The 60,948-nt window shown below is 37.4% G+C and overlaps 5 protein-coding genes, 1 non-coding gene and 2 pseudogenes across 15 annotated transcripts; 3 read left to right on the plus strand and 5 right to left on the minus strand.

Annotated features, from left to right (window-relative positions):
- The first annotated feature begins 3,803 nt into the window (after window positions 1-3,803).
- Window positions 3,804-3,875, plus strand: TRNAP-UGG. Its single transcript has one exon. It is a non-coding gene; the product is annotated as a tRNA-Pro (tRNA).
- Window positions 3,876-9,056: 5,181 nt separating this feature from the next.
- Window positions 9,057-10,871, minus strand: LOC121781291 (gibberellin receptor GID1B-like). Its single transcript, XM_042179034.1, has 2 exons — window positions 10,541-10,871; window positions 9,057-10,311 (listed from the first exon to the last, which is right to left on the minus strand). The coding sequence occupies exons 1-2, from the start codon at window positions 10,577-10,579 to the stop codon at window positions 9,316-9,318; spliced, it is 1,035 nt and encodes a 344-aa protein (XP_042034968.1). The 5' UTR covers window positions 10,580-10,871; the 3' UTR covers window positions 9,057-9,315.
- A 3,645-nt stretch (window positions 10,872-14,516) lies between these two features.
- On the plus strand, window positions 14,517-15,886 carry LOC121793088 (annotated as a pseudogene).
- An 8,269-nt stretch (window positions 15,887-24,155) lies between these two features.
- LOC121781301 (nodulin homeobox-like) lies at window positions 24,156-34,311 on the minus strand. Of its 6 annotated transcripts, none has more exons than XM_042179054.1 (18): window positions 34,117-34,311; window positions 33,756-33,837; window positions 33,146-33,271; window positions 32,900-33,058; window positions 32,029-32,091; window positions 31,816-31,947; window positions 31,432-31,650; window positions 30,683-30,811; window positions 30,428-30,523; window positions 29,796-29,957; window positions 29,032-29,132; window positions 28,797-28,888; window positions 28,592-28,714; window positions 28,450-28,519; window positions 28,173-28,236; window positions 25,678-26,199; window positions 25,499-25,533; window positions 24,156-25,293 (listed from the first exon to the last, which is right to left on the minus strand). In XM_042179054.1, the coding sequence occupies exons 2-18, from the start codon at window positions 33,825-33,827 to the stop codon at window positions 24,423-24,425; spliced, it is 3,036 nt and encodes a 1,011-aa protein (XP_042034988.1). In that variant the 5' UTR covers window positions 33,828-33,837; window positions 34,117-34,311; the 3' UTR covers window positions 24,156-24,422. The 6 variants fall into 6 exon arrangements, with proteins under 6 accessions (XP_042034988.1, XP_042034991.1, XP_042034979.1 ...); XM_042179057.1 differs by having other exon boundaries at window positions 31,873-31,947; window positions 32,029-32,112; XM_042179045.1 differs by having other exon boundaries at window positions 32,029-32,112; window positions 34,117-34,310.
- Window positions 34,312-40,830: 6,519 nt separating this feature from the next.
- Window positions 40,831-43,737, plus strand: LOC121781330 (rho GTPase-activating protein 2-like). Its single transcript, XM_042179080.1, has 4 exons — window positions 40,831-41,284; window positions 42,166-42,286; window positions 42,382-42,732; window positions 42,821-43,737. Exons 1-4 carry the CDS (start codon window positions 40,965-40,967, stop codon window positions 43,427-43,429), a joined length of 1,401 nt encoding a protein of 466 aa, XP_042035014.1. The 5' UTR covers window positions 40,831-40,964; the 3' UTR covers window positions 43,430-43,737.
- A 779-nt stretch (window positions 43,738-44,516) lies between these two features.
- LOC121793089 lies at window positions 44,517-44,882 on the minus strand. Its single transcript, XM_042191288.1, has one exon. It carries the CDS (start codon window positions 44,880-44,882, stop codon window positions 44,517-44,519), a length of 366 nt encoding a protein of 121 aa, XP_042047222.1.
- A 6,931-nt stretch (window positions 44,883-51,813) lies between these two features.
- On the minus strand, window positions 51,814-56,509 carry LOC121781340 (annotated as a pseudogene).
- Window positions 56,510-56,898: 389 nt separating this feature from the next.
- LOC121762624 (mitochondrial substrate carrier family protein ucpB-like) lies at window positions 56,899-59,517 on the minus strand. 5 transcript variants are annotated; one of them, XM_042158590.1, is made up of 7 exons: window positions 59,301-59,517; window positions 58,337-58,398; window positions 58,006-58,242; window positions 57,765-57,932; window positions 57,642-57,691; window positions 57,328-57,512; window positions 56,899-57,250 (listed from the first exon to the last, which is right to left on the minus strand). In XM_042158590.1, the coding sequence occupies exons 2-6, from the start codon at window positions 58,373-58,375 to the stop codon at window positions 57,470-57,472; spliced, it is 537 nt and encodes a 178-aa protein (XP_042014524.1). In that variant the 5' UTR covers window positions 58,376-58,398; window positions 59,301-59,517; the 3' UTR covers window positions 56,899-57,250; window positions 57,328-57,469. The 5 variants fall into 5 exon arrangements, with proteins under 5 accessions (XP_042014524.1, XP_042014532.1, XP_042014516.1 ...); XM_042158598.1 differs by having other exon boundaries at window positions 59,378-59,483; XM_042158582.1 differs by having other exon boundaries at window positions 58,337-59,517.
- Window positions 59,518-60,948: the final 1,431 nt, after the last annotated feature.

Raw genomic sequence — 60,948 nt, forward strand, 5'->3', positions numbered from 1 at the left:
AGCCCGTTCTCGTCTTGACGTTTCCGGCTGTTCCGGAGTTCGTTGTTGACTGGAAGTAGGATTTTGAACAAGGGAACCAGAGGCTTGATCTGGAGTGCGAGCATCTGTTGGCACGACATGCCGAAGGAATCTTTCTATGGAGGGGCGCCGAGAAAGAACAATGTCGTACCGAGAAGCCCAGCGCCGTAATGATTTCATAACTTGTTGGCAAGCCGAGCTCTCCAGCGCATTGTTCCTCCGGAGTACATGATATTCCTCCCACAGTTCGTCAACTCGACTCTGAACATCTGATATGGTCAATCCCCCGCGCACACGGATGTAATCCTCGTACGCAGTCCTCTCAGCAACGGTCGTATTCAGCTCGGCCTCCAGATCCTTCTTATCGGACTCTAAGTCCTTATTATCGGCCTCCAGCTTCACTAAACGAGCCAGAAGCTCGTCATTCTTCGTCTGATCGGCTATAGCTCTTTGCTCAGCTTCGTCTAAAGCCGAAGAGTACAGCCGTTTCCAGTGAAGTATCTCCATCTCCTTGAGTACAAAGCAGCTATATTAGTTCGGCAGCTGTACCGAGCAGATAGTAAAATACAACAGGAGTAAAGGCGAGTACGAAAAGCTATACGAAGACAAGTGTAGAGAATTTTTCATTCACAAGGAAAATTTTTTACACTAGGAGGGCTTCAAGGCCATTTTACAAAGAAGAAACTGGACTAAGAGAAGGGAGACGAAATCATACTCCGCCAGCTTCGTCTCCGGCTCCTTGGTCTGGTTCAGCTTCTTTCTCCTGAACCACCTCAGCCTCCGCCTCGCCTCCCGCCGGCCTCGCCTCCGCCTCCTGATCGGCCTCCTTCTCCGGATGCCCGGCCCGCTCGACTTCGGCCTCCAGCTCCAGCGGTTCGGCCTCACCCTCTCCGTTGTAAGTCGAAGCGGGTGAAACGGGTCCCACGGAGGCAAAGATAGCCTCCAGGTTCTCGTCCCGATCAGCTCGACAACCCCGGACTCGGTCTGCAGAAAGCAGGACCGAGGATGAAGCGAGCTCCTCAAGGAGCGGCAGATTCTGAAGCCGAGCTGCTATCTCTCGGCTGTACAGAGGCAGCACGACGTCGGCCCCCTGCTCGCCCTTATCGGCAATTAGCCTTACCAGGCTACCGACAAAGGCCGAGAACTGGCTGCTCAAAAAGAGTTTCTCCGTGTAAACACGGAGAGCCTCCCCTTGGGCAACCACGGCAGCAGCATCGCTCCGCTTCGTCTGCTCTCGCTGGATGACGAGCTGGTTTTTGGCAAACTGAGCTTCATCCTGGGCCGAAATCCTAGCAGCTCTGGCCTTCTCAAAGTTAGCCTCAGCCTGTTCGGCCCGATGACAAGCAGCCGCCAACTTCCTCTGCATCTCGGCATAGTCATTGGACGCTTTGGAGAGTTCGACGGCGACGAGCTTGGAGAGCATATCGTTCCTCTGAAAATGAATAAAGAAAAAAGTCAACAAAGGGGCCACAAAAAATACAGGAAAAAAGCAAGGCCAGAAAATCAAGAAGAGAATTCACCTCGGCGAAGTCCGTGGGCCATAAAAACGGCTCACAGATATGTTCCGAAGGAGGCGCCAAGACCACGTCTTTCTCTGGCGCTCTCGGGGGCTTCTGGGCCTTCCCCCTCCCCTTTGCCGAAGTCGACTCCGGCTTCTTCGGATCCGAAGAGGTTTTTTGCCTTTTCGGAGTCCTCTCGGCATCAGACGCCGAGCTGGTGGTTTTCGGCCTCTCCGGCTCCTTGGACTCCGAAGATTTTCGGGTAGCCTTACTCAGCATGTACACTGCCAAAAAGCAAGAAAGCAAAGTCAGGTTTTCTTCGTTAAAGCAGTAGAGCATAAAGATAAAGAGAAATCCTCACCCTCGGCCTCTTCGTCCGAAGACGAGATGTCGAACACGACGTCGCCCTTGACGAGCTCAGACTCCGGGTATTGTTTCCTAACTATGGGAATCTTGTTGAGCTCGCCATCGAGCTCGTCCAACGGTTCAGGCCGAGGGTGACGGATAACGGACTCCGGCCCTCTCCAGGGAAAACTAGGAGCCGCGGTCCTATCATAGTAGAAGAAGCGATTTTGCCACTTAAACCATTTCGTTTTACAAAAGGCTCTAAAGGGCTGTAAAGGGATCAAGTAAAACCAAGACCCCTTCCTCTTAAATTGAAAGAATTTAAGGATCGCCTTCAAAGACAAATCCCTTCCTAACCTACGGAGTTCGGCAGCGAAGGCCGACAAGTGCCTCCAAGAGTTCGGAGTCACTTGGCCTAAAGGAAGCTGAAAAAAATCTAGTAAATCTATAAAGGCAGAAGGGAGGGGGAAACGAAGCCCGCATTCTAAGCAGGCCTCGTACACGGTGGCGTACCCCTCCGGCGGGGAGTCAGCCCTATGATCACCGTCAGGTACCACCGCCTTCCCCCCAGGAAAAAAGTATTTTTCGGGTAGGGATATCACAGTATCCTTACTCAAAATACTATGGAAATACTCTACGGTCTTCTCCCCGGACTCTTTCCGGCCAGAAGACCCCTTATCCCCTTTCCTACCGCTACCCGACTCCGAAGAAGAAGAAGACATTTTTCTTACTTTTTGAAGATGAAGAAAGTCTGAAGAAGCTCTTGAAAGCGGAAGAAAATTTCTCGAAAAAGAGAGAGTATAGAAGACGCAACAGCAAAAGTGTTCAAATGAGGAAAAAGGAGCATACTTATCAGATTCGGGAAAGATTTCGAGATCGTTGCGCCGTTTCGAATCCCACCTTTTCAGGATTCAACGGCCGGATTTTACTGTCGCATTTAATGCAGGCACGCGCAAGGCACGTCCCCTGACGTCAGCCTCCCCCTTACCATTATCCAGAATGCCGAAGTGACTCACCTCGCCGAAGTGATTCACTTCGCTTTTCGGGGGGGGTAGTGATGGGGTACGAACTAAACCCTAATGGCAAGCCCAATAACAGTGACGGCCCATCAGCCCAGAGCCCAAGAAAGAGTATCTGTTCGGCACCAAAGAGTTCGGCACGACCAAAGAGTTCGGACTCAGGCACCAAAGAGTTCGGCACGACCAAAGAGTTCGGACTCAGCCTACAGCTCGGTAAAAGCCGACCAGTCAAGCTCTCCTCTCAGATCGGCAAGAGCTGATCGGTAAAGTCCAGCAGTTCGGTCTCAGCATTCGACCGAACTAGGAGTTAGTGGACTCATGAAAGGCCTCCACGACCTCCGCTATACCCACGATCTATTTAGTGGTACGAAGCAGTTATTGAGCAGTTATTGCTCACCCACGATCTTGTTAGTGGGGCTGCAAACCACGACCTTAGTTCAATGTATAAATAGAACTTAGATCAGATAGAAAAGGGTTAAGCTCTCTAGAGATAAAATAGCATATAGCAAGTCTGTGTTGTAAGCTGTAATCCCAGATCAAGCAATACAATCTTGCCCTCCCTTCTTCCCGTGGACGTAGATTTACTTCAGTAAATCGAACCACGTAAATTCTTTGTGTCGTAATTTATTTTTACGAGCATTTATCATCATCAGAAATTCGCGGAATCATCAACATCAATATTAGTTGAAGCTAACCATCATATTATTAAATTCCCACAATAGTGTTCTCGATTCTTTCAAACAGTCATCAATGAGAAAAAGTGGAACCAATATGGTTCATGTGGGTCGTTCAGCATATAGGCTGCAAATTGTCCCTTAAGCGTGCGGGAAACCTTGATGAATGAACAAAAAAAAGGAGCAAAAGCGGGTTAACAATCTCAATTATAAAAAACAAAACAAAAATAGAATCCAAAGTCGTCAGAGGGCATTTGGTCTAGTGGTATGATTCTCGCTTTGGGTGCGAGAGGTCCCGAGTTCGATTCTCGGAATGCCCCATTTTTTCATATTCATTTTTCATTCCGTATTTCAATACAGTAAAAAAAAAAGAATATTGTTATACCTACTGATATAAATCTCGAATTATCCAAAGCCGCTCTTTACGTTAGTTAGCAAAAGTATTAGTGTACATTTTTAAGTTTATGCATAAAACGGAAATTAACTTATTTAAGTAGTTAAAATTTAATTTGTAAAGTTGGAGTAAACATCGAAATTCAAGCAAACAAGCTATTTTAAAATACATATTTAGCATTAGTATTTTTTTTCCATGCGTGTAAATATACAAAATTATAGAAATGATTGATATTTTTAACTGTAAAATTAATGTTTCCACGACGAGGTTTTGGACGGCGAATAATTTATTTTTCTGGATTATATAGGCAATTTTGAAGGAGTATTAAAATACTAGAATAATAAACATTATATCAATATTAACTAAGTTTAAGACCCTAAAACACTTGAGTCTTTACTTGTACCTTAAGATAAATGTGAAAGGTTTATTCGACCATTTTCCCAAAAAGTAATGAATTTATCATTCGTGATGACAAAAATAAAATACACGGTCCACATGAACGCACACGAAATGAAAATAATAAATGTCCTAAAACAGACGAAAAATGATCCAAGAAAAATACTTTACCAACTTAACATATAGAATTATGAAAATTCATATAGAAATGGAGTAACATCTTTCAAATCGAGTTATTCAAAACTGTTCAATAAATAGAAAAAATGGGCAAGTAAAACCAAATTCGAAAATTGAGGATACAAGTATACAACAACCATTTCTGATGGTCACGATAACCAACGAGCTACTAAAAGTCAAAATAAAATACTACTACCAGTTTACTACCTTTACCGAACGAGTGATGCTAAATGGCCATAATGTGGCCGGCCATAAAGAGTTAATTTAGTCCATTTGCATGTATAAAAAATTAGAATTACCGATATAAACTTATATGTGTGTGAATAGACTTGTAAGTTGATACCTATATTTGAATTTCATTACGTAAAACACATTAATATCACGAATTACTGTATACGTTGAGCAACAATCAAAAAATGACAGTAGTAATAAGTTGAGCAAAAACTACGAAAGAGCAACACTAACATGTTAAGCAATATATAATGAATATGATATAAAAGTAAAATCAAGTAGTATTAAATCAAAAATTTGAAAAAAAATCATTTTTTTTTGTTATTTAATTAATTTATGGCTGTCAATAATGTGGCCGCATAGCATTATTCTTACCGAAATTAGGTTGAGTTATAATCCGTTATATACATAAAAAATACTCCATTATTACTACTATGTGATTTGAATATGGACATATAATTGACACTAAAAAAGAAGGCACCAATCGATGGGCATGGCCTGCAGACAAAGTATTTCCAAGTCAATAAACGACAAAAAACAAAGGACAATAATTGATATGACGTTAAATTAAATTTTAGTGTAAATTCAAATGCTAGTAGTATTATTCATATTTAGGAATGTCTTGTACGTTTGTCTTTGTTTGGACCATTTTTATTTTCAGTATTATCATAATGTGGACCACTTTACTTCTGGAGTCTAGCACCTAGTGCGATCCAGGATTAATTAAAAATAACTTTTCCCTTTTTAAGATTATCTAATTAAATTGTGTAATAATACTACTAATATTCAATATACACATAACTTGTGTGTAGGACTTACATATTGTTGTCTAGCTAGATATATATATATACAAGACGAGGCTAAAATGTAAACGAATTCTATTAAATAGTAAAAAGTTCAGAATTACACACAAAGGCGAAAGTTAACATGAAAAAACATACACTATACTGTGGGATGAGAATATATATAATGTTGGTTGTAATAAAAAAAATTCTACTAACATAATTTCTCCCAATCAACAAAAATGCAATTGTATTGACTCTTGAGTCGATTCAGATGGAAAAGTTATTCCGCAATCAAGACTCTCCTAATCGAGAGGTACTATTTCTTTCAATCTTGCATGCGTACCCATTTCTATAGGTGGAATAATATGCTTTAATAGGGTAATATCTATATATAGTGGCGGTGGCGACGGAAGCATGATTTTAATATTGGAGGTCCAAAAAACTAAGTGTTACATATTTTTTTGTATCAACTACAACGAGAACAACCATGACTTGAACATTATATAGCTAACTAGTTAAGATAGACATGGATAATGAGAGATAAATAATTTGAAAATGACCAATATAAATTAAATATATATATAGTAACTATCTCGATGGAATAATTGAAATATATATATATATATATATATATATATATTTAAATTAAAATATAACTTTAAAGTTAAATTTAGTGTAATATATGAACATAATTATAGGATTAAGAATTATATTCTTATTCATATATTATATAGAACGTTACTTTGTGATCTCATAGTATTAATATTTACACAAATAGTAAATAAATAAAATTACATATAATTATTATGTGAAAAAATATAAATAATTAAATTACTAATTAATGAATTAACTATGAGAATTATATAAAGATTTACTTACTAGACGAATAAATTAATTTAGCTTTGAGAATCTATTAGATACAAAAATAAATATAAATAAATTAATAGCTAATGAATTAAGAATCAAATTAAGTGTAAAAAAATCCAAAGAAAATACAAATTAGGCGTGAGAAAAAACAGATAATCATCAAAGAGAGTGAAAAATTAAACAAAACGCCTAATGTAGGGATTGCACTCGGATCTCATGAATGAGTAGTTGCATCGGCTACCATCTGCGCTGCGTATCTATTTGTAAATTGTTATATCAATATATAATAGTACTCCCTCCGTTTTTTTAAAATAGGGAAGTTTGAAACGCCACGAGTTTTAATGCACAATCTGGTAAAATAATAATAGAATTAATGTTAGTGGATCATGGGGTCCACTTTAAGGTGTTAGTTGTAGTAGTATAAGTGGAAAATAAATTGATGTATAGGGGTGTAAAGATTTCCTAAAATAGAAAGTTTAAAAGTTGCTATCTTTAAATAACGGACTAAAATAGAAAGAGATGTTATTTTAAAAAACGGAGGGAGTATATCATAACTCAAATGGCTGGGGGCCCCATGGAACCTCCATGCCCCAAGGTGGGTCCGCCTCTATCTATAAATATATACCGGCTTAGTACAAAAAAAATCGTCAAATATATTTTTTAATACAATTAAGAACGTTAATTTGTGCTTTTAAAAAAATCAATAACACTTCAAAAAGCATCCTAAAAATCAAAAGATTAAGTAAATTTGTTCTTAATTTAAGCTTTGTTTTGTGTCCTAAATTGTTGTTATTTAAAAAAAAAACCAACGCAGATGATTGCGTTAAAATTTTATCTCCCTAAAAGATAAATTTTTTTGTAGTGTCCGCATATGGTCAGCCCTTATTTTGGCTACTCGGGTTTATAGGTGAATTAATTTGGTCAAGTTCGTAAAAAAAAGTAGAAGGTCAAACTTTGGTACTGAGCAAATCAAATTTTGTATCTCAAGAATTTTGACCTATGGGCTATGATTTTATTAAAATGACATATGTTAAATTGGAAGAGAAATACATGTACATAATATCCTTAAAATTTTAAATTTAAGTGAACTTAATTAAAACTAGTTTTGTTATTTATTGTATTATATGTAGCAATAAAAAGAAGTGATATAGAAATTTTATGTCGAATCGTAACATGATTTCGAGTTTGATTCGAATTAATTATATAATTTTTTATAAGAAAATATTTTTTTTGCTTTAATATATAAATATTAAGTTAAAATTTTATTTTTTTTTAAGTGTTGCAAAATGATTAGTATGAAATTTAATTTAAATTAATTAATATTTATAAAATAATTTTCAATGTAAAATGTTAAAAAAAGTTGATTATGTACGTAAAATTATGTACATTTATCAGTACCATGGATGGAATTCAAATAGTGTAGTCACTACATCCAAAAATAACTCTAAAAAACATATAAATATCAATGGTGTATGAACAAGCAGGGCCGCCGCGAATTTTCCATGGAAAATAGTGATAATATTCGAATGCCGACAAACAGATAATTAAACAATTAATTAATATGTGTCTTAAACAGAAAAACCTCCATATTAATGACAGTGACTTCACCTTGTTTAGCAAAACACCAAAAATTTCAATAAAAAGTTAAAACAAACCAGCTAATCACGTGAAGAAGACAAATCATAATAGGACAAAAGAAATAAAATTAATAATTTCGAACCAACCCACGCTGAAATAATCAAATAAATCAACAGGCAAACCAAAAGCAATTAGGAGTATAATCTATAGTATTAATAATTACTACTACGACAAATAAATTCCAGAAAAAGTCAAATGTGAAACAGGAGTGTATTATAATTTGTTGTCATTGTCTAAGTAGAGCTGATTTCTTTTACCACCATTTAGTGGCCATAGTTACACTCACCGAAAAAGCTATCCCAACAACAACTGTAACTTTTAAAGGTTTTTTTTAATGGGGATTTCAGAGTGGCCCTAATTATGTGATGAAATTAAAGAAATAATTTATGATCCAGTGATATCTCAGTGATAAAACCATCAAGGGGGTGCCAAGATTAATCAAATCAAGGTCTGATGATTGTGAGATTCAATTATTTGAAGTAATGGCCAATCATACTTTTTGTTTATCATTTTTGTTTTTGGCATGAATCAAGATTGTGATGTACAGTATGTTCTATTCCTTTGGTGGACGGGGTTCTTTGCTTTAGCAGTGGGGGCTCCACGTCCTTATAACGCCGTTGTGAATTTCTCAGTTACACACCCAATACAAACAATATATATTTTTGTTTTAATCAAACAAACCAAAACTAAAAGAAATACGGAGTATATACATACTTGTTCATTTGCAGGTATTAATCCATCACGGAATACACAAATAAGACATGGTTGAATTCACACTACCTTTGCAGTTATGGAAGTAGGGAGATTTTGTAAGAAACAGACACAGTGACACAACACACGAAATAAACATAAGATACTCTACTTTTATGGCAACCTTGGTCCCATCCCTCATTTTCCTATTTCAGGAAATTTGGTTGAAGTGGTGAATATAATCCTACTACAATTTAGAACTTGGATTTTAAAAAAATTCATACCATAAGTCCCTCTAACCTCTAGTCAGAACTCAGTTGTAGTAGATCAGAATAAAACATGCCCTTCTTAATTACTACTAGTGGAGTATTTACTAACATACAAAGTGGAAACAGCCGTAGCTATAAAAAAAAAACTAGTACTAGTACACAAAATCATAGCACCATGGATTTCCCTAATCCATGTTGCCGAATTAGCTTTTCCCCACCTATAGACTGCCGTAGCTCGCTCCACCGGCAACCAAGAGGGGGGGGGGGGGGGGGGGGGGATGGTGAGTTGATATGATAAAACTATTAACAATAATTAGGAGTGAAGAAAGGCGTTAATCTCCTCCATCAAAGAATGGAAATGATTATTGTTTGGCAAGAAGTAGAATCCAATGGTGGCCTTTTCAAGATAGAGCAATTTCACCTCATGCCCTGATCCCTCCAATCCATGGACGTACCCTAATTGCCAATCTTGGAGGAGATCGAGCCCGGCCACCACCACCAGACTCTTCGGGAAGAAGCGTAGCCCCTCGATGCTCCGGCTGCGCTTCCCGAACACGTTGCACGCCGGGTGATCCCGATCCTCGCCCTCGGGCAAATACGCCCGCCAATACCAATCCCGATCCTGAATCCGAACAAAGTACTTCCCGTCCAGCCGCATCTCCGACTCTGTCCGCTCTTGCCCTCCGAAGAGCGGGTGGAGGAGGATGTTCCCGAGCACCTCCACGCCCTCCTCGGCCGCGCGGACAGCCACGTGGTGGGCGATGTTCCCGCCCGAGCTGTCGCCGGCTAGGTACACGTGGGCCCTGGCACCGTTGGCCCCGCTCCGGAGCCACGGCCGCGAGTGGGCCCACTTGAGGGCCGCCCAGCCATCGTTGTAGGCGCACGGGTAGCGGTGCTCGGGCGACCGGCGGTAGTCCACGGACACGACGGCGGCGCCGCACGTCCGCACTATGCGGCGGCAGAGCGTGTCGTAGATGGTGCTGTTGGCGGAGGAGTGGACGAAGCTGCCGCCGTGGAAGAAGACGATAACCGGGACGATGGCGGTGGCGCTGAGAGGCTTCTCGAGGTCGGTGATCCGCCAGGGGGCGTCTCCGTTGGCGGCGGCGAGGTAGACGCGGTTGAGGAGGCTGGTGGCGCGATCGAGGACGTCGAAGGAATAGACGCCGTCGACGGGGACGGCGTTCGCCGGAACCTTGCGGTCGAGGAATTCGTTTAGTTCGCGGTTGAACGTGCCGTCCGATCGCCGGAGCAAGTTGTAAGCGAGCTTGAAATTCGATATCAAGATCCATGTATTCAGGGGAACCACTCTCTGCACCCGAAAGAAAATCACTAATTTATACAGAGCTTAACTAATCACAGTAGAGAAACCAACCAAAATAACCCAACATGCGAGGCTAAATCGGTAACAATGAGAGAGCCGCCAAAACCCTCATAATCAAAGGTAAAAATCGAGTCCTTACGTTTCGACACAAAACAGAGCTCCTTTCCCCTAAAAAAAAACAATTCGAGAAGCCCCAAAGAAAGAGAAGTAAAATTACCTGTGATTCATTAGTATTTACTTCATTACTGCCCGCCATTAGAGGTTGAGGAGGATGAATTACACTCCTCAAATCGATGATGATGATGATGATCTCCTCCTATGTTTATTTTTTTCAATATAGACAGACGAGACAGCCACTGCTATTTGTCCGATATAGGAAGAAGACAGGTCTGAAGAAATGCAGAGAGACAGAGAAAGGGATTGAGATGAGCAGCTCTCCCACCCAACCACAACTAGAAAAGTTCCAAAACAGAAAACAGAAAACAGAAACAGAACAACAAAGAGAGAGAGACGAGCGTTTAAATGAACACTCAAGGTAGCGTGTGAAATCAAAGAGAGAGTCTCAAAAGGCAAAACGACGACGAAGCGAGTGGATTAGACGACAGAAACGACAAACTGGGACGGCCAAAATAGGCGGGACCCTCTTTTTTAAATACTACTCCTATATTCCCAGTACTAATTAATCGCTTCATTTCATAAAGCTAATGGAGTTCGAGCTGAATTATAGTAGTACTAAATCATAATCACAAAAATTACAAAACTAAACATACGTGGAATATAAGGATTAAGGACGAACAAGAACCAATTCATAATTTTCGACTTACAAATAATTATTGCCTAATTTTTAGGTTTATGTTGAGTTCAGTTTTATTGACTTCTTATTAGTAGATAACCAGAATATCTTTTTCCATAAATAATTAACGTGAGTAGGAAATTAAATAATTGAATAACTGAAATTACTTGGAAATACAGAAAGTTAAACTGTGTTTTGGCCAATAATAATAAGAATAGTACTACATCTGACCTCACTTTACGTTAAATAACACAAGCAAATTAGAATACTAGTTATGTAAAATACTTCATATGAAGTGAACTATAAAAATGTTCATTGATTATAGGGTTATCTCGTCATAGTCACTGGTTTTTAACAATTTGATCTTTTTCACATTTTTAACTTTTTAACTTTTTCAATATGATATTATTTCAATAATATACTAAATCTGATATTATTTCAAAATTTATTTCTTCTTCCTTTTTTCATCCTTCACTTTGTTTCTTTATTTCAATATTAGATTTAATTTTATAAAATTAAATTTAAAATTTAGTTTTTTAAATACTAATAAATTATTTTTAATTAAAAATTACTGTTAATTTATATATTTTATTATAAAAGAGTTTTATGTGAGATAACTGCATAGTTTTATATATATATATATATATATATATATATATATATATAACCGTGAGTTGAGAAAGAATACATAAATTAATAATTTTAATTAATAGTAATTTATTGATATTTAAAAATATAATATTTAAATTTAATTTTAAAATTTAAATATAATATTTAAATAAAGAAATGAAGTGAATGATGACAAATGAAGAAGAAAATAAATTTTGAAATAATATCAGATTTAGTACATCATTGAAATAATATCAAATTGAAAAAGTTAAAAATGTGAAAATATCAACTCCAACCCCTAAAAAAGGCATTTTCGACAGAAAATGGTGTAAAATGACCAATTTAAGAATAAATTCTTAGTTTATGGACTACTGAAGATATTTTTAAAGTCCAAAGACAATGAACGAGATAAATCCATAGTCCAAGGACCATTTTTGTAGTTCACTCTATATTTAAAGCTATCTTTGCGACAATCAAAATAATTAAATAGATCAGCCATTTGGCCTTTTTGGGCATCTGGAGATATACTCTCATTTTCAATCATTTTTTACACTCATCTCCTTTTTCACCAACTCAATTATCTCTCACTTTATTAAAATGGAGACGATGACCTCACCGCCACCGAAGACATAAACTGGATCTCGATTTTATGTATATTTCGCTATTTTATTATATTTGAAAAAAAATTACTACAAAATAGTAGTTGCTAAGAAATAGGGCGGGTTATAATCTGCATCATTACAAATAAATTGGTCAGATTATAGAATAATGATGTTAAGAAATAGGGCTGAGTTATAATCCGCATCGTTACATATAAATAGGTAAGATTATAGAATAATGATGTGAAGGACTACAAATTGTTATGAGCCGGATTATAGTATGCCCCATTGTGGATGCTCAAATTAATATCAATGAAGAGAACAAGACAAATAGTTTTCCACCATGTAAATTACTAAGATTAGGCAGCATAGTTTTGTTAGATAGCAAAAATCAGGCTAAGGTTTATATTTGGTTTATCTTATAGTAAACTTTAAAATTGATTGTCACTTGGAATAGCCTTTTTTCCCCCCATAAATTTAACCGATGTGACACTTGGCTTATTTACATGACATGTCGAACATTAACTAATTTTTAAAAATGAAATGCACAGTGAATCAAAACGATGGTTTCCCAAATAATCTCGATTCTTAAACATTAAAGTTTCGATCGTTGTCGCCCACAACTCCCAGTCCAACTAGCCTTTTATTTTTCTCTATTATCATATAATTCCAAAGCTCACTGGCTTGAGTAGAATATAACTGAGAGATAGAATTGTGGGTTAGAGCGGTTTCCTGAGCATAAACCATCGCTGGTATCTCGTCTTTTGGAATGCGTGGTGGTGTCAATTATAGCGTCCTTGATCAAGTAGTGGCGGCGTCGATTGGTGGTCATATCTATTGATGCTCATAAGGGCACGTGGATGAAGATCTACTCCAATCCAATAAGGAAGTTATAAACTTATTGTTGGGATTTGCAACAGAAGATTTAGCAAATAATTCTGCAAATGAATATTAATTCCTTTAGTGGTGGTTTAGTACTTCATTTAGAGCAGCGTTAACGGGGGAGGCCGGGCCGCAAAACGCGAGTCCCGGCCCGTCCCACGCGTTGGATGGAGGAGAATCACGGCCCAGGCAGGTCCCGGGGCCGCATTTGCGGCTCGGTGACGGCCCCGCGGCCCGGCCTTGCCGGTGTTAATCCGGCACAGGCCGCATCCCGCGAGTCCTGGCCCAGCGTTACATGCTCTTCGGGTAGGGCCGCAAGTCCCCAAAAATTAATTTTTTTTTCGATTTTGTGTCTATAAATACGAGACTATTGTGCATCATTCTTACGTGCATTATCTATTTCAATCCTCTATTATACTATTTGTTTCAGCGTCAATGGATTGGTTCAACAGCGACGAACCAGATGGACGAGTTCGTCAACTCGAACAATTGGTACATACCGGCATCGCCACCATCGCAGTCGACGCCTAGTCCGGGAGTCAGTAGCAACGTCGACGTAACATCGCCGGTCAACACCGAAGAGTTCGAGATCAGTGAGATGGAGCCCGCTCAAGGGCGGGGCAAGGGCAAGGTCGGCGAGGAGGATGGGCCGAAGAAGTACAGTCCGCAAGAGACAATGTGGCTTGCGAGGAACTACGTCGACGTCGTCGAGGATCCTATCATCTGCAACCAGTAGTCCGGCAAGGTTTTCTAGGAGCGGATTGCTGAGAAGTACAACGCTGGGCGTCCTAAAGGGTCGATCGAGCGTAGCTACGTGAAGCTACGCAACAGCGCAAGCATTGAGGTCGGGTCCAGGCGGATATGGGCAAGTGGAATGGAAAGTGGGCCAATGTAGTCCGGATGTGGCCGATCGGGCACAGCGAGGCGGACCTCGTCGAGAAGGCGAATGAGGCGTTCTTCGTTGACGGGAAGAAGGCCTTCACGTACTTCGATGTTTGGAAGCTCGTCGAGAAGGGTCCGAAGTACACCAGCGGTGCCGAGCCGACGACAACTGGGGCGGCGAAGAGAACCAAAGTTTCCGCCTCCGGAAACTACTCTTCGAGCGAAGGAGGTCCGGCGATCGACCTCAACGTGACGGACGACGACGTCTTCGGATCCTCTCCTAGCATTCAGAGCCGTCCGATGGGAACAAAGGCAGCAAAGAGGAAAGCAAAGGGGAAGGCAACTGCGAGCAACTCCGCTATGGTGCCACCGCCGATCAATCCGTCTCTGGATAAGATGTCCGACTCTTTGTCGAAGATGAGTATTACATGGCGGATGAGCCAGCTGACGGAGTTGACATAAAGGGATACCTCGACGATGTCGGAGTTCGATCTTGGGTTGCACCGTGAGATGATCGCCTACCTTCGCGCCCAAATGAAGAAATAGTAGTTGTGGCCCGGGTTTCTATGACTTGTATTTTTAATTTGCTTTCTCTAGGATTTGTAATGTTAATTTCTACTGAACAATGCAATTTCTCGATTTTTATTGTTCAACGTATTGCATTTACGAGTCAAATATGTTGAAGCTGTGAATAGTGTCAATTATTAGTTGCGGCTCGGGTTGTGGCCTGCAGGGTTAGAGCAGTTGAGGCATGGGCCGCAACTGTAGAGGAATGATGACGTGGAGGGGACTTGGGGCCTGAAACCGGGCCGGGGTTAATGATGCCCTTATGACAGCAAATAATTCATGAATATAATTAAATCCTAATCATGGTTTCAAATTTTCTACAATTACACAACTTACGGTTTTAATTTTCCAAAAAATTGACAATGACCTACACTTCCTTGTGTGTTGATTATTGGTACTCAACCCACAAATCTTATGACTCAAAATACGAATTTTTTCGTGAAAATTTAAAAATTTTCAAGTGCTTGTGATATGATTTTCTTCCCAAATAAACTGATGCCAATTTCCTCAGACACAAAGGATTTCCGCTGGCAATCCGCGGGAAGAAGCAAGCAGCCAATCATAAGCAAGACGCGCATCTTTATAAATACTCCATCACAACCGAATTGCATTCACCAGATTCAAATTTGAAAAATCCCTCTAAAAATTAAAATAGCAGAAATTATGGGCGGAAAGACGGCGACGGCAGATCTTCGAAAGCCGGTCTCCAGTTCCCCGTAGGTCGGATGGCTCGTTTCCTGAAGAAAGGTCGTTATGCTGAGCGCGTCGGATCTGGCTCCGGCGTCCTTGAATACCTCGCTGCGGAGGTACTAGTCATTTCATTGATTTGGGGAATTGTCGATATACGTTGCTAATTTTGTTTTGTTTTGTTTTGATCGTAATTAGGTTTTGGAGCTTGCTGGAAATGCGGCAAGGGACAACAAGAAGACTAGGATCGTTCCAAGGCATATTCAGTTGGCTGTACGGAACGATGAGGAGCTGGGGAAGCTTCTACGATCTGTGACCATTGCCCAACATTCACCGAACTTTGCTGCCGAACAAGGCTGGTCAAGCCAAAGGAAACGGGGAAATTGGCTCCGCGTCTCACCAATTCTAGAATAAACCCTACTTGTATTTTCAATTTGTTGAAAAAATGCCATTAGTTTTATCTTACCCTTATGTATTCCGATATGAAAATATAGTAACTCTTTTGAATCATTTTGATTATATGAAAATATACTTCCTTTCTCCACAAAAAATTAGTCTCGCCTCATATTTAAATGATAAATTGGCGAAGCAAGAGATAAAAAGAAAAAGTAGTTGAAATAAAACATACATAGAGAAAAAGTAAGTAAATTATAAGAAATAAATATTCCATTTTAGAAACATTGTGAACATTTTAAAATGACAAAAGGAAATTATTTTTTGTGGACGAATGGAGTATTAGTTTTGTTAGAGTATATGATTGTTTTGAGGTTTGTATGGGCTGCAATGCTCTTTTAGTAAGGGTAATGAATGTGAGATTCCTTTGAATAATTTCTCTTTAATGATATGGATTATTAACTCAGGTAATTCATTTTTATTGTACTAGACCTAGGCTAGTTGTAGTATTTATGTTCTGAGAGTACAACACGAATGGGGATGTAGCTTATTATACATACGGAGTAGTATTTACTTGTAGCTAGAGTCAGAATTACCTACACGAACTATACATAAAATTTTAATTTTTAACCCTATTGAAGTCGAAAGGGGATGTAACTGCAATAAGGATACTATCATTCAACTATTAGCAAGAAAAAATTACTCGTACCATAACTCTTGCAGTATACGATGGGTAACTTAATTTCCATTTAGAATATAAATACTCCATCTATCTCATGCTACTTGCACTATATATATTCCTTTTTGGGCGTTTGCACCATTTCCATTTTGAGTAAAGATTAGAATTATTTAAGTTTCCCTTATTACATTAAATAAACGTTAATTTAATGACATTGATTAATTATCCACCTACTTCACCGACCCTCAATTCATTTGCAAAAATTACTTTTCTCTCTCAATGCGCCTCCAACTGTTTCTCTCTCTACAAACACTAAGAATACGCCTCCAACTAATTCTCTCTCTAGAAACCCTAGATCGACTACGCCTCCGTTCTTCTCCAACCACGATCTGCCCTTGCGGATCTGCCATGCCCAACTCAGAAAATGTAGATGGTAGGTGGATTAATCCATGGCGCTCTCGAATCCCGACCTCTTTCCCCGTCGACGACGTCTCACTCACCACGAAGACCTCTGCTTCTGGTGGGTTTGCAGGTGGTAGGGATAAACGTCGATATGACGAATTGGGGTGAAAGTAGGGCCGCTGATGACGAAGAGAAATGTTGGTCTCAAGGCTCTACGGCCTCTACTTCCGACGGCGCTGTTGTCGACTGGGGAGAGGGACGCAGTGGCGGATCCAGGATTTTCAATCTGGGGGTGCAAAAGCAAAAAATAATTCCATTCAGATTTAAAATTTCAAAACATGACTGATTTTTGTTTCTCTTTATTTTGTTTTATCAATTGTTCTATTATTTAAAATATAGTTTTTTATATATTTTTATTATAAAAGTTATTAAAAAATAAATAAATTATTTTATAGTGTCACTTAGACGATGAATTATGCATTTGAAATACAAATATTAATGTTTTGTTACTTAGGATTATAGTATTATATAGATATGAATATTATGAGATGAGTTTTATAATTACTAATTTATGATACTTTCATGTTAGTAATTAAACTTGAATTTATTGTAAACAATTATTAAAGTTTGCTTTATATTAGTCATATATGTATTTACTAAAAATAAACTATTTAACGGATTGGTAACAAAATTAAATTGAAAAAGAGGTGGTATGTATTTAAACAAAGTTAATCGGAAGAAAAAAAGTAAGTTAAGTGAAATAGAAAAGTAGGAAAAAAGAGCTTGAGAAGGCTCGAACTCAAGCCAATGCCTTCAAGACGAGCGTTCTTACCACTGGGTCATCGATAGCTTTTGTTTATGTAAGACTACATATAGTAATAAACACCACAGTTTTGGGGGTACAGTTGTACCCCCTTGTTACCATGTGTATACGCCAGTGGAGGGACGGTGTCTTAATGATGAATCCGCGAATTTTTGATGTTTGTGAATGCAGGAAAATGCAGATCACGACACAGAGATTTACGTGGTTCGATTTACTGAGGTAAATCTACGTCCACGGGAAGAAAAGAGGGCAGAGTTGTATTGCTTGATCTGTTTTCTACAGCTTACAATACAGACTTGCTATTTTATCTTTTATCTCTAGAGAGCTTTTAGAACTTAACCCTATCTATCTGATCTAAGTTCTATTTATACATTGAACCAAGATCGTGGCATGCAGCACCATTTACTAGGCAGTGGATGTCGTGGAGATCGTGGCGATCTTGCATGGGTCCACTATCCTGCATGAGTTGATGACTGCTTGACACCACTAAATAGATCGTGGGTGTAGTGGAGGTGGAAATCCTGCATGAGTCCACTATCTCCTAGTTCGGTCGAATACTGAGACCGAACTGCTGAATTATTGCCGAGCAGCTTTTGCCGATCTGAGAGTAGAGCTTGATGCCGACCTGAGAGCAGAGTTTGATTGGTTGGCTTTTACCGAGCTGTAGGCTGGGGCCAAACTCTTTGGTTGTGCCGAACTGAACTCTTTAGTCATGCCGGACTGATACTCTTTAGTCATGCCGAACTGATACTCTTTCTTGGGCTTTAGGCTGATGGGCTTTACTGCTGTTGGGCTTGTTTAGTACGTACTCCATCACTACCCCCCCCCGAAAAGCGAAGTGAATCACTTCGGCATTCTGGATAAAGGTACGGGGTAAGTTGATGTTTGTCCTCGGTCTGATGAAGTGAACTCTTCTTTGACCGGACTTGGTTTGTGTCCTAATTTGGCGAGTTTTATCGCTCGGATCGGACTTTCCGTTGTCCTAATTTGGGGATCGGACTTTCCCTTGTCCTAATTCGGCGAGTTTTATCGCGTGGATCGGACTTTCCCTTGTCCTAATTCAGGCAAGTTTTATCGCGTGAATCGGACTTTTGTTGCAGTTCGTTTCAGACAAAGTGCTTGATTTTTAAGCCGAATTGTGGTCTTGTATCCTCTTTAGAAGCTTGGACTTCACAATCGTTGGCTTATTGCAGTTCGTTTCAGACGAAGTGCTTGTTTCTTAAGCGGAATTGTGGTCTTGTATCCTCTTTAGAAGCTTTGACTCACAATCGTTGGCTTATTGCAGCTCGTTTTAGACGAACTGCTTGTTTAAGCTGAATTGTGGTCTTGTATCCTCTTTAGAAGCTTTGACTCACAATCGTTGGCTTGTATATGTTCTAAGAAGGGGATCAGTCTTCGAAGAACAAGATACCTCAGTAACATTTGTAAGAGACGACACGCACATAGACAGACAAAACACACCTAGACAAATAAAAAGCACTTAGAGACAAAAACGCACAGAGACAAACAAAGACCAAGCAAACCAAAGAAAGCACATTGACCGAACAGGACTCAAGACTGACTGACCGGACTGTCTCTTACAAATGGAACTTCTTGAGGTTGGAAATGTGCCATGTTCGGGGTACCTGTTCTCCTGACATGTGAGCCAATTTGTAAGACCCTTTGCCGAGGACTTCTGACACCCGATACGGACCTTCCCATGTGGGTTCGAGCTTGCCCAGCTTTTCTGCTCGGCTTACTTCGTTGTTTCTCAAGACGAGATCTCCCACTTGAAATTGCAGCTTCTTCACCCTTTGGTTGTAATACCGGGCTACTTGCTCCTTGTACTTGGTTGCTTTTATGCATGCCAATTCTCTTCTTTCTTCGGCAAGATCTAGCTCGGCTCTCAGTCCGTCGTCATTCATTTCTGCTGAGAAGTTTAGAGTTCGGGGACTGGGTATGCCGATCTCCACCGGAATCACGGCTTCAGTGCCGTACACAAGACTGTACGGAGTTTCACCGCTGGAGGTTGTGGGTGTAGTTCGGTAGGACCATAGGACTTGAGGGAGATTTTCTACCCATTGTCCTTTGGCTTGTTCTAACTGAGCTTTTAACCCTTTCACCAGGATACGATTTGTTACTTCCGTTTGTCCGTTTGCTTGTGGATGAGAGACCGAAGTGAACCGCTGTTGAATATTCAGCTCTTGGCACCAATTCTTGAACGTCTTGTCGGTGAACTGAGTCCCGTTATCCGAGATGAGGATGTGGGGTATGCCAAATCGGCACACTATGTTCTTCCAGACGAAATCCAATGCCTTCGAGCTCGTTATCGTAGCTAATGGTTCAGCTTCCACCCACTTCGTAAAGTAGTCCACGGCAACGATTAGGAATTTCATTTGCCGAGGAGCTTGAGGAAGTGGTCCCACTATGTCTATGCCCCATTGCATGAAAGGCCAAGGGCTTTGCATAGTGTATAGATCGGTCTGCGGCATCCTTGGGACATTTGCATGAATTTGGCACTTCGGGCATGTCTTGACGAGCTGCACTGCTTCTTGTACCAAGGTTGGCCAATAATATCCCCATCTCAGAACTTTTTTAGCTAAAGCTCTGGCTCCGATGTGGCTACCGCACGATCCTTCATGAACTTCTCTGAGGATGTAGTCCGTCTCTTCTGGTCCTACGCACCGCAATAACGGCTGGAGGTAAGACTTTCTAAAGAGGACTCCTTCATGAAGTTCGTACCGAAGTGCTCGGCACGTGATCTTCCGAGCTTCTCTCTTATCCTCGGGCAATTGTCCTTGATCCAGATACTGCAAGATCGGCGTCATCCAGTTCGGCGAGCTGGATACTGAATGTACCTCGGCTTCATCAATGCTTCGATGCATTAATTCTTCCGCCTTTGAGCTCGGATCTGAGGCCAACTTACTTAAGGTATCTGCTCGGCTATTTTCCGCTCTGGGAATGCGGATTATCCGAAAATAGGAGAAACTTCGGCTGATGCTTTGCGCTTTGTCCAAATACTTCTTCATTCTCTCGTCACGAGCTTCACTTGTACCCAACATGTGATTTACTATGACTTGTGAATCACAATGGACTTTGAGAGATTTGACGAGCAGACTTTGCGCTAACTGGAGTCCGGCCAGGAGGGCTTCGTACTCGGCTTCATTATTAGTAGTGGGGAATAGGAACCGAAGTGAGTAGGTTACCTCGTGTCCGTCGGGAGCGACAAGTAAAATACCAGCTCCACTTCCCATCTTGTTTGAAGCTCCATCTACGAATCCGCTCCAGCAGTCCGGCGGCTCTACTTCGGATTCCAAGAGCTGTGCTAGTTCGGCATTGGCAGAATTCTTCTGTTCGGCAATAACAGGAATTGCTTGATCGAACTTGGCCTCTGCAAGAAAATCTGCCAAGGCTTGTCCCTTGATGGCTTTTCGAGGTAGGTACTCGATTGAGTGTTCTCCCAGCTCTATGGCCCATTTGGCGATTCTGCCTGATGCTTCTGGCTTGGTCAAAACTTGCCGAAGAGGCAGATCGGTTAAGACGCATACCTTGTGAGCATAGAAGTATGGCCGCAGTCTCCTTGCTGCATTTACTAACGCCAGAGCAATTTTTTCCAGAGGTTGATACCTTGTTTCTGGACCTCTTAATGCTCGGCTTGTAAAGTAGATGGGAAACTGCTTTAGGCCTTCTTCTCGTACAAGCACCGCGCTAATGGTTTGATCGGATGCCGCTAAGTATAAGAAAATCACTTCGGCATCTGTTGGAGCAGAGAGAATTGGAAGCTCGGCTAAATAACTTTTGAGCTCGTCAAAAGCCTTTTTCTGCTCTATGACTTCAGAGACGATTTAGTCTTCCCGGCAGGGAGAGCGTCAATAGTTAGGATTACTCCATCATATTGCGGCTCGTTATCGTCTTCGGGATCCTGTTGCCTTTTCGGATCCTGAGGAGCGCAGTTCGCACCTCCCTGCTTTTTGTTCCTTTTCGGCTGCTTGCTTTGGTATTTTTTTAACGTTCCTGCTTTCACAAGGGCATCAATACCTGCAGCCAAATGTCGGCACTCCTCGGTATCGTGACCGTAGTCTTGATGGAAGGAGCAATATTGATCCTGAGGTCGGCGCGCGGCCGATTTCGTCATCCGCCTTGGCTTTTCGAACATATCGGAATGCAGTTCGAAAATTTCCGCTCTTGACTTGTTCAATGGTACGAACTGAGCGGGCGGCTTCTCAGGATTGAGACGTGGTCCCAATCTGCCTTGTACCGGTGCCCTTTGAATTCTTTCAAAAGGAGTTCGGCGAGGAAGCACCTGGCCGCTTTGATCGGGCTTCTTTTTCTCTTCTCGGGATGAGCTGTCTAAAGACCGTTTTCGACGGTCTGCCTCATCCGCACGGGAAAACTGGTCCGCAATGTCCCACATTTCTTGAGCTGTTTGCGGACCGCACTCCACGAGCTTTCTGTAGAGAGCTCCGGGCAGGATTCCATTTTGGAATGCCGAAATGACAAGTAGATCGTTGAGATCATCTACTTGTAGGCATTCCTTGTGGAATCTCGTCATGAAGTCGCTGATCTTTTCGTCGCGACCTTGACGTATAGAAAGCAGCTGAGCCGAAGTGATCCGGGCTTCCGCTTTTTGAAAGAACCTCCTGTGGAAAGCATCCATTAGATCTCGGTAGGATCTAATGCTGCCTTGAGGAAGGCTGTCGAACCACCTTCTGGCGTTCCCGATGAGCAGCTCGGGGAACAGCTTGCACATATGGACCTCATTGAGACCCTGGTTCGCCATATTATACTGATAGCGTCCCAAGAAGTCATGAGGATCCACTAGCCCGTCATAAGTCATTGACGGTGTCCGGTAGTTCCGCGGCAAAGGAGTTCGGGTGATATCGTCCGAGAACGGAGTCTTTAATGCTCCGTACATGGCGAACCCGATATTTCTTCGGTACGGAGGAGATGGAGTTCTCCTGTGGTTCCGGTACCGAGGAGGAACAGGAACATGTCGGGGTTGAGGATTCTTTCTCCTGGAAGACACGTCACTACTGCGGTAGTGACTTTCATGTCTGGATGAGGAGGGAGAATCCGCCGTTGTCTTCTCCGGCTGTTGGCTCTTCTGCAGGAAGGTTAAGAACTCCTCCTGCTTCTCGGCCAAGAAAAGCTTGACAGCTTCATTTAAATCGGGCTGCTGGGAAGACTCGGTGCGATCTCTCCTGGAGTGGCTTGTTCCTTCTTCGTGAGAACCGGAGGTAGATGTCTCCCGAGGCCGTTTTTCAGACCTGCGAGCTGGACTAGCTTCCTCACGGTTATCACGAACGGTATTACGGGTAGTATGTGATCTGGTATGCATTTTTTTGGGGTGGAAAAAGGGTCAAAAATTCGCTTTATCACAAATTTGGTTCTCTGTTTCCCACAGACGGCGCCAGTGATGAATCCGCGAATTTTTGATGTTTGTGAATGCAGGAAAATGCAGATCACGACACAGAGATTTACGTGGTTCGATTTACTGAGGTAAATCTACGTCCACGGGAAGAAAAGAGGGCAGAGTTGTATTGCTTGATCTGTTTTCTACAGCTTACAATACAGACTTGCTATTTTATCTTTTATCTCTAGAGAGCTTTTAGAACTTAACCCTATCTATCTGATCTAAGTTCTATTTATACATTGAACCAAGATCGTGGCATGCAGCACCATTTACTAGGCAGTGGATGTCGTGGAGATCGTGGCGATCTTGCATGGGTCCACTATCCTGCATGAGTTGATGACTGCTTGACACCACTAAATAGATCGTGGGTGTAGTGGAGGTGGAAATCCTGCATGAGTCCACTATCTCCTAGTTCGGTCGAATACTGAGACCGAACTGCTGAATTATTGCCGAGCAGCTTTTGCCGATCTGAGAGTAGAGCTTGATGCCGACCTGAGAGCAGAGTTTGATTGGTTGGCTTTTACCGAGCTGTAGGCTGGGGCCGAACTCTTTGGTTGTGCCGAACTGAACTCTTTAGTCATGCCGGACTGATACTCTTTAGTCATGCCGAACTGATACTCTTTCTTGGGCTTTAGGCTGATGGGCTTTACTGCTGTTGGGCTTGTTTAGTACGTACTCCATCACTTAACTTTTTAATTCTGCCGCTAAGAATTGTTGACTCAGTTTTGAAATTTTTTGAATATACCGCTTAATTGAAGCAATTTTTTTCAATTGTGTTAGTTCACGTTTTGTTATTTCCAGATTTACCATTCAAATTGTTTAATTGAAGTATTCTTAATATTAATAGTTTAAATAATTTTGAATACCGTTACTGATAAAAAAAATTGGATAAAAATTGAAATTAAAACTCATTCCTAAAATATTTAATCACTTTACCTATCTTATTATCCATTCTACTTAAAACACTAATTACTCATTTCTTAATTTCCGTGTCCAAAATGAAATATCCATGAAAAATAAAAATTGTGCAACTAACGCGCAGGACGGAGGGAGTATATGTTAGACTTTTTAAAATTATTTATAAATAAATATCCATGAAAAATAAAAATTGAATTATAGTATTGTAAGCATGATTCGAAACCCATATTGATTTTTAATAAGAGTAAGTCAGCAGAAGTTGGACAAAAATCATAGTAGTAGAATTTAGTTGAGAATTAGAATACACTGAAGCGGTCATCTCTAACAACAACAAAATATTCCCCATGTTATACTACTAGCAGCAGCAGCAGCACAATAGTTACAGTTACTACATTTGCTTGCCTTCAAATTTCGAACTTGATGAACAAAATGAACTCCAACAGATGCTAACAAGCTCGAGCCCATTTGAATCACTAAGGTTGCAACCGGGAGAGTTTGTTTGAATCCCACAGAACTCTCATCACACCATTCCTTTTCTGAGACTGATAGAACGAGTTGCCCGTTGCTTCCACTGGATGCGGAAGGTCAGCAAATCTATCGATTGATAATTTCTTGATGTCAACTACGCACACCCCAGATTGCTCCAAATCCACCCCATTCCAATATCCACGTACTTGAAAAACCATGCCTTTCCCAATCTCCTGTTGTTTATCGCCTCGAAGCATCACGTATTCCCCGGGCTGAAAGTAGAGAAAGAGTTTGTTTATATCCCACAAGACTCGTATCAAACCAAATCTTTTTTCAGTCTGATAAAATGAGTCGCATGTGCCCTCCACAGGGTGTAGAACATTGGAACTTTTGTCGACTGAGAGCTCCTTGATGTCCACAACGCACATGCCGGATTTATACAAGCTATTCCCACACCATTGTCCACTAATTTGAAACACTGCACCTTTCCCAACCTCCCCCCGTCTCTCGTCAACAAGCATTACATATTGCCCCAGTCCAAAGGGCAAGCTTGGTGTTGCAATATCCCTAGGTGCAGCACGTGAAGTCCCCAAACCTTCGTCCGCTTTAGCTACCACTTCAATGTCTGTAACCTCAATATCCATAGGTGCAGCACATGAAGTCCCCAAGTTTTCGTCATCATTAGCTACCACTGCAATGTTGGTAACCTCATCAGCAATGTTCCCTCTTGCAGAAAATGAGATATGGGTATCATCCATAGAGCTACGGGGTGAGTCAAGATGCCCAGAGATTCCTAGTCTGTCTGCACTGTCTCCATCATATGACACACGAACATCTTTAGCTGCACGTGCCAGCCTAGCTTTCCGATTATTCAGCCTGGAGATTTAACACAATAAATAATTATCATTGTAATGTAAAGAACCCAATAATTAAACAAAAATCAACTTATGCACAGAATTTACATCTACATATGCAAATCCAATTTATGGCAAGTAAGAATGTCAAACATTTGGAAAACACTAAACCAAAATCATATGATGAAAAAATGAAGAACTCGCGGAAAAGAATATGAGCCCCCTACCAATTTTTTAGCCTTGAAGTTGTAACCTCGGCACCCTGAGAAAAAATAAAATAAAAAACTGAACTTTATAGAGAATAAAACCAATATATAAGTAGGCATTACAAATCAAATTTTTTATATAAATGATAGTATTAAGTATTATGAGAGTATCACAATATAAAATATATTTATTCACTCACATGAATACTCAATTTATCAGCCCACAACCGTAGTACAGGTGCATTGCGGTGCATATCAGGTTCATCTATAAGTGCAGATTCAATAAGAGCTATCTGTTTATCATTCATTACAGTTCTCTTGCGTTTCCTTTGCTGCTTCTCTTCAGAATGTATAGGATCGATCTTTTCCTCTTCAGCAGTTTCGTCAAAGCTATGTTGCTTGATACGATCAACACCCATTTGATCAAAGTGGGTCTTTCCTCGAGTGGGGCTGGAATCTGACCCACTAGTATCAAAAGCTCGAGCATCTTTCTCATTATCTCGCGAATTTACAGAGGGCCCATTGGATTTGTCCTGCTCCATCATCCCAGAGTTCTTCCTATCAAAAAATTGCTCATCCCCATTCCTGGTCGCATCAAATTGATCCACTTCTCGGAAACCAAGGTCCAGTGTGCCCTGTCCCATGTTGACAACATTATTTTCATGACCTGGGCTTATTTCTTTGTGTAAGGGTAAAGAATACACCATTGCATTTTTCTCATCCTAAACCAAAAACTAAAAAAATTCAGAAAGAAGTTACAATAGTTGAAAGAGAACTAGAAAAATCTTGATCTAGCAGGACCATGTCTTAGTCACATACGGAAATCTGTGTAATCATGGATCAAGCACATCGCCAAATAAAAACGTTGATAATTCAAAGTTGCGCTGGAGCTTGAATATACTGTTGAACATATAAGAAGTTTACAATTATGAACTTGTAGAGGTCCCAAGGTGATCATCAGTTAAATCACATTACTTTTAATGGATAACTAAATCTGAAATATGGACAATTTACAACAATACACGTCCAAATTTATAGATTGCAAACACCTCTTGGATGTTTGTTTTCAATGGCAAACTGCAACGACTATTTAGTTATCTACAAATTTACAACAATACACGTCCAAACATATTTTCACATATAATCTTTGCATACATGACATTGCAAGTGTAGTTACGTGAAGCCAAAAGATGGAAAGTTCAGTTAGTGAAATACTCCTTCCGTTCCACAGTAGTAGAGCCGTTTTATTTTCTGCACTCGTTTTGGAAAAATGATACTCCCTCCGTCCCTTGGTAGAAGCGTTTCTTTTCGGCATGAGATTTAAAAAAAATTGTTTTAAGTGAGTTAAATAAAAGAAGAATAAAGTAGAAAGGAAAAAGGTAGAGAGATGAAGAGAGAATAAAATAAGAGAGTAAAGTAGGAGAGGATTTTTTTTTGCCGAAACAGGAAATGACTCGGCTACAGTTGGACAAGCCAAAAAGGAATACGACTAAGCTACATTGTGATAAAGGGAGTAATAAATAGTTAAAGTGGAGAAAGAGTAAAGTAAAAAAATAATGTAGATAAGAGTCTTCTCTGCATTATTCTCTAACTTACTTTACTCTTTATTCACTTTAACTATTTATTATCATTTTTTCAAAACGAGTGCAGAAACTGTGGAACGGAGAGAGTAGGAATAAAGGATGTCAATGTAAATTTGATACCACAAGAGAGCAGTTGCCTTTTATAAACCATTGTTTCTGTAAATTGGACTTACCAGTCAGATTATTTTTAATTAGCATTATGTTATTGAACTTCATAATCTGTTTAAAAAAATAATTTAGGCTAGACAATGCTCATGGACAAAAGAATTATAGAAACCAGTCATCCCAAGACAATTTATTTTTCCAAGTTCTTTCAGAAGTGAAATTGTGATCTAGTTGAATCAAAGACTACATCACAAGTACTGTAAAAGGGTAACAAGGATACCTCACAAAAAAGAGGGATATGATGTAAATATTTGTATCTTTTGCACTATGTTCAATGATCCCCCCCCCCCCGAATTTCGGCTGTTACCTTTACTTGAGCTCATAATAAGTACTCCCTCCGTCCCACGTTACTTGAGGCGTTTCTTTTCGGCACGAGATTAAGGAAGTTGTGTTTAGTGAGTTAAATAAAGTAGAGGAGGGAATAAAGTAAGAGAAAGAAGAGAGAAAATAAAAGAAAGAATAAAGTAGGTGTGATTAGATGTTTTGTTTTTAGCCAAAAAGAGAAATGACTCAAGTAACTTGGGACAATCCAAAAAAGAATACGGCTCAAGTAACTTGGGACAGAGGAAGTAGTAATCTATAGCAATGATTTCAGTTGTTGTTTTCTGACTGCTGATACGTCATGTTCCTCCAATAAGTCTTTGACATGTTCTATACTATCTACCCTAGTCAGCAATTTTGTTAATGCCCGAAAAAGAAAAGAAATCCCCAAAGGTGTGTGACATTTTCCCAACATCCATTGGTTTTAGCTATTGCAGGGATGACGGTCTAAAAGCTAAATTAAACACTAAATGACTGAAATGATATTATGGTGCAAAAATGTGATAAAAAAAATATAAATGCCCTAATGTAAATATCATTTCAATTAAGATCTCAAAAACAAATGCACTTGATGCTTTCTGAAAAAAAATGACTACTATCCGTAGTTTAAGCCAGAGAGGTTTTACATGGACCAGATGATCTTCAGATGCAGCACGAACAATCCGTGACTCAAACTGACTTATAAATAACCTACAAAGAATATTTCCACTCTTAGATAGCCTAACAAAATAATAATCAAAGAATACATGAATGCACAAGATGAATAAATGTGGTGAGTGAAGCAAGCGTATTACAGAACAAAAGGTGACTATAAGAATCAGATAGTGACCATGTGTTAGAATGTTTTATTATCTATATTGCAAACTAAGAGTCATTGGAAGAGGACAATTATATTAATAGTACCTCAGCAGTTGTACATCATCTTCGTTCAAAAATTCTGGAACTAAAGATTCTGCATGACTTAACAGTGAACCTACATGCAAAAGACTAATTAGAATATAGAATTTACTCAATTAACCAATGCAAAAGTTAGAAGCAGTCATACATAAGTTCTTGCTAACAGTGGAAACTTTGTCAGCTTCGGAAGTAGAGAGGGATCCATCTGACATTTTCTGATAGTCCTTCTGTATGAACTGAATGAACTTGTTGAGAAACAGATCTTTCTCGTCTGGGATTGAAACAAATCTTATTAGTTAAATAATAGCAAACAGCATACCCTAATTGGAACCGGAAATTACTAAATCATTTACCCTGGCATACATCAGGATTAAAGCAATGAAGGTTTGCAATCACTTTAATCAACAAAGACGTTCTCTGATGGGCATAAGACGACCGAGGAACACTGCAAGGCCAAATGGTCAATTTTAATTTAAGCATCTGTATACTTACATGGTTTAGGCCTTAGGGTATTTCAAACCATGTAATAGTTGTAACTGACTAATTTGGTGAGATAAAAATTATCAAGGTGTGGTAAATAATACATACTCTAATGGTGCATCCTCTTCAGAAACTAGAAGATCAGATGAGCACCAGCCAGATACAAACTCTCCATGAGGGAGTAGAAAAATTGCCGCTAAAGCTTCCCTCTAAAGGAACACATTGGAAGGGTCAGAAAAAGCACGATTTCCTTGAGAAATAATTATAAAAATGCATGATATCTAGTTACTCTTGAGAGAGAATATAATGATGAGACTCTCCTCTACATTATTCTCTCCCTTACTTTACTTTCTCTCCACTTTAACTATTTATTATGATTTTCCCAAAACACGTGCGAAAAAGATGTGTCACATGAAATGGGACGGAGGGAGTAACTGTCAAGTTTAAGTCACTCAAGGTGCTAAAGTTATCACCATTTCATTCAAAAGTTACATTCATAAGATTAACATCCATTTATTTAAACCTGCATCTAATCTCAAAAATTTCTTCATGTACATCATTAATTTGTTGGAATAGGCAAAGGCGTTTTCTAAGCACGGGCCTCAGCTGATATATAGTGTACCAATTGCAGCTCCATGTATGAGAACCAGTAAGTTATTTGTACATTATAATGGCATGGGTAAACTGTTCCAGACGAGGGTTTATATTTCAATTTTGCACCTGTATTGTTCAGATATCATGCTTTGAGTCTTTTTGACCTTTAATCATGAAAGGCTAATGGAAGCAAACAGCGCGCACACACACCAATGAAAAATCATGAAGCTGCAGCACTCTGCAAAATCTAAAATTAGCTGTACTGCTGGAAAGCTTACAAAATTTATCATGATGAATGATCGAAAGTTTGAATCATCTGAGAAAACATCTGCCAGGCGCATTGCATTAAGTTCCAGTTGCCCCTTTGGGTAGCTTACCTCAAAGGGAGCATTTAACTGTGTGGAATCTATACCAAACAGTTTTTTCAGCAAGTCAAGAACCTATACAAAAACAAATGCCCACAATACCACGAAGTTAGGGGTATAAATGTTAAGCCATGTAACAAATATATACCAAAATCATTAAGAACAAAATAACAAATTAACAATTGTGCATGTATAGAAGGTAAAATCTTCTCAATGTGCAGATATTGCAACGCTTATTGTACAGTAAATACTACTCCTATAAACATTGTTATAGACCCAATTACGCCTGGAAAATAAAACAGACTACGACTATGATAAGCAGTTGAAAATCATATGAAATTTGTCATATTTGGGTTTTTTCAATGTGTGAATTTCACATTTAAGATTGTTCCATTTTCAGAGTAACCTGCTAATTTTTCAATGTATTTATAACAGATCTAAAGGAACTCAGAAATGTTTTTCCTATTATGAACACAACAAAACATGTATCTCTCCAAGAGTAATGACAAAAAATTCAAATCAAAGTTAATTCTAGAAACCAATACCTCGAGTCCGACAGACTTTGCCAAATCCTGACTAGCAGTATTGCTGGCCACCTCATCAAGGTAGGATACACTTTCTGCTTCACAAAGGTGCAAAAGCTGCAGCAAAAAAATATTGTTACTAATTAAACAAAGAAGGGTCTGTTCACGCAGCCATACCAAGCACATGCACATAAAAAATCTAAGGTGTGCTTACTTTATCAGTAGTTAAAATATTCAAAGACCTGTCCACTTATCTTAATTGGATAGTGAACTCACAATAGATAAAGCTTTAGACTTTAGACGAGAGGTAGCAGCCATGTACGAGGAGGTATTGTCTGAGCCTGATAACTTCAAGTTCATGACGGCCTGAACCAGAACAAGAACACCACCATTGCCACATAACTCCTGGAATCAATTATCAGGTTACCAGGAAGAAAATCAATAAAGAAACAAAAGAGGATAAAGAGATAATAATAAGGAATGAGGAGAGACTCAATAGTGTGAGATTTTAGTTTAACCAATGAGCTCTTGATAAAACCTGTTATATGCTATTTCACAGCACTACTCTAGCTAAAAGAACAAAAGAAAAAAGACTGCCCACATAGTAAAATCATTTGGTTTGTATTGATACGTCTAATAATTACATTCCTCCATAGCTAACAACAACATTTTCACCTAAACTCAAATGTAACATACAGATCCTAAGCCATACAGGAGACCAACATTCATCAGATAAAACAGTAACATGATAAGAAAGTCAAACTGATTATGGAATCTTTTACAATCTCATATGGAAAAAAACTGAAGTCCTAGACCAATGAATTCAGATGCATCAAAAATAGAAATTATGTGTGAATGTTGGTCAAGCGGTAGAGTGGTTAATAATAATGCCTAAGGCCAAAGGTCTCAGTTTCAATTCCTGGATCAGAAAACATGTTTAGACCACATTTGATCTCATAAAGAAATGTCAATGCATACAGGCAATGAGAACTCTAATAGATGAAAGGAAATATATCCAGAAAAACCTTGTTCTTAACAACGCATTCCCGAAACAACTTTTGCTGACACAGGGACTGTAAAAATTGAAGAGAAGAATCACACTGCTGGCAAAGGTGATTCAAGGTCTCTTCAGCAGTAGGGGAAGCACTTCCAGATGAATCACCATGTTGAGCAGACAGTTTGGTCTGCAGAAACTTGACATCAACACAAACAGCAGAGAACGCAGCCTCCATGAATATGTCCACCTGCGATCAACTCCACTTACTCAGCCACGACATCATTGAACAAAGTTTTGAAACAACACCACCAAGATGGAGTAGGAAGGAAAGTTAAGAGTTAAGTCAAGGTTATACACGCATAAAACAAGTGATTTACACAGTTTAGTTTTCACCAAATATTTCCTGGATAACCTTGTAATATGCAGTCAAAACTTGAGCAACCTCTTGGTACTGTGGTGAAACAATGACCGTCAACAATTTTAGACTGCAAGCAACCAGAGCTGAATGAAGAAGAACCATGTCATTGGGAATGGTGTGAGTTTCCTGGATACTAAGAAGTCAGTACACATCTACCAACAACAAAGCAAAGATCTAAAATTATAAGAAAGAAAAATGAATAGCGACCTGTTTGTATGCACCAAGGAGAACTAGCAGATAAAAGACCAGGTCAATTAGCTGTTCTGATATCTTCACATCATCAAGCAATATCTTTAGAAAACATATAATGGTATGTGGATTAGGGGCATATAGAGGATGTATATGAATATAATCAGTTAACCACATCATAACACACATAACAAGTGAGTTTCCAGAAGTTGAGACTTGAGAATGACAATATTTTCCAAGTACAAAAGAACAGGGAAGATAGATTTCAGAGATAGCTACGAGCAATGTGAAGATAAGGAGCTATAATCTTAATTGTTAGAGTTTAAAAACCTAAAGGGCACTGGAGAGACAGAGATAAAGCACCTATAGAAGCATTAAGCAGCTAATAATTTGCAACTCGCACGAATGATTAATGGGCTTATGAGCTTCAGAAGCTATAGTTTAAGCAGAAAGGCTAGCAACTGCAATGACCTAAAACTAGGGAAAAGTAAGCAGAAAGGTTGTCACGAACTCACATGATACCCAGAAAAAACTCATTAAAATACTTTTAAACCTCTATATATTACAATAAGTATTCATGACTGCAAGTATCATAATATTAAGGGTGAAAACACGAGTGAGCAACCTAAAGCAGGAAAAGGAAATGAATGCAAGAAACAGATTGTTATATGATGCTGAAAACAGCCCAACAGACCACAAGCCACTAGTAAAGTAATCGAGTCCAAATAAGGATTTTCTTTCCATCTCTTTATGTCTGTTATGCTTGCATCAATCAGCAAACACATAGGCAATTATAAACGTATATAAGCCTTAAACTTCTGCAAACTTAAAAAATTTAGACCAGTAACATCTGCTTGACATGATGATAAAATATAGTTTGATTTCTAACCTGCTCAATTTTGGGCACCCGAGAGGCAAGATCACACATGGAATGCAAGAGAAGAATTCCACATAACAAATACTTGAATGTTGATTTGTCCCTTTCCCAAGCCATAATCACTGCAATAAGATGAAGAGGCAGACACCTTGCAAATTTTTCCAAGTCAACCTGCAATAATCATGTGATTGCAACATTGACATTAATTACAGAGTTTAAATAGCAATAACAGTATAGCTTTGATTTCTTCCTAATAACCTGTATACACGATCCATCCTCAGCAATGTGCCTGACCACATTGTTCCCAGAATCTTTGATTAGTTTGCCAAGCTGTTGAGGACTAAGCTCATGCAGTCCCTTGACCGCAGCAATTAAATCAAGTGCCTTAATTAAAAACAAAAGACAAAATCATTATGGAACCTTATGATTTCCACTCACATAGTCTAACTTCTTTAAAATTCTAAAAGGGAGGGAGTTTGTCCTGAGAGTGAGGAGGAAGTCAGCAAGGTACAAAATGGAGTTCATTGGTGATATATTTAGCACATAAATACTGAGTGCAGACAATATTTTTTGTTGCAAAGCAATCTCTTTTAACGACATATAATCCACATTAAATGATCCGCAGTGCCACTGTATTATAAAAATAGGTGTACAGAATCTTCCCCAAGAAATGCACACAAAACAATTTAGAAATATTGATTCAACAGTAAATATCAGTTAAATTAACTCTCTAGTGATACACACAGGTCATGCAAATTTCAATGCACACAAATATAAAGCCTTGATTTCATTATTAATCTTTGGCGTTCATTTATTAACTATTGAAAAAAGCTAACATACCGAGCTAGTTCTCTTTTACTCAACTTACCACCTCAGATCGGCCTCGAAATAAACTGTTCGCCAGCTCAATGCTGGTGGAAGCTTCGTTTGATGCCCTCATTCTTCAGAATCTATATAATCACACAGTTAATTTAGGAAAAATAAGAACATAAATAACTCCTTCGCATAAAAACGCATTTCGAGAGTATAAAGACACAGCAGCATGTAGGAACATTTATTTCCACTTCAAAAAAAAACTATGCACGACTGTTCTATGCAAAATAAGCGCGACTGCACGCAATTTTTTGAGCTTTTTACCGTTATGTTCGAACCTAAAGTGGCAGAATTGACATAATTCATGAAAATAAGAGTGAGAGAAAATTGAAACCCTCTTAAAAGCCCTAACATACCTTAAATTTTGAAAGAGAAAACAGCCAAAGATACTGCTTCGAGCATCGAAGCGCGGCATAAAGTGGAGCGAATTCAAGTAACGCTCGAAGCGAATTGCGCAAATCTTAATCAATTTGTTTCCTTTTCATGAAAGGTTTGATTGACAGTAAAGAGTAGCACGCGATGCTACTATGCGCCGCGGTGGCGTAGGCTGCTTAGCCTATATTGGCTGACTATTATGCCCCTGTAATTTTTCATTTTTCATTTTTCATAGGCTTAAAGATTGAGTTTTATTGGGATTTTCCTTTTTATGTAAAATCTTTATTCCATCGTTTTACATTAAAAAAGAGAGAGAGAGTTATATTTAGTGAATAAAATGAAAATATATAAAAGAATAAATTATCAGAAAAAAATTATGGATTTTCGTCCTTCCATAATTATAAAAATTAATCATAAAAATAACAAAATTTATTATTTTTCTTAATACTTCTATAATGTCTAATCTTTTAGTAGTTAAATTGTATTTATTGTGACATTCATAAATTTTTATAATGACAACACTATTACCTATGAATTTTATAATTTTCGTCAACACACTTATCAAATAACTCAACTACGTCATTAGTGAAACATCAAATCAACAACGTAATTCAAATAATATCATGCGAATTAAAAAAAGTATACTATTGAACTTTATAGACTTATAGTTTTTGCAGCTGATTTTCAAATTGAGAGATGGGATTTTCTTCCCTGGCAGTTAAAATACTTGTGGAAGAGAATTTTCAAGATGGTTAACCACTATTTTTGTTGCAAACATAATCACAATCACAACCGGCCCACGAACTCACAACCTTAAGCCCAAAGATTATACCCTACATAAAAGAAACTATCTACATGAAAAGCCCACTAAATAATGTTTTGGGCTTGCAAGCACGATCACATGACTAAAATATGACAAACTTTTGAATTTACAGAATAAATTGGAATGAGGCAGAAAAGCATGAAGAATCCTATGAGTGACGGGATCTGCAACGGTCAAATCAATCAAGATGGCCAAACAATACAAAACAAATTAATAAAATAACATGAATTCGTTAATAAAAAGATTTGAATTTGAATAGCAGTAGCACCACGATTGGTGGGCCCCCGTGTCGGATCTATGTTATGTTTGCATGCCGCCAATGTGGTAAATTTGGTGCAAAAATAAAAATTACTCCTATTACTCCAATAGTTTGGTATAATTAAGATTACTTAGAGCATTAGCAATGGGGCGCGCTCTAAGGCGAGGCCTATGGCGCGCCACATCAGCAGTTTTATCCTCCTACCTCCCCACCTCCAGTGGGGCGCCCTAAGGTGCGTCCTATGGCGCGTCACATCATTATTTTATTGTTTTGTTTAATTAATTTAACTGTTTTCAAATAAAAGTAACGAGTAAATAAAAAACGGTCTAAATAACAAACGGCGAAGTTTTAATAAAAAAAAGTTACATCATTGAACTAATAAATATAAAAAAAAACTAAGTCGGCTCAATTCCCAACTTCCGACGCAGCTCATCGAGTAACGTCCGGAGATATTCGGCTTCGTCGGGGTCGGTACACTTCTTGAGGCGGTATTTATAAAAAACGAAACCGCGTGCCATCGTCCGCGGTCGATCGTCCGCGACCTCCACAATGGGGCGGACGATGGCGCGGACGATAGCCATCGTCCGAGCTATCCTCCGCGACCGAAGTATAGGGCGCGACTATCGTCCGCGCCCTATGGCGCGCACGCGGACGATGGATGGCGCGCACGATGAGCGCCATCGGGCGTGCCATCGTCCGCCCATTGCGGATGCTCTTATGCTTGCCAATTGCCCCAATTAATAATTACAGTAATAATTACGTATAACTTTAAAATAAAATATAACAATTTATAATGCAATAGTATTTTTTTCCTTTGTTAACGTCACACTAATAATTAAAAAAAATTACTACACAATAGATTGCTGTGTAGCCTTTTTAGGACATTTTGTATCGATCCATTTGAAAATGGTACGCTTCATAATACTAGTAAACAGGGTAAACATAGCTCAAGCGAGAAAAAATATGTTAAAGCAGTACAAATATTTTTATAATTAATTACACATCCATACTAGTAATCATCAATTATTTTTTAGCTTGAGAAACATATATTGGTATATGGGACATTCTTAATAAGATTAAGTTTCAAGAATATAAATTTAATTGGAAATTTAAGAATCAAATACTAATTTTTTGGTCTTGAAACTTGAGTGAAAGGAGAGTGCTCTGAGTTCCCCTTCTCACTAAGATATGTAATGGAAATTTTCAATGATATCGTAATGTGAGCAAGATTAAGACCATGTTTATGAGCAACCCTCCAACCCAACCCAACCATCCACTTTTTCAATATTTAATTCATTTCTATCTCATCCACATCATCTTCCACATCATTAATATTCACCCAACCCAACCACACATATTTTCATGGTTTATCAATGACCACCCAACCCCACTATTATATATTTATTTTTATATTATTTTTAATACTATTATTATTTCATGAAATACTTATTATTGTAAAATTATCGAAAAACGCAATAAAGGACAAACTAAAAATTATAAAAACAAACAAATAAAAAACATAAATTACAATCATGGAAATACGAAATTGAAATTCATTGGTGCTCATACATAAGATGAAGACTAGAAAATATGAAATTCTACTAAACAATAAGGATTATAGGAGGAGAAAAGATGATATTTTTTGTGTGCAAAACTATAGCAAATGTGGTCTCTATTTATAGAGGAAGAAAAATTATGAATTTTGGTATAAATTTTATAATTTTTTAATGTAATACATTAAAAATATATTAATTATTAAAAATAAAAATATCAGCCAATGAAATTGTGCCATTTGGCACAACCTCATTGGATGAATGGTGAAATGAGAAGGGAGACCCGTCGGTTGGTTTGAGGAGAGAGAGCGACATGGGTCGAGGAGAGAGAGACCCATGTTTAGATTTTTATTTTTATTTTTTTAATTGTAAAATTACGTGGAGGTCGACTCCAATGACCGATAAAGGTGGTCTAAAGAGTTCACTCAAAGAGTGGCCATCTTGTTAACTAACAGTTTGTTATGTTTTCTTACCATGTGGTTGTTCCTTCTTCTTTTCGTTTGATTACCGATTGTGACATCAATACCTAGTCCTTTCTATTTTTGGTGTTTGAATCATGTTGCACGGGTGTTTGGATCATGTTGCATGAGTGCTTGATCATGTTCATGGGTGTTCCACTGTTCCATCTGAAGTTTTTTTTTTTCTCTTTATTTGTATGTATGTTATAGTAGTATTAATATATTGATTTGTTGTTACTTGGATAGATATGTGGATCACCATTGTTAATGGTTTGCTAATGGCTATGATCATATTTTTGTTGTGCAAAAAAATGTACTCCATCAATTATACATACTTCAGTTTACTATATACCCAATAATTCTAAAACTCCCAATGGAGCCCAATGCAGTCATGTACCCCCATACCCCTTTCACTAAATCTACCAAAATATTTTCATCGATTAAACTACATTTTTTAAATAGTATACTACTGCTATAAAGACTTTGACGATTACATATTACACGATGAAAGGGAATTATGGATATATATGGGGTAGACTGCGTAGTTTCTTTTGATTCTGTTAGCTTCTAAATGTCGTCTCTGTATATATGCATTTCACATTATACGAAAATTGAAGGATTTATCTCTTCACAAAGTAGAAGTTTGGATTATCTCAATTGACTTACAATATACATCCAAAATTAGTTTTATGTCGTTTATCCACGTATATATAGGTATTATAAATCAAATATTAGGGATGTTATTTATATGTACATATTTATACTTGGACAATATATTAATTGGCCAAGTTGAGATAACACAAAGATTACCAAGATATTTGTACTTTTTTCATAATGATTATGTTAATTTGCATATTGTGTAATAATTTAATCATTGTAGGTGGTGTTCGGTTTCATAAATAAAATAATACTATCAATATATAATCTAGGATTGAATTATGAGATTATTTTAATCATGTGGGGTTAGCTATAACTAATTATCCATGGTTATCCATCTATGATTGAATTGTGGGATTGAATGTCAGAAACCAATCACATCATATATTTAATTTCGGGATACAATCTTGCAAACCGAACACCCTCGTATTATATAATAAAGTTGAGACAACACAAGACTTTTTTTGTAATGGTTCTATTAATTTGCATATTGTGTAATAGTTTGGTCACTGTATCGTATAGTAATACTAGTATATTGTAGCCAAGTAAAATGTGCAATTATAAAATAAAGATGCGTCATTATGAAAACATGGTTGGCAAATCGAACGCTTTCATGATGCTTGGTATATAAAATCTAAACGAATAAAGTTGGGACACAAACACGACAGCAAAATCTTCAATCCTTGGTTTCATCAAACGGAGGCTCCTTGATTATTTGGCTGGTGACTATTCTAAATTATTTTTTATTTTGTACTCCTGTAATGTTATGATTGAAAATATCATAATACAAATAGTTTGCGCGGCAAGTATAGTTATATTTTAGAGGGTACAATTTTTTTATTTTTTATTTTATTATTATTATAATTTTTTTGTCGGCAAACTTTGCTAATGTATCAATTTTGGTACGTAGCATTTGAAAATATATTTTCAGATCCATTAACTTCAATTTAATATTGATTGAGCTGCTTTTTTACCATTTTAAATGTTTTTGAACGAAAATACCCTCAAGCCAATGAAAGGCATTTAAGTTTATTCATTCACTCTTCATTACTAAAAGAGATAAGGAAAAAATAGGAAAGAAAAGAGAAAAAAAGAAGGAAGAGGGGCAAATTAAAATCAAGAGAGATAAAATTAAATTATTTCTATAAAGAAAAGAGAGTAAATAGACAGAATTGCCCGTTATGGCCGTGAGAGTATTTTCACCAAAAAAAGTTTGAAACAGTAAAGAGGTAGCTCAAATGATATTAAATCGTAGTTCATGAACATAGAAAGATATTTTCAAATGTTACGGACCAAAATTAATATCTTGATAAAGTTTGCAAACTGAAGAAATTGTTCTCTCTATTTTTTAATACGAGTATCAATACATTATAGTTATAAAATCATACTATTACTTATTGATATATTATAAGTTCAAGATTATTATATGTGTTAATGATAATACTATCTCATTACTAGCAGCTCGTTACTAATTAGTTGACTAGTTCATTATTCTTCAATTGGGAGTAGTTAGAGAGTAGTTTAGAGAGAAAAACTCAAAGCAAATACTCTTTTACCGACTATTATTAAACCAAAAACAACTTCTTCTCATATCAATTAAAGACACTTCAACAATCCTATTATGAAAATGAAACAAAGAGAGTTGTGGTTTTATCCTCTTGTGTTTTTGCTAATCAAGTCATTTTAATTATTTTGGTGGATTACAAATGCTGAAAGAGTGTTCATTTCTATGGAATGACATTTGTGAAGAACATATTGCATCTATGATTATAAAATTGAAGAATGTTTCAAAATTTACTACTATTATTTTAAATTTTTTTTTATTATCATGTAAATATTTATTGTGTAACCAGTATTATAATTGCAATTGTAGATTATAGATTGCACATTGCATTAGTGTTTCTACATTTCCAATAATTAACAATAAAAATAATTGCTGATTAATTTATCAAAAAAATGAAATTCCTTACATGTTCCATTGTACTAGTACTAGTAGTATGTCTGAAAGAGCATAACTTTTGTTGCCCTTTCACAGCTCAACGTTAACAACCTTTAGACCAACGGTCTTCTACAAACCAAGGTGATGCTAATTGCCCGATTTGCCCTTAATTTTATACTAAAAAATAGGACTCCATAATTTACATACCACTATTAGTAGAAGTTTGTCCAATTTCAGTTAGGCGTCAAGTAACTCTCTCATTATTGAACACCTAATTTAATGTTATAGTACTAATAAATTTATCATAGACTTCAAATAATTATGATCACTTGAGGGACAGCGATTAAGGGATTTGCTTTTAGCGCTCCTAATTCAACTCCTGAATCTTTATGCAACCATATATTTCCACACTCTTTTTTATTACAATTAATTTAGACGCCTACAAAATACATCCACACAACAACATAAATTATTAATAATCAAATGGGCCAGGAGTTTTTTTTCTTCAGATTCCAACTTCATTTTCCCCGTTTGGTTTTCTAAATCGATACCACATTTAATTTTCTTTCAAAATTGATAGTTCAACTTAATTTGGAATATCCAAATACAATAAATTCAGTTCAAATTTAAATTCGGTTCAATTTGCTTTCTTTTAAGTACTATATTTAATCTATATCCAACTGTATACAATTCTAACTATATGTACTTTGATAGTTTCATTACATTTACTTTCAAAAAGCATTACAATAAACAATATTGGCCACACAAGATTCAGATGATACATGGTGCCTATTTTTTATACATAAGATGAGATAAGATATTGCTTATTTACTTTGTTTTTGTTACGTTAACATTTTTTTTAATAAAAAAGAGCAAAGAAGACATATACCAGAAAACAACAACCCAAAACGGTAAAAGACAAGAAATAAAATATTTAAAAAAGTAAATCTAAAAAGTGGAGAAACAAGAATTTGAAATGAATGGCCGTTTGAATTAACAGTGTAAATAACAATAGTTCAAACTTCAAAAAGCCCCACACCCACACCCTTCTTGAATGCAGCAGCAACATCAATAAAAACAATACAAAACAAAAACAAAAATCTATTTCTTCTCAAGAGATAGGGAGAAGAGCTTCAAATCATGACTGGGATGGTTATGGTGACGAGGGGCGGTGGCTGCGGAGGAAAGAGCTCTAAATCAGCTGCGGCGGAGGAGCACGACAAGCAGCAGCAGCTCTCCTTGCTTGATTTCATTCTGTCAGCTCTGAGGAAATCAATGGTGTCTACGTGCAACATCGACCGGCAAGATCAAGAAGTGATCTCAGCCCTCCATCCCATGGAAATCGGGTGGCCCACAAACGTTCAGCACATAACTCATGTCACATTTGATAGATTCCACGGTTTTCTAGGGCTCCCTGTTGAGTTCGAGGTTGAGGTTCCTTGTAGAGCTCCCAGTGCTAGGTATCAACGAATTCCAAATCTTCCCCAATTTTTCCTTCCAAGTTTGGCTCTCTTTGATTTCTAGGTTTTGTTTTCGTGTTGGTTTTCTGTGTTAGCCGTTTTATCTAAAAAGAATTTTCTAAAAATTTTAAGCTTTTGGTGTGGTGGACTGTTGTAAAGTTTTCAACTTTTTTTTAATCTTCATTTTTTTAAAATTTACTGGATTTGATAAAAAGGGAACCCTAAAAAAGTAGCCTTTTCATTTGTATGTGTGTAGATCTGTTGTTTCCTAAGTCTAACAAGTGCTAAAATCACAAATTTAGTAGCTAAATATCAAGATTTTGAATTTAAGAGTGGTAGTAAATTGTGCAGTAAAATCATGGTAGGAAGTAGGAACATTCACATATCAATAATGCGTTTGGTAGTTAAGAAAATGTGGTAAACATGCTTTGTATAATTCGTAGTAGTTATTAACTCAACGAATCCGATTAGGTTGTTATACAGATTACTAGCCTTTAATTAGCTATAACCAAGTGTAAATGACTCTTCATGTGAATATTTGTTTAGTAGCAATATCATTGATGAGAAGAAGTCTTGAATCATGGAGTATCATTCAGCCGTGTTTTCAAGCTAGTGTCGTACACCAATAATGGAGATTTGACTGGTCATAGTTATTACACATTTACAAGGGTAGCTGCAACTGAAACTACAATTTAGTGCTCATGTTAATGAAAAGTAGTAGTGCTTCTTTAAAGATTCATGGGACCTCACAAAATCAATTCTAAGACTTCAAGTTAATGTGATGTTGAGGTCTCAAGAAATTTCTTACAGTGTGTGATCCACTGTAATTCCTTTGTTGCATTTTATCTGATTTATGTTGTTCAATGACCTTGTGTATGCAGTGTCAGTGTGTTTGGGGTCTCAGCTGACTCGATGCAGTGCTCTTACGACAATAGGGGGAACAGCGTCCCGACTATATTGTTGTTGATGCAGGACAGGTTGTACTCACAAGATGGCCTTAAGGTGAGTGAGCCAACATGAGTTCTTGATTTAGACAATGATGATTTGATTTAGTAGTCGAGAGGTGATTGATCGGTGTGTCTGAATGATTTTTGTAGTCGGAAGGGATATTTAGGATAAATCCGGAGAATGGCCAGGAGGAGCATGTGAGGGACCAGCTCAACCGGGGCATTGTGCCTGAGGACATTGATGTCCATTGCCTAGCCGGTTTGATCAAGGCGTGGTTTAGGGAGCTCCCGTCCGGGGTCCTTGACGGGCTTTCTCCAGAGCAGGTGTTGCAATGCAATACGGAGGAGGAGGCAGTCGAGCTTGTCAAGCAGCTGAAACCAACCGAGGGGGCACTGCTCAACTGGGCAGTTGATCTCATGGCTGATGTAGTCGAGCACGAAGAATCCAACAAGATGAATGCCAGAAACATCGCTATGGTCTTCTCCCCAAACATGACTCAGGTGGCTCAGATTACTTTTTATTGGTTTGATGTTTTGGAGAAATCAATGTTAATTGGGTTGCTGATATTATATGGTTGTTTTTGTGCAGATGTCTGATCCATTAACTGCCCTAATGCATGCAGTTCAAGTAATGAACTTGCTGAAGACACTCATCACGAAGACGCTGCGAGAGAGAGACGAGGCGGGCGATGGGGGCTACTCGCCCTCGTCCTCTCTCTCGTCAGAGAGGCAGTCCGACGAGGAGGAGTATGACAGCCAGCAGGAGATGGAGACTAGCTGCGAGTCGGCCTCGGAGGAGGACGAGGAGAGAGACGAAGTCGAGTCGCTGAGCGAGATAGAAGAGTGCTTCTTGAGGCAGCTGAATGAGAACCAGAATGCCAAAAAGGGATTCTGCAAGCAGCTGGAGGGGATCCTGTGCAGAGACCAGGAGAGTGGCTCCTCTCCCTTCAATGCAGATTCTAGCCTCTCCGTGTCGGATAGTCGGGTCGAGAGCTCGTTCTTCAGCACCAGCGATGGAGAAGACTCGAGAATGAGCTCGACTGTTTCCGGACTTAAGATGGCTGCGGAGAACCAACCCTCTGCAGCCATACAAGAACTCCACGACGTTGTCAACGAGGACATGGACATGGATGTGGTCGACAACGTCGGAGAATCTGTAATAATGAAGCAGCTACATGTCCCAGATGCAACTGTTTGATCAATTACAGATTTAGTTATGTTGTGTTAGGAACTAGAATCTTCAGCCATGCCTTGTTATGTAAATTAATTTATGTGGTTATGTTTTAGGAATTGATGAGACATAGATTGGTTTGGTTTTGTTGGTTGTAACTGTATGCCACTGTTCAGTTTAGGTCTGACATAGTGCTCCATTTCTCCCCTTTGCTCCACCAGCAAAGTTTAGATTTTCAGAAAATGAATGATGAATTTGTACCTTATTTCTGACTTTAATTGTTACTCAACAAGTGTATCAACAAGATTCTTCTTGAAATGTGGTAAATTTACTTATACTATCATTCTTGTGTATTCATAGTAATCACCTAACTAAAGTATAAATAGTCATCCTATTTGTTTTTAGTTTTTTTTTTCTGAATTGTGGCATGTGCTGAGTGTTTGTTGCCGTCACTAATTGACTATTACTACCAGTTACATTCAATAATTAATTTTCTGTAACTATTCTTACTTTGATTTGATTTAAATAATTACTTTTAACATAAAGTCTAAGATGGCATATTTTGCATGAGGGACTGACAGTTGTATATTGAAAATAATCACTTTTATATTAAATAATTTTTTAGTGCTCCATCTTAGGATGACCTTGCTCATAATGAATTTAAGAGAAAAATAATTAACACAACTCCCAGGATGCATAAACGAAATGCTTATTTAGTTATCATTGAATGTTTAAACAACAGGTGAATACAATTATGGAACTGAAGAGTAATATTTTCCGCTAAACTAAAAATATATTGACGAATCATTGCAAAAATACCATTAATTTTTTCCATAGCAAAATAAAATAAAATTATATGGCAAGGATGAAGAATAAGCTAATGCTAAATCTGGCAAGACGTAGAAACTTTATGTACAGTTGTTGTGTGAAAATTATAGTACATCTGATAAAGAAAAAAATGTCGATCAAATTTTGGAGATTAATTTCTTTGGAAATTTTTGCAAAGAAATTTCTCGTGCATCCTCCATTAATTAGTATTAGTTGCTTAAAAAATAAGTAATTTGGAAGAATCAAGGGGAAAACAAACAATTTAATTTTCGTTTCCCCAATTTTGCTAAGACGCCAAACACGCCTCCCAGAAGAGCCTATCCCCGTCTCTCTCATTCCTCATCGATTCTTCGCAACCCTTCGCCGGCTCCACCGCCGCGCGACAGCGGCATTGATCGACGACGCCGTCCTCTTCGTCGCTTCCTCCTCCGCCGTCGTCGTCGTCGCCGAAGTAATTATCAAATTGCGCGGCGCGAGTATCCTCGCCGCCGTGAACCGCCTCATAGAGCCGGGCGGAGGAGCTGTAGCTGCACGACTGCGCATCATCCTCCTCCGCCGCCGCCGCGGCGCCGGAATCCTGCTCTTCGGAATCGCCGGTGGCCTCGAACAACATGTAAGCTGATGCATCAAATAACATTCTCCCTTGCTCCATTGTCAAAATCAAAATTCTACACACAAACGCACATGATATATAGAGGAGTAGATGTGATGGTGCGTGTGTGTATTTATATATAGGGGAAATGAAAAGGGGGGTTTTTAGGTAGAGAAGAAAGGTGAGTTGGGCTGTCTTGTTTGACACTTCATAGCTGTGGTGCGTTTACTGTATAGCTAGAGCTAGTTTGGGTAATCTCTCAACCCCGACACCTCTTTCTCTCACTTTACTCCTCTATTTATTTACATTTCACATTGTCACATGGAATTGTCGATTATACATATATTCATAATCAATTTTCTATTTTTATTTTGATACATCTCTAATTTGACCAAACTCATAATACAAGATTCTTCTATTTTATTTACCACCATATCCTATACCAAATTGATACTTTTAATTGTTGTTTATGCAAATAAAATTAGACTATTGGAGTATTACATTTAGGTAATTATTTTGACTGGATTGATACAGGATTTAGCATCTAGATCGAATCACCCAAAAGGTATCAGATGACTATTTTCTATGTCCTATTCGTGTTACATTATTAGATTTATTGTTTTGATCAAATCTACATCCCAATTAATATTTTATCTGTCCCACTCGTGTTATTCAAATTATCCGTTATGTATATGGTAAAACATAAGGAAAAAGTAGTCAGTTACATATTGAATTTCAATACTATAAATATTATATTGTCTAGTTGAATATAACTATATATGCCTAATTAATAGTATAACATGTAAAACCAAAATATAAATTAAGAAAACAGAAACAAGAGTTAAAATGATAGTAACACAAATCTCGAGTGATCACCAAATTTCAAAATAAGTAGTAGTACTACTAAGACTACTTTTCTCTGCAAGAAAAAAAAAACATGAAAAAGGCAGTAGCATTTTAATCGTGATAATAGTACTATTCCTATATGATCCAACATTGGTTACCGATCCAAAATTGAGAATATGCAAGTTGGAATAAAATTAGCTTCCACGAGTTAGATCCGTGTTTTAATTAATTTGTTAATAGTAGTAGCAGTGGTGAAGCCAGAATTTTTACGATGTGGGGCCCAAGTTATAGTTAATAGATATAGGGTTTGTTCGATATAGGTGACGTTGAAAGCTTGAAATAATCAATATTTTTGATTTTTAAGTAAGTATAATGGATGAAAACGAATTTTTTATGATGTTTTAATTTCCACCATAGAAAGTATAAATAATAATATAAAATTTAACAAATACTAGTAGATGAATAGAATAATTTTTTTAATTGTTATTATAAGTATAATGATAGAAGAAAATTATTACAAAGTGACAAAGATTTTGAATTATCATTATTAATAGTGTAAAAGAGAACAAATATTATGCTCTAAAAAATAGAAAGCAAGAGGAAAAATTACACACTATAATGCATAAATAGAAAGAAAAGAGAGAAAAGTTGAATTGAAAGAAGAGGATAATGGGGCAAAGAGGTGTCGAACTCGGAGACGGCGCCTACATCAACTGCGCCGCGCCATTGAAATAACATATAAAGCATAGGTTGCATATATAATACTCCTATATAGGTAGACGATAAATTAAAGCCACTGAGTAGTACTCGTATGTTTGTAATTGTATGCACACATATTATATTAGTAGGAATAGTGCTTATTTATTTTCGAGAGCTATCAGCTGTCGCTACGTGTGCTTGCTTTATTATCTAAAATTTCACGTTACTTTTAATAAAAAAATTTAATGTCTAGTTGATGGCATGGTCTGATGCATTATAGCTTCTAGAAGGATTTCGTTTCATACGATACGACCAAAGCCTTCGGTTTCATAATTCATACACTGCTATGCCCCATCTTCTTCTAGAAGGAATTGGAGGCGGGTGGACCCTACTTTTCTTTTCGACGTGTTCTACACAAATGCTTAATGTGGCCATTTTTTCCATTAATCCATCCAAAATAAATAAACAAAACAGATCGATATCATGATACTTATGTCTAAAATTGGATAAATTAATTTATAAAGCGTTGCTTTTTATCTCATAATATCGTTGAAACTAATAGTAATACTAGCTCCATGCCAATTTTTAAAGATGTGATTTCTATATGGACATATATATACTTTCAATTAATAATTATAACTGAATAATACTCCATGACAACATATTTTGTTCAAATGATAAAATGTCATGTGATCAGTAGTTGGTGTCACTAATATAGGCAATATTGATTCTTGTTGGATTAATAGCAACGAGTGTTGTGACAACAAAGTGATCAAATATCAATGGAATGGTTGTTGATGGTATTTTTGGTTGACTGTTTTCTGATGGTGATGTTATATAAATTGTGGATACTACGAGTTTTTTTTTTTTTTTTGCTATAAATCGTCAACCAAAATCATTTTTTGTGTAACAAGGTGTACTCTAATTTTATTCATTGTTGTGTGAAAAACATAACAGAAGGAGAAATGAAATAAATGTGAGAGTTATTTCCTAAGTTACTGGAAAATTGTATTCCTTTGAAATATTTATTCTTTGATTTGTAGTTTAACTTAGACTATTATTTTCTTCATTCAATTTTCAATATATAGAATATTAAATTAAGTTCGTGGAGCGCGTCTGGACTCTATTTGAATTAGTCAATTTAAGACTAATTAGAGCCCTGATAATCTTACAATAGCATCGCTTCATTATTAATATAGTAATTATCTTTTTTTTTTCTTTTGGTTTATCATTGCAGGTGACGGTCGCATTCAGATGCTGTAACACTCTTGTCTTAAACCAAAACCTCAATTTGCGGCGCTGGACACGTGACCACATGCATATCTATCTCCATTACAAATTCGTGTAAAACCTACATAGAGTAAAAATGAATATCAAAAATTCAAACATATACTCCCTCCTTTCCGGACTACTTGCACTTATTTTCTTTCTGGGCGTCTCAAGTTATTTGCACTCTTTCCATTTTTAGTAAAAATTACCATCTACAGCCGCAATAGTTGACTTTGCTATACACTCATTCCTTAATCTCCGTGCCGAAAAGGAAATGTGCGAGTAGTCCGAGACGGAGAGAGCAGTAAATTTAAATTAACAATTTCACTCTAGCATTTATTTTTGACTGCTGAGTCCTGACATTTTCGGTGAATAGACGATAGGTCCACACCCATATTCATTTTTTCCAATTAATTGACATGTTTCGATATTTCCACCCATATTCAATTTTTATATTACTACTTGACATTTTCCACATGTGTTTTTTTTCCTTCGTGCTAGGTAGCACCACACTTTTCGTGAACGAACGAACATGAGAATAAAACAACATTTTCAAGAAAACGAATAAAATATTATACTACATACACAATTTATAATCTTTTATATATTGGGAGTTTTTGAAAGGTTAAGAATCCTAAGGTATAAAATAATTTTTCTAATTTTAATATTTTTGAAATAATTTACTGATTACAACCTAGATTTTTACTTTATTTTAGAAGTGAGCTGATAATTTTTATATCATTCTTTAGTTGTACTCTTATTTTATAATTTATTGTTATGTTGTTAGAATATTTGATTATAATTAAGAATAAATAATTAAAATAATTTTATCATTCTCACAGTTTTCTGATTTTTCTTCTTCACCTCCAAAAGCCACAGATTTTTTTCTCTAGCTCATCAAATAATTTCTCAAATCAGTATTAATTCATAATTAGTGCTCCCAATTAATATCTACTCCATTAGTTACTCATACGAAAATAAAGATAATACTCCCTTCATCCCACTCTAAGAGAAGCATATCTAATTCAACACGAGATTTTATGTAGTGTTGTTTTATGAGTAAAGTGGATAGATAAAATAAGAAATATAGAAACAGTAAAGAAAGCGAGATTTCTATATTTAGAAAAGAGTGAGATCCCAAAAAGAATATGTGTTACTTAGAGTGTGAGAGTATTCATTTATCAAATTAAATTAACTTTATACAATACTACATCCGTCGTTGAAAAATACTTAGAAACTTTTGAAACGACATGGATTTTAATATACAATTGGTAAAGTAAGAGTGAATTATAAGTAAAATAAGAGAGATGAAGAAAAAAAATGAGTAAAGTAAAAGAGATGAAGGAAAAAGTAGTGGAAGTAGTGTTAGTGAATTGTGAGTCCAATTCCTAAAATTGAAAATTTTAAAAATTTCTATTTATAAGAGACGGATCAAAAGAGGTAATACTCTACTACTAGCTCGTGTTCTTTCATGTTATTACATTGTTAAAACTCTTAATTCCTCTATATAAGTGTGGATAACACTCCCTCTTATAAGGCCTTTTAAGGGGTGAGTGACTCATTTCTAATATATATCAATACCATTGTTGGCGCCTGGCAACAAAACACAGTTTAAATTTTGTAGCGAAATGACACGATTACCCATCCACAATGAGTCAAGAAAAGCATAATCTCTTAGACAAAATAAGGAATCACTACTAAAATGTGTAACTTTCTTGACCTAATTTAATTTTTACGTCTACAATTACCGCAATTTCAACTATGAATTTCACGATGATCTCGGGAAGTTTCTCAACTGGAAACATAGATATGAGCCATTTCTCCAAACAAAATATATTAGGAATGTAAAATAAAGTATGTATATTTAGTTTGTCATTTGATTGGATGTTTTAATATTTGATTATTTTCAATAAATTGCATTGATAAAAATTATGTTGTATTTTAAGTAGGACAAGGAAAATATAAGTAGATAGTGAAATAGTACTAATTTATGTCACTTGTGAGGTCAAGTTTTCCTTAATTATTACAGTGCTCTCTAATTACGCGTTTCAAAGTCGTGTTAATAAATTTTGCCATGCTGAAGTGGATAGGAGTCAACTAACTTGTGAAACGGGCATTCAATTTAGTAATTAATTTTTGATTATGAAGTATCCAGTCAAATTTATTCATTTATTGCTAAAAAATTACACTAGAAAAAGTGTGGTATAGCTATTTAATTCACACCCAACCCCAACCCCAACCCCAACCCCAACCCACTCACGAAAAAAATCTTACTACAAAAAAAGAAGAAAGAGAAAAGACATGTGTGGAAAATCTAAATTATTATTTGAGGACTTTCAAATCTGTTATATTCAGCACACAGAATTGAAACTTGAAAATTAAAGCTACCTAGCTTGTTAAATTTCCATGTTCAGAAAATTCAAGGAAAATTCAATCATTACTTCTAGATGGGAAGAAGGAACTCAGATTCTAATTCAGATAATTCACTCCCATAAATATGATGAATGTCACTAAGAGTATAAAGAATGTCATGAGGGATTGGTAAAAATTGTAAAATAATAGTCTGGATTAGAATGTGAAAATTAATACTAGTAAGTAGTAATAGAACATGAGAAAGTCTAAAAAGATGACAAAATTAATTTAGATGTAATATACTATTTGTGAGCAGACAAAAAACACAAAATTGTTTATAGTTTATGGTGGTTGAGACAGCCAGAGTAGACTTGGTTATTTTTAATGTTGGATTTGGATAAACAATAAGAGCGGCGAGCAGCGTAAGCTGGAGGGTGTTTGCATTTCATTATTAAATGCTGCAACATGATTAGAGTATAATATAGGTGGTGCGGTCCAGGACTCATAAATTGAATGTGTTATAAACAAAAAATATAAATCAATAGAAAGAAAATCAACTAAAATAAAATCCAGTTCAATAAAAAGTGATTTATCAGAAATCATTTTGACCTATACTAACTCAAAAGTACAAAGTCATTACAAAAGACAAGAAAATGGATTACAAAAACTGAGGAACGAAAGAATCAACGATGATGAGCTTTCTTGAACTCGACAACTGACCAAAATGTACAATATGACAAGCATAACCCAACTGTGACAAGATGGAATTAATTTCTCCATGTCTTGACTCAATGTGGACATGTCAGGAATGTGAAAACGAACAATCACCTAATATCTAACGCCTTCAAACCAAACAAAAGCTAGTAGTAGTATTTAGAGATTCAGACTTACATAATTGTGAATTAGGCTTGGCTATCTATGTAGGACTCCGAGGAATCTCGACATTCCCATAACTTTTCAAATAGAAAACAGTAGTAAAAATAATAGGAGTAGTAGAACAAATGAGCCAACCAGTCCACCATACTTAAAAGGACAAACTAATTTCTCTTATAAATGGTGATCATGTAAAGATAATAGAGCCCAAAATGCTTACCGTAATATCTCAGCGCAGCCAGACATGCTCTGATAAATTAGTTCAGTTCTTACCTTGAAAAGCAAACTAGTCAATGACATGTGCAACAAATATAGGGCAGTAGTATGTTTCATTACATATAGCAAGTTTCATACAACCTGGTGGTTGTCGATATCAGGGACTGGATACAGATATATATTAAGAATACTTGTATTACTATAACATTCAAAGACACTCCATATGATGAGACTGCACATGGTGGAGACAATGCATTAAATTGTGATGAAAATAATTAACTCGGTCCTACATAACTTATGTATAGAAACATTGCAAAAAGGTGCACATATTTCAGTTACTAGCCAAGATAAAAGACATGCATCCATAAATAACCCAAGAGCTGATTAAAGTCACATTACTTAGCTTCACAATAGGACGAGAATCACAAGGCACCACCTGAGGAACTTTTCAGATCCTGCAGTCACACAAAAAAACTTAGATACTCAACCTTACACTAATGCCTGCAAGCCAGAAAGAAAATGCATGTGGTTTAACAAGCAAGCAGTGCCCAATCACATTAATTGACACATCAACATTTCTCTGAGTAATATTCAGACAAGAGACTTGAGGGTTGAGGCAGATTTTTACACCACTAACTGAAAATCTAAAGCATTTTAGAGGTGACTGCCCACCATTATGGAAGCTGGGGAGAGAACAGTTTCAAAGATTCAGTATACTATTTGTGAAATGCAAACGTAAATACAAAATGATCAAATCTTTTCACAGAGAAATTGTACAAAAAAAAATCTTGGAACAACAATTAATAAACTTAAAATGTAATGTCTAATTATTATCCATGTTACAGTCTGCTACAAGTACAATGGCATAAGTAAATGAAGAACTACAAGTGTCTTGAACTTCAATCCAGAAGGATGGACAATATTGCGTCTGACTGTGGAATGTCTTGCGTCCACCCCCAGTCACTTGAATTGCATCCATAACTTAACTTAAAGTTAGTAATGTTTTCTTTTGCTTATTATCTCTCTTAAGTTGAACCTTCAATTTCTTACCACCTAATTGAAATCCATTCATCATATTAATGGCATTCTGTGCTGCCACTGGTGTATCATAACTAACAAATCCTGGAGAGAAGCCGATAGAAAGGTTAATACATGTAGTAATTGCACCGGATTAACAATAACGCAGGAATAATCATACCAAAACACTTGGTAACCCCAGTTGCTTTGTTGACAAAAACCTTGGAGCTCAGTACCCTACCAAAATGCTGAAAGGCGCTTGCAAGCTCATCATCACCTAATTCTTGAGGAATGTGGTAAATAAACAAATTCGCTCCAGGTGGACCTGCTTTCAAAGAGAATTGCTCACACCTTTAGTATTAGACACATAAATATACAAAAAAATGCTAGTCTAGCAGTTTCAGCAACCTTCATTAATCTGTCTCCCTAAGTTAGCGCTGACAGTTGATGATGCTGCGGATTGAGTATCTGCAGTAGATGGTGATAGAGAACCAGATGAATCACCCAGTGGGCGATTGCTAATCATTCCTCCAGGATAAGTTAAGGGATATTGAACCCCATGTACAGCTGGATAAGCAGATCCTACATAATTAGGTGCGAATAGTTTCTTGGAGCCATTCCAGATAAAAGATCAGGTGTTACTCCACGTATAGCATTTCCTAGGTTTAACGGTGAGATAAGATTGTGGTAGGCATGCTGATTCTGCAATGGCGGTAGGCGATAGTGCATGAGACCATAAGTCCCAGGAGTCTACAAAGGCGAGCAGAAACTAATATAAATATACCTTCAACATCAACCAGCAATATCAAAGTGTGAAAAAGTATGCACCTTGAAGGTGGTTAGCAACATCAAAGGGTAGTATGGGTCCACCTTGAAGGTAGTTACAATAAATGGAAAGTGCATAATTTTGTACATTGTGGACATACTAACATGGTAAAAAGTACTCCTGTCTATTCTTAGTGAACAAAGGGAGCATAAACCTTAAAAGGCTATATCTTATACTATAAAATATGCAAATTATTCATCAATTATAAACTGAACAAACCTGAAAACCATATCCATTATATGGAGGCATATAGCCCATCAGCAAAGCACCATATAAATGTTGCCTGGAGTCATCTGGATATGGCACATTAGATGCAAAGGATAGAGCTTTCTGCGCTCTCCTTGCCTGTCTTTCCTTTTCTGTATCGGCCCACTTGACCACCAGTGGAACAGTTGAACCCTATTACAGACACTTATACTAGTAATGCTAAAAAACTCAGTATATCTAATCTATAAGGATTACCTGAAATTTACAAATTTTGCTAAATAATGATATCAAAAATCACACAATTTTGGAGTCTGAATTACACACCTATATAAATAGTTCATTTTGTTCCTAGTTTGTTCCTATTACTAAAACACCTATTAAGCACGAGCATGTTGAAATAGATGTGCAACCTTAAAGATAAGAGAAGAAACTCATAGAATAGGTTAACGGATAACTTTCACACATTACAAGTGCATAGACTAAGTGTTAAATTGGCCCACACCTCAATCTTATGCTTCCCATTGAGGGCTTCAATAGCTGCAAGCGCTTGTTCTTTTGTCTCAAACTTCAGAAAAGCACAACCTATAGTAAGAAGAATGATTGGCAGGATTTAATTAGAACAGTGATAACCGCTGTACTATATGCAGTTCTGCAAAAACTGACTAAGGAAAACCAAGCATAAGGCAAAGAAAACAAAAAAAACTTAACCTTTGCTGGTTTGTTGATAACCTCTAACAAGTTGTAATTCTTTTATTGTCCCATAATTTGAAAATAGTGCAGAGACCTCAGCATCAGAAAGATTTTTAGGAAGCATACCGATAAAGATTTTGTGCTCTGATATTTTGGCAAAAAATATAGTGAAATCAATTCTACAAATAGAAACAACAGCATTAGGGGAAAAACATATGAATAACTAAAAGAAAATAGTTGCATGATAATTTACAAGACACGTTATAAAACATAATAATACGAGTTTGAAATTATATAACACGTAGCCTTTCCAACTAGCCATCAGCATACTTCACTTGCAACAGGCTAGATGCCTGAATTGGAAAAACACAGAACATGTGGCTTTTATATCAGATATAGAACACTGATAGATATGAACAAGATCTCTCACGTGAAAGAATGGTTCAGGTTAAACATGCCTATCCAGAACCTTTTCTAAATTTTGACAATTGCAATATGAAGCAAACCCTAAAACCCACAGTAATAGCCAGCTATAGCACTTATTTCCTCTTGTTATTCTTCATGATGATCAACTTACTCTAAAGTTTACTTAAGTATATTATCTACTATGAGGGGAGCAAACCCTGGGAAACTTTTATATACTGAGTTCGAAGTTAACTTACGAAATAAAATCAACTTCGGAAAGGGGAATTCTAAGGACCTTAAAGATCATGATGTTGAGTAGTTTTTTTTCTACCCATAGATCAACCCTGACGGCTAGTTCAAGAAAGATGCAATGCCACCCACTGCCATGATAATATGACAAAGAGTTCAGTAGATGATGTGAATTTTTATAGATTTGTTTTCTTTTTCAGTTTCGAAAACACATGAGAGATAGAACCACCTGAGCCAATTCACAACCTACAGTTTACTAGTATTTGATACCCCTGCCAAATATTCTCTTCAACATCATATTGCATCTGATTCCTCCCATATTAGTGAGTGTACAATTTTGGCTGAACATAACATCCAATCAGGACAAGAAGGGGGCAACGTCTACTTCAGTAATTTACCAACAAATGTAAACTTGTTGAAACTATATGTATGAAGAGGACAATGTAAGAGATGGGAAAAGAAAGGGCAGACACCAAAATTAAGGCTATGATATACAAAGTCTGCACCGTTTGCATCTTATTGCTTTTAAGTTGAAGTCAAGAGAACTAGAATAAAGCAAATTAACATTAATGACAAAATGTGAAACTTGAAATAGAAACTCAAGCAGCTTGAAAACTGGGTAGTAAACTGACACAAGGACTTGTGTGACAAAATCCTGAAAGTTCTACCGATACAGTCCGGTTCAGCAATATGTATAGCCAAAAGTAGAAGTTAACATTAACAGAAAGTAGACATCATGTACTTTAATTGAATCTAGCAGTGTAATCAATGTAGTACTATCATAATAGAAACATCCATAATCAGATAAAACACACAAAATGTGAGGCATTGACAGATTTCCAACTATCATCGATCATAAAGCATAATCAGAAAATTGAATCGTAATTTCCTAATTATATCAAGTGCCATTATCATTCCACGTAAATCAGAATTAATGCAATCTAGAGACAAACAAGTAGGCAGCAGACAATAACACTAACCCCAGGCAGCGTCTTCTTATTATGGCACTCTTCTATTAAAAAGAAAATAAAGTATTGATGCACACCATGCCAGTCAACGGGCCTCTTTGGCCAACTAGCTGCATTTGCAGCCTGACCTTCAGAACATCTGTATTCCAACATATACTAAGTCACTTCATTTCCCAAAAAATAAGATAAACAAAAAAGGGGGAAACAATGAGTTAGACTTGGCCAGCTAACTGATGGCCAATCAAATCTCAATTTAGGACCCAATTTAAAGTTCTATGTACATGATCTATCAATTGGCTTTGGTTTTTTATGAATCTTACTATCATTTAATCATCTGCCATAAATCTAAGGAAAAGGCACTCATAGCAAAGTTACAGCGTCTGACTGAATGCTGTGGGTTAAGAACCAAATTATCAACCTACTCACGAAAAGCTCCGTGTTACACTAATCACAAATCCAATTTGATAGCTTTACAAACACTCTCCGAAGCAAGAGACACCAAACACTCCCCAAATTCTCAACACTAGTTATCTTTATCAGAAAAATAAAAGGAAAGGTATCAGTATCATCCGCAAAGATTTAGCATATGATAGGTGCTAAACAGAGAAAGAAATAACCTAAAGGATGGGTAATTCCGGTTGCAGTAGCAACAGACATTCCACTCGTGCTAAAAAAAACATCGGATGAGGACACTCCCCATTTTGCTTTCATTGATCCTACAACCATCATCCAATCTAAAAATCAGAAATTAACTTATAAACTAAAATCGACGTAAACAATCAGCAGAAACATGCCGATAAACAATTGGGCCCAACATTATGAACCATTTGCATAAACAATAGGAATTACAACTTGTACACACACATTACTTTCAATCAATTAACAGAAAAAATTAACGCAGATTTACCAGCGGAGGAGGACGAGGAGTTCGTCATAGGCAATTTCGAGAGATTCTCTCTCTGACCGACTGTATTTCCGCAGAGCGAAATGATTGAAAGCTGAAGCGTTATTTTTAAGAAGATGAGGAAAGCAACATTGCTGTTGATGGGCTTCTTTTGTCTTGGTAGTATTTTTTCTACTTTTTGAGGCGATATTTAATTTTGCGACGATGTAAGTAAGCTTAGTCTTGCTTAATTAATTAAAATAAATATTGAATGATTAGTAGTTCAAATAAATTTATAATTAGTTAATCTAAAAAAATGAATGGTAAATAAAATTTTACTATTTCTTTTTCTATTAGTATTCATATCAGCTGAAAGAAGCACACTGCAATTGATTAATTAGCCTGAATTTATATTGTAGATATCCTACTTATTAAACGTGGCTTATAAGAAAATTGCGAATATATTGTTCTGTTTTGAGACTGCACTTGTTGCTTTAAATTTTTATCAAGGAAATGCACTTGATCAAACAATGCGTGATTCGCACTAATTTTTACGAATAAATGACAAATTAAAAATATATATATATATCCACTATTTATCATACACTGGAGCAAACGTTCTTACTTACATTGCATAATATTAAAGTTGATAGACAGATAATATGATACAGTACTAGATAAACAATAGACAGTTACCAATTTGTGGTGTACAAAAAGTGATTTTTGTTACAAGCCTCAAATAAATTGAATCTTCAATTGTTGAAAAGCAAGTATGCCCATCTCACCTCTTGAGTATGCACCATGAATGGCCGGGGAAAACGCATTTTTCGTGGTTCACAGCGCCTTCAATCCAATCCCACGGAGCTGCTCGCATCGAATGAAGGTGATCGTTGTTTGAGGGCCAACTCTCGTGAACGATGCAAACGCCCTTGTTAAAAAACAAGAGAGTTAAGTTAACAAACCGCATTGGTGCAAGATTTTACAGAATGCAAAACAGTTTCTCACCCTTTGTACAAGCCTCGAGGGCATTCTTTTCTCAGAAGCTGAAACCACTCACACATATAGATGTCATTACTTTGCATGAATACTACAATGATGCAAAGTAATAAAAAAGGTAAGAGCCTGATAAGCACAGTCAAGGCCATTTTTATAGTTTCCAACAAGTTTGGACTCTCGTTGCAGCATAAGCACTGTTCAATGTTAGGAGTAAGAAACAGCAGAGAGTTGTTCAATGTAAAGCATCAACAGTTGAGGTATTGTAAGTTGTAACTAACTAGTATATACTACAAGCATGATTGTGTTAGGTAAGTGGAGTTTACATGAGATGCAGATAGAATCCATTCTCGAGTGAAGTCCATCTCATGACTAGCTGAAATTTAAGTTGACAAAGTTACTTATGAAAGCAAGAGAATGGAGTAAATAGGGCAGAAACAGGCCTCAACCCTCTTGGTTTCATCATACGTAGCAAGCTGTGAGGCGGTGAAGACAGCAGCGCGTGTCATCTCAGGGCCAGCCCCTTTCCAGAAGCCGGTCAACCCCTCGTCTGCAGCCATCTTCCGCAGCTCCTGCAACTGACCTTTAGTGATCAGTCTCTCCATCTGCATCCGCACCTAAAAACACAAAGTTTGGAGAGGTAGTGAGGAAAAGAGTAAAGAGTTGAAGATCCATGAAAAGTAGTAGTACCTTCAAGACTTCGACCGGATTGGTGACTGCGGTTGCAAGAGCACCAGAGAAGGCTCCAATGACTATCTTGGTGAAGATATTGGGGGAGCCCAAGGCCATCTCAGAGAGGCGCAGTGATGGTTCGTATAAGCCTAAACGAAGACCTCCGTAGAAAACTGACCTCACTAGCCCAGGTGTCAATCCCATATACAAGGCCCTCAATCCTTCATTTTTTACCAAGTTTATGCCAACTTGTGTCTGCACACAAGAAAATGGACTCTCCATGAAAGTATTAGCTGACTAAGAAACTTATTTTTCTGTTGAAAAAGGATACATACATATGCATACATACCATGCTGATCAAAGGGCCTCTTTGGCCAACCATTTGCATTTGCAGCCTAACCTTTAGAAGATCTATAAACCAAAATTACATAAAAATTGGATCTTTGAGAAGAAGAAGAAAGAAAATACAGTAAAATGACGTAGAGGATGAGTGACGGGGGAAGCAGCAGCGACGGCGGCTCCGCTGGTGCCAAAATGATAAAAAAGCATGGGATGGGGAGGCTACCCATGTTGCTTTATCTGATCATACAATTCAACAAGAGAAAAGTGTGCACATGTAGTAGATGGTTGAATTACCAGAGGAGGTGTCAGCCACAGGCAATTTGAGAGCCTTTCAAGGAGAAGAATAGCAGCAAAACGTTTCCAGTTATTAAATGCATTTAATTATAATGGTAATGGGTGAGCAAGGTCCACCCCACAGTTATGGAATTGTAAGCTCACTTATTTCTGTAGCAAGAGTCGATCATTCAAGTTTAAAAAGGTACAGGTAGTATGTCCCAGGATAAAGAGGCAGTTACTTCTTTTTTCAAATTTCTCACAACTATCAAGATTCACGTGAAATCGTGAATATGCCCATGCGGATCAAAATTCAAACACTGCTTGTGAGATTCCAACAAATATTGTTTTGTTTATAAATTAATACTACTTACTCCTTTCTTATTGCAATAGTTAAGAGAATCTTAATTCGCATCAATGACGTGGGAAAAAGAATCTTCCAAATACACATCCACTTTTCTTAACTTAATTCTATATCCAACTGCAGTCTGCAGAATTTAATTTCAGCCAAATTTCATAGCTCTGCTTATTCACATTCTATCAACTTTAATATCAACAGCATACTCGACGAACCCTAAATTATTAGTAAATTACATGCTAGGTTTCTCAATCAATAATACAAACATCGAATAGCCAAAACCATCAAACTAAGTAGCGTGAAAAATAGCAGCAATCCAGGCAAATAAATTAGTACGCACCTTTGCTTGGGAACAAGTTTGAATGCACAATTGGTACTCATGAGAGAGAGAGAGAGAGAAATGGCTCTTTCTTTCACCTCTCTTCTATTTGGAGTCTTCATATTCATTGTGCTGCCGCCTGCACATACAATCTTACGCCGTCTCTCGATTAGTCCTCGATCACCCACCAAATCCTAATTTGGAAACTCGCACTCACAACAATATTTGAAATTGTATTCTCTTGGTTCTATCTTTTTATGTTGGTTTATCATATTAACTGATTCTTTAAATTTTTATCATTAAAAATACATATTGGATTCATATGTTTTAAATTTTATAGTTTACATATACTATTATTCAATCACTAGTTTATGTGATTGCATAATACTGGAGTACTACATTAGTACAGTATAACATATGTTTAGTTGATGCTTACTTTGTTATGAGGATTGGGGCAAAACTGCACAATCAGTCAAGCTCGGTGTTAGCCGAGCTTAATCGTGCGCGGCAGGGACTGATATACTGTTAGGTGATTGATTGCAGCTCGGTGTTAGCCGAGCTTAATCGTGCTCGGTGATTAGCCGAGCTTAATCGTGCTCGGTGATTAGCCGAGCTTGCTGGTGCTCGGTATTAGCCGAACTTAGTCGAGTTCGGTGTTGGCCGAACTTAGTCGAGTTCGGTGTTGGCCGTTGTTATTAACTGATGCATAGACAAACGTGAGCCGTCGGATGCGATTAGTTAGTTAGCTTAAATGACAGCCGTTGGATTTGTTTTGGTTGTTAGATTAGTGTTATATAGAGTGAATAACCGAGCTGTGCAAGCGGAGTGAGAGAAAGATTTTTCATCCATCAGTTTGTAATCCTCCACAAGAAATTGAATACAAGATTTCCATTAATTCTCCGAGAGTTGTTCTTAGCTTTATTCATTTTCATATCGAGTGTTTGTTCTTCTTGTTCCGGAATCGATCTTGTTGTGATAGCAAGATTGAGTCGCGTATTTGCTACCATTACAAATTGGCGCCGTCTGTGGGAAAAACGAAGAAGGACGACGCATTCAACAATGTCTACCACGAAGTTCGACGTTGAGCGGTTCACCGGCGAAAATGATTTCGGCCTGTGGAGATTGAAAATGAAAGCTGTTCTTATGCAGCAAGGAGTCTGGGATTATGTCAAATCCAAGGCGGATGAGAAGGAGATTCAAGGAATGGATGCGGCGAAATCTCAAGAACTGGAATACAAGGCGTATAGCTCGATTGTCTTGTGCCTCAGCGATAGAGTCTTGAGGGAGGTTCAAAAGGAAGATGATGCCGCAGGAGTTTGGGAGAAGTTAGAGAAAATCTATATGGAGAAGTCGATCTCAAATAGATTGCATCTCAAACAAAGGTTATTCAATTTCAAGTTTTCTGACTCCAAGAACTTAGCAGATCAATTAGAAGATTTTCGCAAGTGCATAGATGATCTTGAGAGTGTGGATGATGCCATGAAAGATGAGGATAAAGCTTTGATGTTATTGAATGCTCTGCCTCAGAGTTTTGAGCAATTCAAAGACTCAATACTTCTTGGAAGGGATTCGAAGGTGACTTTAGAGGAGGTATATTCTGCATTAAAGCTGAAGGGAATGCAGAAATCTGTCAGCAAGCAAATCGATCAAGCTGCTGAAAGCCTTAATG

The sequence above is a fragment of the Salvia splendens genome, chromosome 2 (genome assembly GCF_004379255.2).
Source record: "Salvia splendens isolate huo1 chromosome 2, SspV2, whole genome shotgun sequence".
Lineage (NCBI taxonomy): Eukaryota > Viridiplantae > Streptophyta > Magnoliopsida > Lamiales > Lamiaceae > Salvia > Salvia splendens.

Excerpts from the sequence above, each read along its gene's own strand:
- LOC121781291 (XM_042179034.1), bottom strand. The coding sequence starts at position 10,579 with ATGGCGGGCAGTAATGAAGTAAATACTAATGAATCACAG. Across the intron at positions 10,312-10,540 it reads TAAATACTAATGAATCACAG|AGAGTGGTTCCCCTGAATAC; the intron begins GTAATTTTACTT and ends TTTCGGGTGCAG.
- LOC121781301 (XM_042179045.1), bottom strand. The coding sequence starts at position 33,827 with ATGAGGGCATCAAACGAAGCTTCCACCAGCATTGAGCTGGCGAACAGT. Across the intron at positions 33,272-33,755 it reads TTCGAGGCCGATCTGAGGTG|GCACTTGATTTAATTGCTGC; the intron begins GTAAGTTGAGTA and ends TTTTTAATTAAG. Across the intron at positions 28,237-28,449 it reads GATGATGTACAACTGCTGAG|GTTATTTATAAGTCAGTTTG; the intron begins GTACTATTAATA and ends TATTCTTTGTAG.
- LOC121781330 (XM_042179080.1), top strand. The coding sequence starts at position 40,965 with ATGACTGGGATGGTTATGGTGACGAGGGGCGGTGGCTGCGGAGGAAAG. Across the intron at positions 42,287-42,381 it reads ACTCACAAGATGGCCTTAAG|TCGGAAGGGATATTTAGGAT; the intron begins GTGAGTGAGCCA and ends TGATTTTTGTAG. Across the intron at positions 42,733-42,820 it reads TCTCCCCAAACATGACTCAG|ATGTCTGATCCATTAACTGC; the intron begins GTGGCTCAGATT and ends GTTTTTGTGCAG.
- LOC121793089 (XM_042191288.1), bottom strand. The coding sequence starts at position 44,882 with ATGGAGCAAGGGAGAATGTTATTTGATGCATCAGCTTACATGTTGTTC.
- LOC121762624 (XM_042158590.1), bottom strand. The coding sequence starts at position 58,375 with ATGCAAATGGTTGGCCAAAGAGGCCCTTTGATCAGCATG. Across the intron at positions 57,933-58,005 it reads ATCCGGTCGAAGTCTTGAAG|GTGCGGATGCAGATGGAGAG; the intron begins GTACTACTACTT and ends TTGTGTTTTTAG. Across the intron at positions 57,513-57,641 it reads GGATTCTATCTGCATCTCAT|TGCTTATGCTGCAACGAGAG; the intron begins GTAAACTCCACT and ends AACATTGAACAG.